This window comes from Ochotona curzoniae, unplaced genomic scaffold (genome assembly GCF_017591425.1).
Source record: "Ochotona curzoniae isolate NIBS_2020 unplaced genomic scaffold, NIBS_Ocur_1.0 contig_430, whole genome shotgun sequence".
NCBI classification, from domain to species: domain Eukaryota; kingdom Metazoa; phylum Chordata; class Mammalia; order Lagomorpha; family Ochotonidae; genus Ochotona; species Ochotona curzoniae.
The window spans coordinates 11672753-11742526 of record NW_024466219.1 but is presented as its reverse complement, the minus strand read 5'-3'; the positions used below and the strand labels follow the sequence as shown (position 1 = coordinate 11742526).

At 45.9% G+C, this 69774-nt stretch overlaps 1 protein-coding gene and 2 long non-coding RNA genes across 6 annotated transcripts; 1 reads left to right on the top strand and 2 right to left on the bottom strand.

The window, feature by feature from the left end:
- Window positions 1–29718: 29718 nt before the first annotated feature.
- Window positions 29719–34237, bottom strand: LOC121159814. Its single transcript, XR_005884450.1, has 2 exons — window positions 34141–34237; window positions 29719–29819 (listed from the first exon to the last, which is right to left on the bottom strand). It is a non-coding gene; the product is annotated as an uncharacterized LOC121159814 (long non-coding RNA).
- Window positions 34238–34882: 645 nt separating this feature from the next.
- Window positions 34883–41400, bottom strand: LOC121159936. Its single transcript, XR_005884466.1, has 2 exons — window positions 41343–41400; window positions 34883–34997 (listed from the first exon to the last, which is right to left on the bottom strand). It is a non-coding gene; the product is annotated as an uncharacterized LOC121159936 (long non-coding RNA).
- On the top strand, window positions 41363–66082 carry DDX59 (DEAD-box helicase 59). 4 transcript variants are annotated; one of them, XR_005884465.1, is made up of 10 exons: window positions 41363–41514; window positions 43774–44590; window positions 46592–46759; window positions 49945–50034; window positions 56222–56473; window positions 57722–57874; window positions 58382–58510; window positions 61076–61383; window positions 61655–61811; window positions 65799–66082. XR_005884465.1 is itself a non-coding variant. In XM_040985416.1 (9 exons), the coding sequence occupies exons 2-8, from the start codon at window positions 43784–43786 to the stop codon at window positions 61337–61339; spliced, it is 1863 nt and encodes a 620-aa protein (XP_040841350.1). In that variant the 5' UTR covers window positions 41363–41514; window positions 43774–43783; the 3' UTR covers window positions 61340–61383; window positions 61655–61975. The 4 variants fall into 4 exon arrangements, 3 of the variants coding, with proteins under 3 accessions (XP_040841350.1, XP_040841349.1, XP_040841351.1); XM_040985416.1 differs by lacking the exon at window positions 65799–66082 and having other exon boundaries at window positions 61655–61975; XM_040985415.1 differs by lacking the exons at window positions 61655–61811; window positions 65799–66082 and having other exon boundaries at window positions 61076–61590.
- The last annotated feature ends 3692 nt before the right edge of the window (window positions 66083–69774 follow it).

Genomic DNA, 69774 nt, shown 5'->3' with positions numbered 1-69774 from the left:
GGCTCCCTGAGCCCAGAGCCCTTGTCTATCCCTCTGTTCTGCACTCTGTTAGTGTGGATTCAGATTTCACAGAATTGAATCAAAATGTACAGAGTCTTTTTGATCATTTTTTTAATAAAAATTATATTGGTTATCACTGTAGTTTGGAACAGTAAGTGCTTTTTTTTTTTTTCTTGAAGATTTTTTCCTCCCAGCTGATTCCTTGGGATCCCAGGTATGTTTTATTAGGAAAATGCTCTAAAAGAAAATAAACTACACACTTTTTCCAAGTGAATGTCTCGGTTCTTATGATTCTCAGTGGAAGCAAAACTACATTATGTAATAAATGCTCGCACAGAGTATGATTGGTTTTTCATCAAAGGTCTCATTGAAGTGCCCACTCGCCTCACTGCATCCTTCCCCCACACACACCAAAAAATAAATAAATACATAAAATGAGAACACAGTTTACGAAAGAAAAAAAAAAAAAAACAGGCTCTACCTAAAATGTTTGATTTGTTTTACTTGGCATGTTTGGTTTTTTCAGACTTTGTAAAGAGTAATCCTTTGACGTGAATTTGTGCGATGAATAAAGTGTCCCAAACAAGTTACAAATCTCAGCACAGGGAGGTTTAAATGGCAAGTGTTTGGCAGGACCTCAGTGCCCCAACAACCTCTTTGCTCAGACAAAGACACATTCATGGGTCTAGCTAGTCACTTGATGCTGGAGTCTGTTACCAGCTAAACAGAAGGCCGCTGGAGCTGCTAGTGAACTGCATCAGGAGAACTCAAGGGCCTGGAGAGAGATGAGGGGCGCGCACCTGGCTTCCTGCCAGACGAGGGACTTCTTGCAGACCAAATGTTATTTTGACACTCATATTTCATAAAAATCACACACACACAAACTTACTTTGAACTAGAAAAATCAGATGGATGGGCAGGTTGCGTCAGAGTAATCAGCGTAACACTTGTTTATGGACCATCAACTAGTTTTAGGACCTAATGAGGATTCTTTCCTATTACTTCCTTTACCACATCTCATGAAAAGTGTGACAGAGAATGTTTTGTTGGAAAAGCAGAAATAAAAATGCTCTGAGAATGGATTTGTATAATAGTTCTTAACATTTTCAGATTTCCATCTGCTAGTCTTCCATATCACCTGTCGATTAATTAAAATACTTTAAGCAGAGGAGCCAATCCCTTGAGCCTGTTTCAAAAAAAAAAAAAAAAAGCCCTAAAACAGGGGCAGACATTTTGCCAAGTGCTCAAGACAACAGCATTTTGTGTCGGGGAATCCGGGTTTGATACCCTGACATGGCTCCAGCTGCCTGTTAACTCAGACCTGGGAGGCCTGAGTGGTGACTCAAGGTTGGCTTCCTGCTACCCAAGGGGCAGATCTGGCCTGAGGTCTCAGCTCTGCAGTGAGCACTTAGGAAGTAAACTACCAGATGGGCTCTTTTTTCCTCTCTCTGTCTTCCTCTCTCTGTCTCTCTGCCTCTTGAATAAACAAATCTTTTTAAAAATTAATTAAAATACCTAAAAACAGAATGCTGCCAGCATTCCTTTGGATTTTACTGTCCTGAGTGTCTTGTGTTTCCCTTTTGCACCCCACTTCCACCCAACACTCCTTCAGCACCCATGTTATTAAACAATGCAGTGCAGTGGAAGTTACGGCTTCAGGATGCCCTCAGTGGGTGTGAATTCTGCTTACAGCTCCACATTGGGGAACCTTGTTAACTGGGACTCAAATTTCTCTGCTGGGGTCCGTGCAGTGGATGTGGGGGACACGAAGGTGTGAATAGTATTGTTCCATTTCAGGCAGAGCCGCAGGGAATTTCCTGCTGTATGGCATGGCTCTACAACCACCTGAATGTAGCTCCACCTACCTTCCTTTGCATGGACACCGACCACCCTGCAGAAGAATTCTAATCCATTCAGACATTATTTGCTACTGTGGAGTTGGCTTTTTACTCAATGTGAGTTTGGTGGTTAATGTCAATAATTATGTCTTGCAAAAGGGCCTTTTATTATTCATACTGTCTTGGCTGTCCTGATTGACCTTACGCTAATCAAGGGATCTGTATTTAGGGTTTCATTCTTTCCTTGATCTTTAGTTCTCCTTTTCTTTGTGATACAAGGTTGAGTTGTAGAATAAGAGTTGTACTAGGAATTTCTATTGTTTTTAGGTGAAACAAATGGCAGAATTATTCTTGGATACACCCATTTGACCATGATGTCAAAAGTCTGTGCCAGGGCTTGTGATTGCTTCTTTATAAATAAAGGGGACAGTTTTCTTGCATTGACCCTTATGATTGATCCTGGAATTGTAGTGGTCTGTTTCATTCCTCTTTGCACCTCATCCACGCACCCTTCTCAAGTTCCCAACTTAGCTGGAACTGGATTCTGGCATTCCTCATTGTGAAATAAGGGTTGTCATTGTCAAAGAAGACATTAGTCATTGTAAAGTTCAAGAAAACAAAATCATTTTAAGCATCCAAGTCTGCTTTTTAAAATAGCTTCTACATTATATAAAGAATCATCTCTTCATTATTTTTCCCACTCTTGCTGGTCTTGTGTTTGTGTTCCCTAGAATTTGTCCCCTTTTTTCTCAAGTTTCTGTCTCCTCCAGCTTCCTTTGTAAGGAGTTATTCGAATATCCCACCCTGGACCCAGCGCCATTTCTTCTTCCTCACAGCTCATGAAATTCGTGCCAGTCCAGCCAACCACCAATCAGATGTAACCTGGCATTCCACCTGAGAATCCCACCCCCAATCTTCCATCCCCTTCCCCAACCGCAGCCACTCACCACTCATCCCCAACCAATCCCCTGGGGCCTGCCCTCCCAGTCCCCGCCCCTGACACCTTGCAGACAAAAAGACCCCCAGGTGTGGCTCACACACTCTCTCTCTTTCTCTCTTTCTCTCTCTTTCTCTTTCTTCCCTCTCCCCTCCTCTCCCCTCCCCTCCCTTCTCCCCTCCCCTCCCCTATGCTCCCTTCTCCTCCCCTCTCTTCCTCTCTCCTTCTAGCCTTCCTTCCCCGCTTCCCCTTCCCCTTTTCCTGCCCCGCTGTAATAAACCTCCTAAGATACCTCCTTGCGCCTGGTATTTTCAGCTCACAGTAAAGAACCAGGTTACAGGAATTAGCTGCGCATAATACTATCATAGTATCATAAGAACTGGAGCTCAAACTTGTTTTAAATAACATCCTTAGTATTCCTCTCTCGGTCCCTCTGCCCACCTCTAGGCTTGTTCACCTCTTCCTCTGTCATTCTCTTGTTTCCACTGGTGTCGCACTGTTTTCACTCTTCTGCCCCAGTGAAGCAATTTCAGAAGGCACTGCTTGATTTGAAATGACTTCTTCCTTCCCTAGGTTATAAGTAAAAAGTGAATTTCAAATTATGCAATGGCCTCTACATGCAGCATTCCTGGTATGTGCCAAAGCGTGATCTCTTTGGAAGAATGGCCAGGGAGGCTGAGCTGTGGGTAATGAAAGCCGCTGAACGTAGTTAAGCAAGAGGTCACACAATCAGGTATTTCTTGTGTATTAGAAACAGACTGTATTAGAAACAGACATCCGCTCAGGGAATGGAATACCAAGGCATTGATTCTGAAAACAAGACAAGGTTTCAGGTCATTGCAGTGACATGAAGGAATATGATGAGTGCTTACATTAACTCTGACCACTACCAGCCCTTTAGAGACAGAACGGAGGAAACAAATGGAGAGTGTAGAATGGGTGAGACTTTGGGACCAATCAGGGAAGCAGGTAGAGGAAGAGGGTCTTGAAGGGATCCGCTGGATGATGATGTCATTAGCCACTCTGCATGAGCCCACTTGGGGGAAATGGTTTCTGTTTTTTTCATTTGATTTTTGTCTCTAAGAGATGCGTCTGTATACCATCCTGTTAGAAATATTTTCAGGGATTAACATTTTGTTTCTTAATTTCGGTTCCCATTTCCTCATAATTCCATTTTCACAATGGAGGCATTTTCAGAATGCATCTGATGTGGGTTTTACATCTCTTGATGCTTTTATAATTTTACAGGTGGTGGGGAAACTCTACTAACACACACGTACACACACCAGATACATTCAGCTTGTTCTGATTTTACAAACACAGTGGACAGCTCAAGTGTTGCCTCACTGAGTGCCTTGGGAAGCACTGGGAACAAGAGTCCCAGCAGCTGGCACAGGGTGAGGGGGCAGAGAGGGTAGGGTTCCCTGCTCTTGCTGCATTGTGGGAAGGCAGGATTTATGGCTGAGGTGACCAACTAGAGCAGCCTGATTGTATCAGCTGGCAGCCTATGATTGACTGAAGTTCTCTGCGATTCACTGAGACTCCTACTGGAATATGCTCTGAAGTAAGGTCACAGTTTGCTACAGAAGCAGCTTCACTCCAAATGTATTAACTCTAGTTTTCAGTTGTGTAAAGGGGTCAAACGAAATGAATCCTGTAAAGTAACCAAGATGACCCATTAAGAGGTCACTTTTTAAGTTGTAAGAGTATTTTTAGTGTGCTCAAGGGGCTCAAGTCTGCTGACACCATGCTACATTGTGAATCTTTGCATTTATATAATATAAAGCCTTTTTAAAAGAGCTTATTTCTAGTTGAAGCCCCACCCTAACACCCACTGCCATCCATCATCCAAGGCTTTACACATGCATTTAAATATAGAGGTCAATAAGATTTCATTTTAAAGCTAACAAGAAATTAAATAGATATGATTTATGTAACAGGGCACTTTTTGGGTAATGAATTCTTTGGAACCTTATCGTTCCTAAGTAGACATTGTTTATTTGAGAACCAGAGAAGGACATTCATGGTGACCCTGGTGTGACAGATCAGGATGCTTATTAAGATGTAAAAGGCATAAAACATTAAAATCTATCCGAACTACTGCCATGTATGACTGTGTAGATGAATATCATAAGCATGATGTGGATTAAAGCAGACACAAGAGTATTTTCTGTATGAGCCATTTGTGCAAAGCTCCAAAACATGGAGAACTAACTAACACATAAGACTAAGAATGAAGCTAAGGGTCACCATTGAGTGAAAGCTGGTGAGGGAATAAATTGTAGGAAGAGGCACAAGGAGGTATTTCAAGACACTAGTAATATCTGTTATCTGGGGCTTGCTGTAGGATTGGTTCATGTGTTAGTCTGACTTTTCTAAGAAACAGCTACCAAATCAGAATGAAAATGTGTAAGGACTGTGTGAAGGGGTATGCCTCAGAGAAGATGGTGAGAGAGCTGGGGAGGCTGGCACAGTGGTCACATGAAAGATTGGTACAGAGGAAAGAGGGAAGACAGGGCACATGACAGCATCTTTAACCACCTGGGAGTCTAAGGAGTCAGCCAGCAGGTGGGGGGTCCTCTCATTAGGGTCAGCTATTGGGAAGCCCTGGTCTCCCAAGGATGGATCTGCCTCAGCATCTTCGCTGTCCTCAGCACATGTAGGGCCGCAAGGGTCATCAGGCTCCTTGTTGCTAGAGACATCTGCCAGGTGCATTTCCGAACACACCTGTGAGCATTCAGTGAGCGATGCATTTTTCATTGTACACATGCTTTCTTGACAGCATATTTAAAGAGAAAGTGTATTTGAAAAAGCAGATATATAAGATTTGATATTTTATATTCCAGGAAGTAGAAACATCAAACGCTTTTCACTACTTAAGTGAAATTGTTTTGATTGAATGCCACAGGCACCTGAGGTATGTTGGAAAGATTCCTGTTTCTGTGGATTGCTGCATCAGGCTTTTATTACTGCTAAACGTTTCTCAATGCGAGGAAGTTATATCTTCCAGACCTACCTGCTTGAGCAGGTAGACTTTAGCAGCAGCAAGACTTTAATAACTCTAAATTGATAACAGTTGGATAAAGTATCTTGATGATTTTTATTCAAATTTTGAGTCAGGTGCTGGTGTTGTTACACAGGAGGTTAAGTCATAGCTTGCAATGTCAGCATCCCATGTTGGAGTGCCAGTTTGAGTCCTGGCTGCTCTGCTTCTAATCTAGTTCCCTGCTAATGTGCCCAGGAACATAGCAGAAGATGGCCTAATTATGTGGGCCCCTGCCATCCATGTGGCAAGACCAGGTGGAGTTCTGGCTCCCGCCCAGACCAGCCCTAGCCATTGTGACCATTTGGGGAGTGGACTATGGAATGGAAGATCTCTCTGTGTCTCTCCCTTTCTGTCACTCTGTCTTTCAAATAAATACGTTTTTAAAAAATGTTGAGTCAGGCTCCTATGTGGCATAGTTAACCACGAAAGTTCTGAGAAAAGAAATTTTCCAAGGTAGGCAGTTAGCAGTAAGGTAAATTATGCACACATATTTTGATAATTAATTAAGAGCATTGGACCCGGTGTAATAGTTCAATGGCTAAATCCTTGTACACAATGCCAGGATCCCATATGGGCACCAGGTCATGTCCTGGCTGCTCCACGTCTCTTCCAGCTCTCTCCTTGTGGCCTGGGAAAGCATTAGAGGATGGTCCAAAGCCTTAGAACCTAGCACCCATGTGGGAGACCAAGAAGAAGCTCCTGGCTCCTGGCTCCTGGCTCCTGGCTCCTGGCTCCTGGCTCCTGCTTTGGATCATCTCAGCTCCAATCGTTGTGGCTACATTGGGGAATGCACTAGTGGACAGAAGATCTTTGTCTCTCCTTCTGTGGCCTAGAAAAGCAATAAAGGATGGCCCAAAGCCTTGGGACTCTGTACCTACCTGGGAGACCTGAAAGAGGATCCTGGTTCCTGGCTTTGGATCGTCTCAGCTCCAACCATTGCGGCCACTTTGGGAGTGAACAATTGAATTTATTATAATTGGTATTTCATTGCATGTATTAGCAAAATCAGTCACAAAACAAATCAGGAATTAATAAAATATTTTAATCCTAACCCTCAAATGCAAGACAGTCACTAGTTCTGAAGGACAGAAGCACTTTGTCAGTGCTGGTGTCTGGCAGCCTCCCTTACCATGAGTATTCACTGTGTCAGAACCTAAGTCACAGCATGGCCAGCTGTGTAAGACTTGCCTATGTCATGTGCTGTGTTGTTTGCATTCTGGTCTTGGCTCTGCTTCTGATTCAGCTTCCCACCCATGTGCACCCTGGAAGGCAGGAGTGATGACTCTAGGAGTTGGGCCATGCAACCCATGTGGAAGACCTGGATTGAATTCCTGGCTTTTGACTTCAGTCTGGCCCAGCCTTTGGCTGTTGGGGCATTTGGGGAACGAACCAATAGATGACGAATCTCTCTTTCTGACACACACTTTCCTTGTGACTTTCAAAAAAGCTAAAATAAGAATTTTTTTAAAAAGATTTATTTATTTATTGGAAAGGCAGATATACAGAGAGGAAGATCTTCCATCCGATGATTCACTCCCCAAGTGAGCTTCAATGGCTGATGCTATGCCGATCTGAAGCCAGGAGCCAGGAACTTCTTCCAGGTCTCCCACGCGGGTGCAGGGTCCCAAAGCTTTGGGCCATCCTCGACTGCTTTCCCAGGCCTCAAGCAGGGAGCTGGATGGGAAGTGGAGCAGTAGGGATTAGAACCGGCACCCATATGGGATCCTGGTGCATTCAAGGCGAGGACTTTAGCCACTAAGCCACGCCGCCGGGTCCTAAAATAAGAATTTTTAAAGAATTATGGAGTTACATAGTAGGAGGGACAGAGATCTTCCTTTTAGTGATTTACTCCCCAAGCAGTCATATCTGCTGGAGTTGTACTAGGCTGAAGCCAGGAGACAGGAGCTTCTTCTGGGTCTCCCACATGTGTGAAGGGCACTAAGCACTTGGGCCATCTGCTGCTGCTTTCCTAGGTGAGTTAGCAGTGAGCTGGAAGTGGAACAGCCAGGCTTGAACTGGCTCCCATTTTGGATGCTAGCAGTGTAGACAGCAGTTTAACTCACTAAGCTGTAACACTGGGCCAACCCGGAATCCCATCCAATAACACGAGCCATCACTAGCTGCAGTCCTGCATGATGTGCGTTTGCTTCACACTGGCCTGGCACGCCAGAGCAGAGATACGCACACAGTTGATCTCACATCTAAGGCCTTGATTTATTTGTTTTATTGGAAAGTCAGATTTATGGAGAGAAGGGGAAACAGAGAGAAAGATCTTCCATACATTGCTTCAGTCACAAAGTGATTACAATGGCTGGAGCTGAGCCAAACTGAAGCCAGGAGCCAGGAGCTTCTTTTGGGTCTCCCACGCGGGTGCAGGGTCCCAAGGCTTTGGATCATCCTGGACTGCATTCCCAGGCCACAAGCAGGGAGCTGAATGGGAAGTGGAGCAGCCAGGATTAGAACCAGCCCTCATATGGGATTCCACCTTGTGCAAGGCAAGGACTTTTAGCCACTAGGCTACCACTCCAGGCCCCAATTCCCATACATATTTTTAAAGATTTTGGTTTTTGTTTTTTGTTTTTTGTTTTGCAAGGCAGAGCAGTAGGGAGAAAGAGAGCTTGTCCAGTGATCCACTCCCCAAATAGGCACTGCAGCTGGAGCTGGGCCAGACTGGAGCTGGAAACCAGGAACTCTGTCTTTTCCCACATGGTGACAAGGACCCAAGCAGCAGGTAGTCCCCTACTGCCTCCCAGAAGCATGAATAGGAGCTGGATCAGAAGCAAAGTAACGGAAACTAAACAGGGACGCCCTTGTGGGATGCTAGGTTGCAAGTTATGGTTTAACGCACTGTGCCACAGTGCCTACTACTGGGCCTTCTTTTTTTACATTTTCATATTTTATCTTTTTTGAAAAGATGAATTTTTTTTTTATTGGAAAGACAGATATACAAAGTGAAGGAGAGACTGAGAAAGATCTTCCATCTGCTGGTTCACTTCCCAAGTGGCTACAGCGGCTGGAACTGAGCTGATTTGAACCCATCTAAAGCCAGGAGCTTCTTCCTTGTCTCCCACACAGGTGCAGGGTCTCAAGGCTTTGGGCCATCCTCCACTGCTTTCCCAGGCCACATTCAGGGAGCTGGAAAGGAAGCAGAGCAGCTGGGAAACAAACCAGGATGGATATGGGATCTCAGGTTTGCAAGCTATGGCATCACTAGGCTACTGTGCTGGGCCCCGAGGCCATCTTTTCCAAAACCCCACATCAGAATGCTTACTACAACAAAAGGTTCTTCTGATTGGATTTATTTATATGAAAAAAACTTCCAAAGCACCCTAACTGAACAAAATGAGAGTGAGGCTGCATGAACAAATCCAGGACTGCTTGTCTCACCAGGCTCCCAGGCTGTCAAAAACATACGGAAAGCAGTTACGTCCTCTGGTCACTGTAGTGCATTAGCCCCCTCTGGGTACAAAGGACATCAATATAGATCTAATACCCAGGTGCTCACAGGAACGGAGGATTGTATTTCATTCATCACATGTACTGATCATGGTTCTCGCCCTCTAGATTCTACAGAAGTGGTCTCTGCCTCCATCCTTGTTGCCCTGCAGTGTCTTCTGAACACAACATTCAAAGAAGGCAATCTTGTTGAATGCTCTAATTGGATCACCTCCGTCCTCTGCTGCAAGCCCTCCGACCATTCCCCACGTGCTGGAGACCAAAAGCCAGTCTTTGTAAAAAGACCTAGGAGGCCCAAGACCACCTGTCACCCTCTCCTTTTCACATCTGACTTTGTCTCTTCACCCCCTTACTTTAACCACACTGACCTCCTTGCCCCTCCTCTGACACACCAGGTGTGTCACTGACTCAGAGACCGGCTATTTGCCTTGCCTGCCCCTACAGGTCCACGCAGCAACCTTTCACCTCCCTCAAGGCTTGACTCAAGTGTCACCTTCTAGGTGAATACTCAGCTTAAAATGGCAAGTTCTTCCTACTCTGGATCCAAGACCCTCCACCTGCTGTGATGTCTTTCCATAGTACCCAGAATCTTAATTGCTGTTGAGTTTATTTATTTACTCTGCTTGTAGTTTGTAGCTTTCCTCTACGTGTATTGTTCACCATTAAATCCCAGGAGCATAGAACAGAGGCTGGCATATAATATATGAGACAGTGAATGAGCACTTGCCTTTTGGTTTTTGTTTGTTTGTTAAGCTGACTTTTCCGTGGTACTATAGAATTCCTTAGATAATCAGAGCTCTACTCAGGAGTGGGTTGTGTGAGAGGCAGCTGCCACCTGTGGCCCCAGGGAGCCAACTCTGGAGGCAATAACTAATGATGCTCAGAAATGGACACATTATAAAATGTTCTATCTGCCTCAGGTGACATCCTAACCTCTGATCGGCATCGTAGTCCCACCTGGCCCACACTACTGCAGATCATTTCTTTGGCACCCTCATTATTTCTTTTTGTTTGTGTTATTGACAAACCTTTCTTTCGATCTAGCTTGCTTCCAAAACTCGTTCACTGCACTTGATTCATTAGTTCAGACTCCCAGTTGCTCCTCACCTGCATCCTAGGCAGTGCTGACTTCATGTCTGACTTTTCCTCTCCCAAGGTCCTATTTGAGGTCAGAGCCCAGGACTCCACATTGCAGGAGACAAAAACATGAGATGTATGATACTTTGTTCTGGTTTTTGACAATTTGGGGAACATTGGAGGATGGCTGACTTATCTGTGCATTGAAATGAAAACAGATCACCTAGGCAGTGCCATAGCTGGGCTTACTTGCCTGTAATGTGGCAAGTTGCCCTCTCCCCAGACAAGGATATCATCTCTCGGTCTTCTTCATTCAGTGGTGGTTACATAGATGAAATCTGACTTGTTTCTTTCTCTGAGAGTTAGAGTTGACTTTGTAAAACACAAACAACCTCCTACTACTGAAACAGGGTGTCAGGGGGCTCGTCCCTGTGACTAATGGAGAGTCAGGAAATGGAAATGAGGGCTTAATTTTCCAGCTTTGGAGACAAGCGGGCCTGTGTGTGAGGCTTTCTTCACACTGCTTAAATTCTTGAATGAATCATAATTGATTCATGGCCCAGTCATCATATTTCTAAGAGACTGGAATCTGGATTTCTAAGTTGACAAGAATATAAAAGAAAATATCCTTTGAAAAACCACTATCCTTTTAGATAAGTTATTTCTGTGTCTCTCCAGAAATGATCTTGCAAACGGCTAATGATACATAATCAGCTTTACAGAGCCACCGAGTTCACATCATCTCATTTGATTCTGCTAATAAGCTTAGTGATTATGCAGAGGAAAATTATTGTTCCCATTTTGAAGAGAAAGTAACACAAGACCTGCTTAGAATTCTGGTCCACAGGTCACTGGTTACATGGTTAACCCATCGTGTTGATGTCTACGGCATTGAGAGGGAAACATAAGGGCAGTAACTACTGGAGAGAGGTTTGCAAGCACTACAGGAAAGGAAAAAGGCAAGACTGCATAGGTCATCAGCCACAAAACCAGCAGCAGCACACATCTATCTAGAATCTACTATGTGTGCTAAGTCTGGACAACAGTGAGAATGATAGCAACAAAAGTACAGCCCTCAAGGAGACATAGGCGTAAACATGAAAATAAACAACTACATAAGGGAGAAAAGCTTAGTGTTTGATGAGCACATTTTCCAAATTGAGTCACTGTGGTCTTGGGGCTGGACTATCTCTCTTCCTTGCCAATCTGTGATATGGAAGGAATGGTTCCTCAGAACCTGGACTGACTGGTTTGGCTTTGGGAAGGAGGTGGAACTTGAAGGGAAAGCCTTCAAAGAACACTGGAACAAAGGCAGACAGAAAGGAACCAGCAAGGCATTTCAATGGGAAGGAAATGCCGTGGGTGTGTGGAGTCTTACCTAATGGTAGATTGGAATGGAAGGAAAAATAACTAAGAGCCCTGTAGTGTATGTATGCGCTAGGCATAGAGGCCATGAATGAGGAGACAAGATTTGATGGATAAAACCTACCTACTGAATGGGCTGAATTTGGTTACTGTAATAAGAAATTTTTATTTATTTTTTTAAAGATTTATTTATTTTATTGGAAAGGCAGATGTACAGAGAGGAGGAGAGACAGGGAGAAAGATATTCCATCGGATGATTCACTCCCCAAGAGGCCACAACAGCCAGAGCTGCTCCAATCTGAAACCAGGAGCCAGGAACTTCTTTCCGGGTCTCCCATGCCGGTGCAAGGTCCCAAAGCTTTGGGCCATCCTCTTCTGCTTTCCCAGGCCACAAGCAGGGAGCTGGATGGGAAGTGGAGCAGGTGGGATTAGAACCGGCGCCCATATGGGATCCTGGTGCATTCAAGGCGAGGACCTTAACCACTACACTGTCGCCTTGGGCCCTAATAAGAAAATTTTTTTTAAAAGATTGATTTATTTTGAAAGTCAGAGTTACAAAGAGAGAGGGAGAGAGACAGAGAGGGAGACAGATTGAGCTCATCTATCTGTTGATTCACTCTTCACTCCCCAGATAACCACAGTGGCCAGGCTACAAGCCAGGAACTTCATCTAGGTCTCCCAGGTGGGTGATAGAGTCCTAAACACTTGGGCCATCTTTCGATGCTTTTCCCAGGCTGTTAACAGGATAGGAAGTGGAGCAGCCAGCACCTGAACCGATGCTCATTTGGGATGTCAGCATTGCTGGCAGTAGCTTTACCCGCTTTGCCAGAATACCAGACCCTGGGAAGCAATTTTTCTTTACCATCTCTTCCTTCTTTTTTGAATACACTTTGAGATTTCTCTTCTTCATCTCTTACTTACTCTTTGATATTTTTGGGTTAATTTTAGGATTTTCCACTAAATCTAAATTAGTATTCCAATCTTTCATCCTATTGGGAGCCTCTTTCTTGACGTTAGCTCAGGCCAGATCTGTGGTTTGGAGACCAGCAGAGGGTGAGGGCCCAGTCTATTCCCTCCCTCTATCCCTTTAACCTCGATCTCTTTAGCCTGGGGACAGTGATGGAGAAAGGACTGGAGGAAAAGAGGAAAAGGTTGTTCCTTACAGTTGTAGTTTCTTTTTGGCAACCTGATGATCGGCCAGCCTCCCAGTGCTGGCTCTTTCACGCAACACGTCACTGAGGGCTTTGGACTCCTGCAGGCTGTCAAAATACAGCCCTGTGCCCTGGCTCAGCCCAGCTGGATCCTCTAACCTGGACAATGCTTTGGGCAGGACATTTCAGGGCAGTCCTTTCTCTCCTACTCACCATGGTGCCCATTCAAGCCCACAGGAAAGAGTGTACATCTGTACCCTGGAAATGGATGGGAGGGCTAACTGTGCCCACTGTTGCCATTTTTCTTTGCTTCCATGGGCAGCTCTAGCTGGTCTCCTTAACCTGTGGGTGTTCTAGAGGACAAGTAGATATACTGGTCTTACTTGCATCCTGGGTGACCCCAGTCCACAGACATTCACTCTCACCAAAAGACTTCCATGTTATGTTGTGGTTGCAAGAAATCCACCTTCCAGCTGCAAAATGCGATACCAATCTCTTGTCCTTTAAATAGCACCCATTTGTAAAGCAAATCATTTGCACTCTCCAAATGAGACCCCTTCCTTTGATTTCCTGGTGGGAGGAAAGGAAAGTTATAAGACTTTCTACTCATTCTCAAAAATCACATTAACAAATCTTTTGAAAAAATTAGGAATGGGTCATGGTGCTGAACACCAAAGCTTTGATTTAGTCATCTCAAAGCTGTCTTGGTATAAATCTGTTTCTCCTTTTTGAATACAGGGGCATTTGTCATCCATTCTCCATAGCTTGGTCACTTACACTGGGGGTGTGAGGAAGAAGTTGGAGAACTTGAGTAGTGCCCTCAGAGCATGCCTCACATCAGGGACCCTGGGATGGGTGGGAGGCTGGGGGCTTCTCCCTTTATCTCCCCCACTTAACCCCAGATATAGGGGGAAAAATGTGGAAACAGTGTTCTTACCCACTTTCCTGTAGCTCTTGACCCTTTGTGCCCTAATCAACTATGTAAAGATTCTCAAAATAAAATCATAATTTAAAAAAAGAAGCCCAGAAGGGAATCCATGTAGTTCTGTTTTGCAGATTGCCTGGAACTCTGGTGGTCTTTCCATGTGCCCTGCAAACCATCCCTCCTGCCGGGTGCTATGGCAGGTGGTGGTGCTCACGGATGCTGGGGGTCTGTCGGTGTCGTGGACAGCACTATGTTCCCAGCTTTAATGAGTCAACCTCTTCCCCGACTCTGCCTTAGAGATGGCTGTGGTGTTTTCCTATCAATCGTCTCATATTTCTCCAAAATGAGTTTAAAAATATTTATGCACTCAAATTCGGTTATCACTTTCTCTTCTAGCTCTGTTCCTTAAAGCAGATCCACTTTCAGCCAATAATGCTTGCCTGCTGTCTCCAACATGAACCTTAGCATATTCCTATGTGTTACGTGTGCCTCTTGCGCATGATGCAGCCATTGGAGGCATCCCAAGAGAAACTTGGACTTGATTGTTTAAAATGATACTTTGGTTTCTTTGTTTAAAATCGTTATATATTTTGTCTGCTTTGAAGAGAGAAAGGAAGAATGAAAGCAAGAAACAGCAATCGATCTTCCAGCTACTGGCTCAGCCTCAAATGCCCTCAACACCCAGGCCTGGGCCAGGCTGAAGGCAGGAGCCTAGAATTGCAGTCAGATCTCCAGTGTGGGTAGCAGGGCTCAAGCTAATGAGCTATCACCTGCTCCCTCCTGAAACGCTTCTGCAGGAAGCTGGATCAGAATGGGAGCAGCCATCACTCCAGCAGGCATTCCGATAGGGCATGGAGGCATCCCAAGCGGTGGCTTAACACACTGTGCCATAATGTCTACCTCTCTCATTGATTTCTTGAATATTAGAGCAGTAGCCTACACTTCTAATAAGTGAATAACATGGGACGAACAAAAGTGAATCATCTCCTCTTCTCGAATACCATCTTTCAATGCTGCTCCTCCAAGGCAATTGGTGTTAGGACTTTGTTAACAATTATGCAAATACATACTCAGATACATTGGGGATTTGTGTCATTATAGACACATAGTCATACTGCATACACTTACAGTTCAAGATTTCATACTGTGTCTTGTCTTACGACTATCTCCCTCAACTCATGCATCTCAACTTATTTTTTCATTTGACTCTTCACATGATGCAAATTAGTAGCAACAGATGTGTAGCAGTATTTTTCTAATTTCTTTATACTGTATATGGTCTGTCATATTACACAGGAAAGTTCAATCAGTATACACAAAGCTATTTTTGGTTTGTTTAATCTTTCTGTTTAATCCATCTATGTATCTATTTATCTATGTATCTATGTATCCATCTATCTATTTGTATCTATCTATCTATCTGTATCTCCTATCTTTTTAGATATATTTTATCACTCTGTCTTTTACATTTTCTGTCTTGCTGGGGTCCCTGTGATGGGTGTGGAAGACAGGAAGGTGTGAAGAGCATTGTTCCATTGCAGGCAGGGCCGCAAGGAACTTCCTGCTGTTTGGCAGGGCCTGGCAGATGTCTCTACAACCACCTGAATGCAGCTCCGCCTCCCTTTGCATGGACACTGGACAACCCCACTGAGAATTCTATAATCTATTTAGGCATTGTCTGCCTCTCTGGAGTTCATGTTTACTACAATGTGAGCTTGGAAGTTGATGTTGCTGATACTGTTTTAGCCAAAGGGCTTAGGGTTTTCCCTCCCCCATTGACCATATGCTAATCAAGGGTGTTCTCTCCCCAGGTATAAGTGGGAATCTATTCTTTCCCTCTTTCTTTGATCTTTAGGTCCCTCCTTCTGTGAAGTCTTTCCTTCCTTGATTAACTCAAGACTAAGCTGTAGAATGAGAATTGTGGTAGGAATGTGTTACTGATTGATGCACCATCTATTGAGAACTTTTTCCTAGCCAGGTGCCAGGCCCCAGGTGGATAACATCCTAGCCTTAGGTGAAACAAATGGCAGAGTTATCTTTAGAAACACCCACTTGACCATGATGTAAAAAGTCTGAGCCAGAGTTTGACTGATTCTGTATAAATAAAGCGGACAGCTTTCATGCATGGTCCGTTATGATGAAATCCTAGTGGTCCGTCTTTCTTTCCTCTTTGTGCCTCATCCACGCACCCTTCGCGAGTTCCTAACTCAGCTGGAGCTGGACTCCGGCACTCTCTCCCTTTTCCTTCTTTCTACTTCCTCTGTTACCTCTGTATCATCTACGGGGTAAGAGCAGTGGGATGCCTATTTTCCTTTTTTCTCTATATGTAGATTTAAAAACCATTGCTTATTTTATAAAAATGAATTGATTTGTGCCTAGTACCATAGCCTAGTGGCTAAAATTTTTGCTTGTACATGCTGGGATACCATATGGGCACCAGTTCATGACCCAGAGACCCTGCTTCCCATCCAGCTCCCTGCCTGTGGCCTGGGAAAGCAGTAGAGTATGACCCAAAGCCTTGGGACCCTGCACCCACGTGGGAGACACAGAGGAGGGTCCTGAGTCCTGACTTCGGATCAGCTCAGTTCCGGTTGTTGTGGCCACTTGGGGAATGATTCCGTGGATAGAAGATCTTCCTCTCTGTCTAGCCTCCTCTCTGTAAATCTGACTTTCCAATAAAAATAAATCATTTTTTAAAGTGAGATGATTTTACATACACTGGTCTCACATCTGAGTTTTTCATGCAGTAAATGTGAGGAGTGTCTCATTGGCCAGGAAGACCCCTGCCATTTTGGACTTGGCATCATTTTAAATATCTGCTTCCTCAAAGTCTCAGCTTAAGATCCGTGCACGCTATGGGTTCAGATTTTGTTGTCTGCCAATCCACTTGTTGAAGAACCTAGGTGTTTTGTGCTTTTGTGGTTTCTGCCTTGCTTGCTTGGTTTGGGGCTGTGTGAACTCCAGGCCTGATAGTCCATGTGACATCTGGCAGGTCACTTAGGCAGAGCATTCCTCAGGAAGGAGGCCCTTGGGGTTAGACTCCTCACTGCCCTATAGCCTACCAGTTTGTGCTAAGTGAAAGTTGCTTGCTTCAAACCCACCAATAGAAGCCTGCCAACTCGTTCTTTTCAAAAGTTAACAGATAAACTGACCATAATTATATGGAACTGACCTGATATGTGTGAAAACCCTGTGCTATTGAAACTCAGCCCTTTTTTTTCTGCCCCTTTTGCCCTTTTTGCTGCTGCTGCTGATTCAGGTGCCACCCTCCCCGAGTCCCGCTTGGCTGGGGTGATGGCTGGGATCCTGGGTTAGTCTAAATCAACTGCCCTTGTGCGTTTGCATTGACTTCAGACTCCTGATGATTTTCTGGGGATCTCAAAACCTGGGCACAACATTGTAACCTCACAACCGTGTTCTCCACCGATTTGCTACACTTCCGTAACCCTGTTCTTGCCAATCCACTGCAACCTCGTGGCACCGTACCTGAGGGCCCTAACCACACACCAGTCCTTTACAGCGCCTGCCCCAGTACCCACCCACCCACCCACCCACCACCGCATGTCCCAACCCCTTGTGGCTCCCCCACACCCTATTGACTAACCCCTCAGGCACACTCCCAGGTGCATGCCACCCTTCTTGCTCTCCCTGTCCCCTCTTCCCTTGGAGCCCCCCTCCTGCCACTATGGCAGAAGACGTCTTTCTCTCTCTCTCTTTCTCTGCCTCCTCTCCCATCCCTGCAGCCATCATCCCTGCTAGAATAAAACCTCCTGTGTTGGCTCGCTGGGTCTGGTGTTTTGGCTTGTGGTGGCAAACTGAAAAGAACCTGGATGGGAAAGAGCGAAAAGAGCTAACAGTAAATCCTCCTGAAAGCCCTTCTTGTTGACTGAAAGAATGCCAGTGGGTTCTTCATGGCTGCACACCAGGAGCAGCTCACAGTGTGGCGGCAGTGAGATGTGTTCACCCCTTGCCCGCTCAGTGGCTACTCCCTTTGTTTCCGTTAGGAAAGGAGCTGCAGTGAACTTCAGCCTGTGTGTACCCTAGGGTCGTTTATCTCTAGGAAACAGACTTGCAGCAGGACTGCTGGGTTGACGACTATATAGTTTGAATGTGAGTGGTAAATTAAGAGGTTCCTTCCCCATTCATTGTCTTCCACCAAATATGTCTGTGACAAATTCCTTCTCCCATTACTAGTCAGAAATTGGTGTTGTCACTTCTTTTAAATGTAACAAGCTGATGACCAGAAGGATGATTTTCTTGTTCTGTTAACATGCAGTTCCTGGCAAGGGATCTGAGCACCTTTGCCCATGTTTCTTGGCCACTTTGACTTGCCCTTCCTGAATGAGTGTCCTCTGTCCCTTGGTGGGGGAAGAAGGAGTGTCAAGGGCTTTCGTCTGTCCATGTGTTTGAGTCCTTTGTATATTGTAGAAAGAGTCCTTTTTCAATCTTAAACGTTATGAATATATTTTTCTTACCCTATTGTCAAATTGTTTGATGTCTAAGTTTTTGTTAAGATTTATTTTTTTTAATTATTATTTTTTTAAATTTTGATGTCTAAGTTTTTAAATGTGTGTATTTCCAAATAATGCCTTTTTAAAAAACCAACAGCTGTATATTCTTTTTTTTAAAATAAGATTTATTTATTTTTATTGGAAAGGCATATTTACAGAGAGTTGCAAAGACAGAGAGAAAGATCTTGCACCCACTGTTTCACTTCCTAAACGGCCGCAATGGCTAGAACTGAGCTGATCTGAAGCCAGGAGACAGGAACTTCTTCCAGGTCTCCCACACGGGTGCAGGGTCCCAAGGCTTTGGGCCATCCTCGACTGCTTTCCCAGGCCACAAGCAGGGAGCTGGATGGGAAGCAGGGCAGCCAGGACATAAGCTAGTGCCCACATAGGCTCCTGGCACTTCCAAGGGGAAGATTAGCCAATTGAGCCATTGCGCCAGGTTCTGTATATTCTTATTTAACTGGGAAGATCTTCACCCTCAATTCATATATTGCTGCCTGGTTATTCCTCTAACTTATTTGTTGTGACAGAGTCTACCTGTATTTTTTTTTCCAGATGTATGAGCAATCATGTCAGCCCTATATATTTAGAAATGATTGTTTTTCCCCAAATGGAAATACCACCTTTGTCTTGGGTTAAGTTTGTACGTGCCTTGACATGTGCTCTGGACTCTGATGCATTCCACTGGATCAGTTGTCTGGACCTCTGCCAAGGTCACAAGAATTTAATTGGAGTTGCTTTAATGTTGAATTCTGCTATCTTGTAATCCAAGTTTCCTGCCACTGTTTTTGGTTTTCATATACTTTTTAAAATAAACTTATCTGTTAATCACATTTTCCACATTTATTCATTCATTTATTTATTTATTTATCTGAAAGCCAAAATGCATGTGCACTTGCACACAGAACGAGAGAAAAAGAGAAAGAGAGAGATCTTCCATCTACTAGTTCACTCCCCCAATGTCTGCACTGGTCAGGGCTAGACATTCCCAAATCCAGAAGCTGGAAACTGGGTCTCTCCCATGGGTGACAGGGACCTCAGTCACCCTGCCTTCTAGCTGCTGTCTTCCAACGCATACATTAACAGAAAGTAGAATTGAAGTGGAGGCAGGACTTGATCCCAGAGACTGATATGTGACATACAGTCCAGGTATCCCAAGTGGGAGTTAACTTCCTATATCCTGCCTGCCCTAAGTTTTATATACCTTTTATATTCTTGAGCTTTGATTTCCCAATAGCCTTCGTTCTCATTTTAATAAGAATCCCGGGTACAATTCAAATTAGAAATGCCCTTGCTAGTGTTGTGATGCAGGTTAAGCCACCACCTGCAACAGCAGCATTCCACATGAGCACTGGTTCCAGTGCCGGCTCCAGTTCTGATCCAGCAGCCCCAGCTATCATCTGGGAAGCGAACGAGTGGATGAAAGATCTCTGTCTTTTCCTCTGTGTCTGTAATTCTACATTTCCAATTCTAGTGTATGTGCTGCTGAAGTGAACATAATTCTATCTTTCAAACCAATACATTATTTTTAAAACATCTACCAAATCTGTATCTTAATTTGACATATTTATGATTTTAAATATGTCTTCTCTGTGGGCATTGTGATACAAAAACTTTTTTTTTAAGATTTATTTTATTTTTCTATTGGAAAGGCAGATATACAGAGAGGAGGAGAGACAGAGAGGAAGATCTTCCGTCCGATGATTCACTCCCCAAGTGAGCGCAACGGGCCGATACTATGCCGATCCAAAGCCAGGAGCCTCTTCCGGGTCTCCCACGTGGGTGCAGAGTCCCATAGCTTTGGGCCGTCCTCAACTGCTTTCCCAGGCCATTGGCAGGAGCTGGATGGGAAGCAGGGCTGCTGGGATTAGAACCGGCGCCCATATGGGATCCTGGGCGTGCAAGGCGAGGACCTTAACCACTGCGCCACTGCGCCGGGCCCAGTGATACAAAAACTTAAGCCATTTCATGGGATGCCTGCTTAATATAGGAGTGACAGTTATGGTCTTGGCCACTCTGCTTCTGATCCAGCTATCTGACTTACATCCTGGGAAGCAGCACATATTGGCATAGGAGATTGGGTTCCTGCCACCACTCCTGGAGACCCAGATAGAGTTCTAAGCTCCTGAAATCAACCTGGCCCCAACCCTTGCTGTGTGGAGAATGAACCAACAGATGTAGGTGTGTTCTCTCTCTCTCTTGCTCTTCCTTTCAAATAGATGGACATAAATAAAGCAACATTTTTAAAAATGTCTTTGGAAGCAGACATTCTAGTTAACTCTTACGACAGTCAAGATAGCCACATTCCGCAGCTGATCGCCTTGGATCAGTTCCCTGCTCCCGACTATGTACGGCAGACCCTGGAGACGGCAGATCTCAGGCAGCTGGTCTCTGCCAGCCGTGTGGGAGGCCAGGACTGAGTTCCAGGGGTGCGGCTTCAGCTTGGCCCCGCTGGGTCTTTGCAGACATTTGGGAGTGAAAGCACTAAATAAGAAACCTGCCTTTGAATTATCAAAACCACTTGAACAGGACCCTCGGAGCATGCCCCACGTGCCCCATCTGGGATGGCTGGGAGGCTGGGTGGGGCTTCTCCTTTTGTTTCTCCCCTGACCCCAGATACAGAGGAAAAAATTATATTAGTGTGGAAACAATGGTCTTACCCACTTTCCTATAGCCCTTGGCCCTTTGTACCCTAATCAACTATGTAAGAAAATAAAATAAAATAAAATAAATAAAATCTTAAAAAAAAATAAAAAGAAACCTTCCTGGTTCTGTCTCCTTGTGCTTCTTGAATGAAAAGAAGTGTCTTCCCACCCAGAAGCATGCTAAATCTTCCACTTGCTTTGATATTGTTTTAAGCTTTTAAACAGATTTTTACTTTTCTTCATATAAGCTCTATGATTCAGTGATTGGGTTCTTTCCACGCACATGGGAGACATGAATTGCATCCTGGCTCCTGGCATGGGCCCTGGCACATCCCTGGTTATTGTAGGCATTTGGGCAGGAAGCGGGGTGGATCAGCAGAGGGGAGCTCACTCTTTCTAATAATAAGTAAGTTAAATTAAAAAAGAAAAACACAAAAAATCCCATCTATCTTTTCTTACTTTCCACAATAGTAAATGATGCAAAACCATAGTACAATTTATACCAGAATCAAGATTTTGACACTGTACAATCAATTATTTTTGTTCATATTTTGCTAATTTTTACTTCCCTGTATTAATTTATTTGTAGGCATGCTCTATATGCACTTGTTGCCATGTGTGGGGTTGTATATCTATTATCATAGTGAAGATATTAAGCAAATTCCATCACCATCGGGATCCTTGATGCTGCTCTCTTACAGATTCCTGCCAGCTCTTTCCATGAAACCGTAGGAAGCGATAAGCTGCTCTACATTTCTGAAATGTATCACTTCTGAAATGCCATACAGGTGCAAGGATTTTACTGAGTGTCTAAGATGCTGCTTGGGAAGCCCACATCCAATATGGGAGTGCCTTGGGCTGAGCTTTACAAGGTAGCAGGTGATGGGTGGTGCCAGAGCCTGGGTCCCTGTTACCCACATGTGAGACCGGATTGAGGGTTTGGTTGGTTCCTGGTTTCAGCCTGGCCCAACCCTGACTATTGGGGGGCAGTTGAGGAGGGAAACAAAAGATGGGATCTCTCTCTGCTTTTCTGATCATTCATATATGAATGAAATTATAGGACCTATAACCTTTTGGAATTGATGTTTTCCTCTCAGCATAATTTCCCCGAAGACTTTACATTGTTAATGCTTATCACTCGTTCTTACTTCCCAGCAGTGCACCTTAGCAAGTCTGCAGTGCAGCTTGTCCGATCACTTACCTGTTGAAAGACATCTGGTCTGCTCCCAGCTTTTTGTTTGTATGTTTTGTCTGTTAGGAGGAAGGCTGGAGACAACACTCAGGTACAGCGTCCATGTACATATACAACTTTCCCTTTATTGCTGAGAAAACACCCAAAAGCAACTACTCTGTCAGTTTTGTGAGTCTGCTGTTGCAGGTGCCTCTTTCCTACCAGTCGGCTCAAAAAGAAGGAATTGGGGCCTGATGTGGTACCCTAGTGGCTAAAGTCCTCACCTTGAATGTGCTGAGATCCCATATGGGCTCATCCTGTCTGTATATCTGACTTTGCAATAAAAATAAATAAATGTTTAAAAAACAACAACAACAAAAAGAAGGAATTGGAGCTAGAAGTAGAGGAAATGTGAGAGACATTAAACTGTCATCTTCACTTTGCACAAATTTGAAATCAATTGTCTCCTAGTCATCAGATAATCTTTCATGTTAAATGGATGGCTTGCAAATAAAGCCTTCAACAGTCATCCACATACAAAAGCAAACTTGAAACTGTAATTTTAAAGAACACTCATATATTCCTTACACAACTCAAACCAACCAAATGGATCTTGTTCAGATTCTCCAGTGTGAATACGTATAGCCATCAGGCAGGATCACTGTCAGAGCCGCACGGAAACCCAGCGAATGGCAGCGTCTACGGTTTCAGCATGGAATGGTTACTTGAGCTCCATGCAAACCTCAGCATATTTCTCCTTCTTTAGCCTCTGGAAAGCTGTAATTTGAATTTCAGAGCAGTAGTTTGAAGCAAAATGCTAATCAAAATCAGAAACCCATGTATTAAATCATCTCTCCAGTGAGGCACTGTGTAAAGCTGAACTGCTCCTTCATCTCTGGAGACTTGAAGCACTTTTTCCAGTCGCAGCCTTAACCCCGTATTGATCCCAAAGTTCTTAGAGATCTCAGCGACCTTGCTTTTCTTCAGAGCTGTGCTCAGTCCAGTTCGTTTCAGCTGAAAGGGTTTGGATAAAATAGAGTTGATACATTTCTGGTGAGGCTTACAATACGCTAAAGCTAAGGAAGTGATGGAATTTCCACTTCTGCCATCAATATATTGAGATGGGAAGTTTCGGATGCAGGCACTCGCAGAGGAGATGTCGCAGAGGCCTGGACTCTCTCCAGCCCTCACACCACCGCCTCCGCTTCCTCGCCAGGGCTGAACACCAGAGCCACCCGCGGATCAAATGGGACTTGTCCTAACATCTAACATAAAGTGTGGAAGTTTCTGACACTTGTGACATTGTTGGAGGCCATAAAGTTTTCCCTCGATCTTTTCTTTTGATGACACTTCTTCAGGGACTTGGAAGTTTGTTCTTTGCCAGTTGATATTATCTTACTCTGAATTATTTATGTACTCTAAGTGGTGAGAGGATGCATTGTTGTACTGTTTAGGGACCCAGGATAAGAATACAGAGTCTGTGGGGATGGAGAGTATGAGCTCTAGGGAAAGAAGATATTGGAGAAATGGACTGAGGTCTTTTAAAACCGGCTTTTATTTCTAGGTCATTTCTGAAAGAATCGATGGCTGAGCTCTTGATACCAACCAAAATCTTGAGCTCCTGAATTTAAGTAATATTACTTACTTACTAATGCATGAAGAAGAATTCTGGAGGCTGACAAGTGGAGAAAAAGCTAAGACCCTGCTAGGGACACATGCGTATCATGTCAGAGTATATGGTGCTCTTTTCTTTTCTCTTCTCTTTTCTTTCTTTCTTTCTTTCTTTTCTTTGTTTGTTTGTTTGTTTGTTTCTTTCTTTCTTCCCTTCTTTCTTTCTTTCTTTCTTTCTGTCTCTCTCTTTCTATACAGAGCGGAGGAGAGACTGGGAGGAAGATCTTCCATCCAATGCTTCACTCCCCAAGTGACCTCAACGGCTGGTGCTGTGCCAATCTGAAACCAGGAGCCAGGAGCCTCTTCCAGGTCTCCCACATGGGGTCCAGGGTCCCAAGGCTTTGGGCCGTCCTCAACTGCTTTCCCAGGCCACAAGCAGGGCATGGGAAGGGAAGTAAAGCAGCCGGTACACGAACTGGCAACCATATGGGATCCCAATGCATGCAAGGCGAGGACTTTAGTCACTAGGCTACTGTGCCAAGCCTATTTAATGCTCATTTTAATAATTATTTATTTATTTATTTATTTTACATTCCTTAAAAGGCAGAGAGAAAGAAAGATCTTCTTTCTTCTGATTTATTCTCCAAAGGTCCATGAAAGCCAGGGCTGGGTCAGGCAGAAGCTGGAAGCCAAGAACACCATGGGGGCAGCAGAGGCCCAGATGTGTGAGTGGTCCCCCGCTGCTTCCCAGGATGCATTAATGGTGAGCTGGATTGGGAGTGCAACAGTCAGGAATTAGGCCAGGCACCTGCACAGGATCAGGCATCCCAAGCAGAGGCCTAACCCTCTGCACAGTACTCACTCCAATGCATTCTTTTCATTTATAAGTTTTCAGGATTACAAACGCTGACTCTCTAGAAACATCCAAAAGCAACCCATGAGTTTCTTTCTGTTTTTGACATCATGAAGTCTATGTACCTATCAAGGTTAAACAAAAATCATTATTTATTATGCATTGATCGATATAATTTAATATATAATGCTTCATATAATAAACTATATATAACATAACATAATAATATTGTATATTGTTTTCTGCATGTGAAAGGAAATCCTGTCCTAATCTATGTGGTGACACGTGTAAGATATAGTGGTTATTTTGAAAAGCAGTTGAAAGGTAAACTAAATGTTATGTTTAGCAACAAGATGAAACATTGAAATTAAGAAATTCAAACTGGTAGTTTTCTATTTACAGAAAGCAAATAAAGCCAAGCTGTACCATTCATAGTCACAGTATCATTGTGTTTGACTTAGGAAATCTGACACCTTCACATTTCTCAAATTAATCCAAACCCAAAAGTATTTGTAACTTTTTCTGAGACATGATCTTAGGAATCATCCCAGTGCACACGCATCTGAAATTCCCACCTTCCACTCACCCAGGCTACCCAGTTTTGCAGGGCAAGCTTTGGCATGACCCTCATAAAAGAGGAAAGGGAAACTGCAGGCACGGGGACAAGACTGTTTCAAAGGGAGACGCTGACGGGCTAGGAGCTCAGACCCAAGGAGAACGCGCAGACGGCACCTACTAGTGAGCTTTGCTGTGACACCTGTTAATTTCCTTAAGCTGGAAAATAAATTTCTATTATTTTTGGTGCTAAATTTTTGACAGTCATTCGAATTTTTAGAATATTTATTTATTTTGGACTCGGTGTGGTAGCCTAGTGGCTAAAATCCTCCCCTTGCGCACGTGCCGGGATCCCATACAGGCACTGGTTTGTGTCCAGCTGCTCTACTTCCCATCCAGCTCCCTACTTGTGGCCTGCAAAAGCAGTAGAAGATGGTGCAAAGCCTTGGGACCCTGCATCCTTGTGGGAGACCCAAAGTAAGCTCTGGGCTCCTGGCTTCAGATATGCTCAGCTCCAGTCATTGTGGCCACTTGAGGAGTAAACTATTTTCCTCTCTGCCACTCCTCCTCTCTGTATATTTGCTTTTCCAATACAAATAAATAAAGAGAAAAATTGATGTATTTTATTTGAAAGGCAGAGTTAAACAGAGAGAGATCTACTGTCCACTGGTTCATCTCCAAACGGCCATGACAGCCAGGGCTGGGTCAGACTGCAGCCAGGAGCCAGAAGCTTCTTCCAAGTCTTTCATGTATGTGGCAGACTCAAACACTTGAGCCATCTTCTGCTGCTTTTCCACACACATCGCCAGGGAGCTGGGTGGGAGGGGATGTCACAGACCGTGGCTGGCTCCAGATATTTTTGATGTTGCAGCGACTGACCAGGTGCTGGCGACACAAAGGTGATATTTTTGTAATATTGAGCCTCAAGGGATTTATAGTCAACTGAGTGAGGCAGAGAGAGAAATAGACAGGAAATTGTTAATCAATCAATCAATCAATCAATAAAAGCTGTCAAGGCCTCTGATGATGCTCAAAATAATTCCCACCTACCAGGCTGAAATAAAAGCCTGCATCTTGTCGTTGACAATCAAGGCAGCCCCTACGAGCATCCCCAGGCCTGTACCCTTCCACACAAGCATCTGCATCCTTGGCTCTTTTTTTTTTTTAAGATTTATTTTTATTATTATTTTTTTATCGGAAAGGCAGATATACAGAGAGGAGAGACAGAGAGGAAGATCTTCTATCCACAGAATCATTCCCCAAGTGGCCACAACAGCCGGAACTGAGCTGATCCGAAGCCAGGAGCCTCTTCCGGGTCTCCCACGCGGCTGCAGGGTCCCAAAGCTTTGGGCCGTCCTCCACTGCTTTCCCAGGCCACAGGCAGGGAGCTGGAAGGGAAGCGGGGCTGCCGGGATTAGAACCGGCGCCCATATGGGATCCCGGGCATGCAAGGCGAGGACCTTAACCACTGTGCCACCGCGCCGGGCCCAAAAAAAATCTTACAGTGTTTTTACCACAGTGCCAGCTGCCTGTTGAATAACCCTGTAGGCTCTTCCAGTTTGCCATGGTGGTGTTCATGTGACATCCCTGTGTGAACAGTGCCCATCCCCTTCCTTGTAGATAGATCTGCGTGCCTGTGGCCAGTGACACACTTGCATGTTTTCTAAAAGACCTCGAGCGCATGTTCTGGTACCCTGTCCCTCTCCCTTTGTGGCCAGCAGTTTGGTGAATTACTGGAAGATGGTGGTGCCTGCTCGGATTTTATTTTCTTTAGTTTTTAGAGGTTTTATTTATACGAATGGCAAAGCAACACAAGGGGGGAAAGATACAAACAGAGATCACCAGTTGCTCCAAGGTGCCTGTTAGCAGAAAGCTGGACTCACAGCTGAGTGGGCATTCAAATGCAGTCTCCCCAGTATCAGGCGCAAGCATCCCAAGTGGTATTTTAGATACTGTGCCAAATGCCTGCCACCTACTCCAGTTCTGGTTCTCTCTAATGAGCTTCATAATCTATGTCTGAGAGGAAATTTGATAAAATGACATGTTTATGGATTTTTTCCTGCTGTTTCAGTATTGTCTTGCAACTAAGTAAATCCTTTAAAAATAAACCCTTTTTAAGCAAGTATGAGTTGATAGTTTTTTTAAGTTTAATTAGCATTTGATACTAGCTGGTCCATCCACCTGCAATAAAGCACTCAATCTGTCAACACTTGTTATATTAAAGAGAAAATTCTTAATTCTTAATAATACATTTATATAATCGCATAGGCTTTTATAATCTGTTTTAACACAGTCATTTTAATTGTCACAGCATGTTTTTCTGAAGTGTGGGATTTCTTTTGCAATCTGCAGTTACTGTGAAGGACTGTAACCAAATGATCACTGGTCACAGGGTAAGAGGAAGAGCAAGAATGCAATGGGCTAACCGGATTAGAGCATTAACCTCAGTTTGTGCGCGCACACTGAAAGCTCTGTCATCCAAGAGCAGATCTGAAAGAGCAGAATGTTCTTGGGATGCAGCAAACAATGAAAAGTCAAAAATGGAAAGGCATTCAGACTGGAGTGAATCATCTCAGAGGATGAAAAAAATAGCAACTCCCACAAATGTCATCATTAAAAACACACACTTTACAGTAGAGAATAAGGAGGTGGGGGATGGAGCAGTTTGCTTCAAACACAGTCACAGTCAAGTGTCCAGCTCTTGGCTCACGCCTGGCCCAACACCACAGTGGCAAACACAGATGGAAACTCTGTCTCTCAAATAAATAATTGATTGTGAGAGCAAGAGATACTGGAAAAAAGAGAAAAAGAAAGCTGAGAGCGTGTAACCCCTCGAACGGCTGCACTTAATCCTAAAAAGTTACCATGTTGAGATAAATCATTTAAAACAATGGCTTTTTTTTTCTTCCCATCAGAAATACTTTTTACAAGTGGGACAGTCATCATCCCTGTACCATTTGATGAAGATTACCCTTTGTTGAATTGTATTCCTCTGTTCTCTCTCTCGCTTGCTCTCACTCTTGCTCTCTCTATGTGTATCTTTATATCAGTAGAATCATAAACAGATATATAGAGATGCAAACAGACAGATGTGTTCTGCCAAGATTTGCCTGAATCACCCTATTATTTTCCCCTTTCTAGATTTCACTCATTTATTTGTTTATTTATTTTTTCTCACTCATTTATTTTGTCAAAACTGCTGATACCCACCATAAAGTTTTGTTTTTCACTTACTTGATCATTAATATCCTCTCAAGTCATTAAGTATTTGACACGGTTTTAAATTGTTGCAATGTATTTCCTGATACAGATGTACAATCTTAAATTATTGAATATTAGGTTGTTTTCAAACAAAGCAATAAACATTCCCCGAATGTAGCTTTATTTGCATTTGCAAGTATACCTTAGCAACAAAACTTACACTGGGGATTGTTCGTATGTGCTACATAGCACCATGGTACCAACTGCCTGGCAGTGAGGGAGAGCCATCAGCCTGGAGAAGTCACACCATTACGGACTCTGGGTATTAATATTTTAAAATCTTGACCAATTTTGGATTCAGTGACTCATAAGAAGACAGAAATCCCAAACCTAGAAGTTTTGATAAATCGATTTAAAATTAACTAGCAAGCCATTACTCATGAATTGAAAATCTGAAAGTTTGATGTTATTTTTATTCCTTACATAAACAGCTTAGTTTTGCTTCACGGAATCAATTGATATTCAAAGAAAACATTTCAAATGAAACAGCCAATAAGATATAGGCTTACAGGGAAAGGAAGACCACTCCAGTGAGCTTTCTTAGATTACTTCATATTGATGGTGTTCAGCTGGATAAATACCAAAAGTCAATTTTGTCAGTGAACCCAGAGTTGATTTTTCTCTGTTGAAAGGTCTTATGAGAAACAGGTAACAAAAGATTAATGTTTTCAATGGAATCTGCCCCTTTATTAATTTCTTCTGGGCTATGTTCCCCACGTAGACGAGGGAATGTTGTTTCTTACACAAGAAATGGCACACATGGAAAACACTCAAGGAAAGCTAGTCATCAATTTGATTTTTACAATTATTGCCTAACACCATATGTTACAATTTTCTTGACCATACATTTTTGGTCTACATTTTTTGACCATAAGATAAAAATAAAAGGGCTGAGTGCCATGGCCTAGTGGCTAAAGTCCTCACCTCAAATGCGCCAGGATCCCATATGGGTGCCAGTTCGAATTCTGGCAGCTCCACTTCCCATTCAGCTCCCTGCTTGTGGCCTGGGAAAGCAGTCAAGGACGGCCCAAAGTCTTCGGACCCTGCACCTGCATGGGAAACCTGGAGGAGGTTCCTGGTTCCTGGCTCAGATCGGCATAGCATTGGCTGTTGTGGTCACCTGGGGAGTAAATCATTTGATGGAGGATCTTCCTCTCTGTATATTTGACTTTGCAATAAAAATAAATAACTCATTTTTTAAAAAGATTAAAATGAAAGCAGACAAGACCACCTTTGTATGTGCCCAATGAGAGTGGACTCTTAATTCTATGGGCCAAATGTCTTTGTCCATGTCCAAGGCCAAGTCTTCTACTTGGGTTCTAGATCCCATGCAAATCTTGCATCTTTATGGACTTTGTTCTAGTAATTACTCCCTCTCAACTGTATCATCCATTCTTCCTTTTCTTGGGGTTTATTCCTACTAGAAAAATAATATGCCATAATAGTTACTATCTTAGAAAAAAAAATGTTAATCCGACAGGTTCTTCTAGCCTCAGATCATTTTCTGTTCTCTCCTTCATCACAAAGCTCCTTGAGGTAGCCATGATTCCTGACTTGACCTTTTACCTCATATGGTGTCCTGGTTTGCTGTCTCCAGGTGCCTCTTGTCCGTGTCGCTGACGGCTTCATGTCCCTAGTCATAGTGGTGATGTCTGTTTTCATTCTACAAGAATATCGGAGCTGTATTCGACCCACCCTCTCCCTCTTAAAGTACTTGCTTATTTGACTTGTAGGCAAAGCAGTCTCTGAGTTTTCCTTCTTCTTCAGTGTAACATGTTCTTAGATCCTAGGCCAGTTCCCTGCTCAGTGTACCTGCTTAGTGCCGGCATGCCAAGGTCTTGGTCCCAGGACTCTTTTTATGTGCATGCACGCACACACATCCTAGTTCTGCAGCATCAAATATCATTAACAAACTTCACAAGAGTGGTTGGGAAACTAACTGGCTGAGCTAAGAGTAGGTGGAAGATTAGTACCATTTAGTTGTTATGAATTTCATATTCATAAAAATTAGCACTGAATTAAGTATATGAGAGGAAAATACATTTCTGTCTTGTCTGTCTAGGCCATGATTTATTTGGGTTCCTTTTTGAAGGCAGCCAAGTTTAAATCCTGACACAAAGGGACAGGTTGAAATCCCAAGGCAGAAAGGGGTTTCCGGGCTTAGAGTTTGGAGAAGACAGGAGAAGGGGATCCCAAGGCCCAGTAAAGGAACTAGTCTTTGGGAAGATGAGGGCCACATCTTCTGTTGATACAGAGGGAAGGAGGAGAGAATCAGTGATGATACAGGAAGATTTATATGTTTCCTGAGAAACCAAGATGTTGTGACATGATAGCTTCCTTTTGTCTATGGAATAGGAGGCAAGGCATTCTGTTCAGAGGGTGGAGTGGTGGGGGTGGCTGGGAGAAGGGCCCTGCAGGCTCAGAGCCAGTAGTTGGGAACTGTCGGTTGCTTCAAGTGAAGAGTGAAGTTCAGGCTGCCTGGAGACACGCTGTAGGAATGCCCATTTGCAGCTGGTGCTGACAGATTTATAGGGTAGAGCACAGCAGGCACCCATGGTGACTCTTGGTTCAAACCCAGGCTGTGGGAGCAGGAGTCTAGCACAGCAGTTAAGGCACCTGTGTCTCATGTTGGACAAGCCGTGTTCCATTCGCAGTGCTGGCTTCTCTCTCCAGCTTTCTGCCAGTGCTGATCCTAGCACCTGCGTTCCTGCACCCACATAAAAGAGGTGGATTGAGTTCCCAACTTTCAGCCTCAGCCCCTGGGCTGTTGTACGTCTGTGCAGCAAACCAGAGCTGAAGGCCATCTCTGCTTCTCTGTGTGTCTCCCCACACTCTCTACCTCTCAAAGGTAATAAATACATTTAAGAAACTAAAAACATCTTAACTGCTTTAAGTGATCACATGGCTAGTAATAATTTTAGTGCTGTTATTCTGAAACTATTCTGTATGTCATGCATAATTATATTAACATTCTTCACTTGATCTTAGCCAAAAGGCCGAGAAGCAATTATATTAACATTCTTAAGAATGAAAAGAGTGCAAGAGAAAAGTAATACCAAAATAAAATCAAAGAAATTAAATGAAAACTTCACCATTCAAAATGTAAATTGAATGAACACGATGATTTTTCTTAAAAAAAAAACACACACACAAAACTTGGGCCTGCCATGATAGCGTAATGGTTAAGGTCCTCGCCTTGAACTCGCAAGGATCCCATATGGGCTCTGGTGTACGGCCCGGTCTCCCAAGGGTTAACTCCACAGCTTAGCTTATTTCTCAAGGGGTAATAGGATGGGCAATCTTGGCCTGATACACTTAGCCCCTGGCTTGACGTCCAGTTTCCTCTTCCCTGCTTCCCCTTTTTCCAAAACGCCCCCAGGGGAGTTTAGGAGTTGCTTGAGCATTGAGAAAGTATTGTGAGAGGCTAGGCAGACTATAAAAATGCAGGCTGAAGTTCGAATAAATGGCATTCTCTTTACAAGAATGACCCACTGTGTGTTGTCTTTTTTGTAACCCTAGTCCCTCTGCTTGGCTTGGGGTACACGGCAATGGCGGCGTTGCCAACACATCAGTTCTAATCCCTATTGCTCCACTTCCCATCCAGCTCCCTGCTTGTGGCCTGGGAAAGCAGTCCTTGGGACCCTTCACCCATGTTGGAGAGCCAGAAAGAAGTTCCTGGCTCCTGGCTTTGGATTGGCACAGTACCGGCCGTTGCGCTCACTTGGGGAGTGAATCATCAGACGCAAGATCTTCCTCTCTGTACGTTTACCTTTCCAATAAAATAAAAGTAAATCTTTTAAAAAAAAACTTTTACATTTTTTTCACTTACAGAACTCTTTTAGCCTACTATGCCACGGTGCCTGCCCCTATGGCTTGTGTTAAAAAAAAACAAAAACAGCAACAACAGAAAACAGGCCTGGCACAATAGCCTGGTGGCTAAACTCCTTGCCTTGCAGATGTTGGGATCCCATATGGGCATCAGTTCATGTCCTGGCGGCTCTACTTCCCATCCAGCTCCCTGCTTGTGGCCTGGGGAGGCAGTTAAGGATGGCCCAAAGCCTTGGGACCCTGCACCCATGTGGAGGACTCGGAGGAGGCTCCTGGCTTTGGATCAGCTTGGCTCACCTCCAGCTGTTGTGGCTACTTGGGGAGTGAATCAGCAGATGGAATATCTTTCTCTCCTCCATAAAAATCTGCCTTTCCAATGAAAAATTTATAAATCTTAAAAAAGGAATATTTTAGCTCTGTCCATGAAAAAACTCAGATATTATAACCATTTTAGAAGCAATTTAGTATCTTCCAATGCCTAGACTGCACCCTATAAATACCATTTTCTGTTAAAGGTCACTGGAAACCCATGCTCCTGGAAGAAGTGGGTGATTTCCAGTGTGGGATAAAAATATGTAAAACGATGGGTACAGTGAGATGCTCAATTGACTAATTCTCCATCTCCAAGCATCCAGCATCCCACACAGACACTGGTTTGTGTCCTGGCTGCTCCACTTCCCATCCAGCTCCCTGCTTGTGGCCTGGGAAAGCAGCAAAGGATGGTCCAAAGCCTTGGGAACTGGACCCACATGGGAGATCCAGAAGAAGCTCTTGATTCCTGGCTTCAGATCAGCTCAGCTCCAGCTGGTGGCAGCCAGTTGGGGAGTGAATCAGCACATGGAAGAGCTTTATCTCTTCTCTGTAAATCTTCTCCAATATAAGTAAATAAATGTTTAAGAAACATAGGTAAAGTGATTCTGGAAGAGGCTCTGTAATTCTAGAAGATAAAGAAACCGTGAAAGATGAGTGGGACCGTGGTATCTCTGAGCCCCAGTCTAGAAGGTTCCTAGCATCAAAGATGGGATAGTGGTTGGGAGGCTGGGTGTGGCTTCTCCCCTTATCTCTCCCCTCCTCCCAGATACAGGAAGGAAAAAAAGAGAATGTCAAAACAATGGACTCACCCACTTGACCCTTGACCCTCCTCACCCTTATCAAATATGTAAAAATCATCAAAAATAAAATTTATGCAATTAAAACAAAGATGGGACTAATCAGCTTCTGGAAAAACAGGAAGAGGAAGCATTGTGCATCAAATATATTAAAAATCCTTGGATGCACAGTGATATAAATATTTATTTATCTGCTTTCCACTGGTTCACCCTCAGATGCCTGAAACAGCCAAAGCTGAGCTGAAACCAGGAGCTAGGACCTCCATCTGGGGTTCCCACATGTGCAGCCAGAACCTGAATGCTTGCACCTACATCTACTGCCTCCCAGGAGCATTAGCAGGAAGTTTGATCTGAAGGGCAGAGTAGTCGGTGTCTTGATCCCAAACATTTCTTATAGGATATGGGCATCCAAAGTGATGGATTAATCCACTGTGCCACAATACCTGCCACTCATACTGAGGAAAAAAAAATTCTCATAGGTCGTCTTTGGAGGATGCTAGGGAAACAACAATCTCCTTAGATCCACTGTTACAATGCAACATGCCTATTTGCATCTTTCAGCACTTGAGCAGGTGTCTGTGTAGTGCTGGTACATTTTTTATTTCAGTACAGTAGCTCAGGCTGTTACAAATTAATGGTTGATACGATGTAGCTGGCGAAGCCACTGTGCCTACAATGCCAGCTTCCCAAATGGGCACTGGGTTGTGTCCTGGTTGCTCCACTTCCAATCTAGCTACCCTACCAATGGACTGAAAAAGAAAAAGCAGTGGAAAATGACCCAAGTGTCTGAGCCCGTACAACCTGTATGGAAAACTGTGATGAATACTCCCACTCCTGGCTTCAAGTTGGTCCAGCTCTATTTCAGCCACTTACAGAGTGAACTGCAGGCGCAAGAACTCTCCCTCTGTAACTCTCCGATAAAATCTAAAAATACAAAACAAACAAAGGCAAACTGATGTTCTCAAGTGTCCATTCTGAGAACTCAGAGTTGCCTTGGAAAAATTTGACAATCTAATGCCTGAATGAGATGCTTGATATTGAAAGGGAAAACCAGCAGCTTATTTTCTCCCTTCTGGAAAGACTTCAGAGTGTGATAATCTTAAAATGTTGACTAGTGGAACCTACATGTTTCCCTTGGCAAAGACTTTGTCAAGGTCCAGGCTATTTTTTTCTAATCAACCAATGACATCTTTGTAGGGTTAAGTTTTATAATGCATGCAAAAATAGACCTCATCTGAACTCAGCATCTGAACTTCTAATTTGGCATTCTGGAAGCTTTCCTGAGATGAATTATGCATTCCTGTGACTGTGTCTGTGTACTAGGAATTCGGGTTAGCTGTTTTGATCGTAACCATCCCCTTGCCCTGTAGGCAACCCTGGAGTGATCCCAGGTCCGATAGTAGAGACAGGGGCTCCCTCATCTGACACCTGCAATGTCTCTTAAGAATGTTTAAAATTCCTTGAAAAAGCTCAGGCATGTTCTGGTTAGGTCACCTTTAGCTATAAAATCTTTTTCCTCCTACCTCATAGTGCAGAGATCCTCACATCCGCAGCCATCTGTGGTTACTCCTCCATCAAGAAGTTCCGGAAGTGGCACTTTGTGTCATCCTGAGTATGTCCTCTTTCTTCAGTCTCTGCACATTTTCCTCCTGTGGAATCTGTAGATTTTCCCAAACCATAGAGAATTTGGGCAGAAAGAATAAATATTGATCACTGAGATCATAAACTCAATGATATATATGAGATTACTGTGAAGACATTTCTAAAATTAACGCATCAAACACACTATGGTATTGCATCGCTCTCTTTAACAGCTTTCATTATGTTAGACTGTGGTTATGATAAACCTATGTGGCGTCTGTTGAACTTCACCATCAGCTGACTCCTTCATCCTCCATGTTCAATCCAGGAGGAACAGCTATCAATGCTACTTTTTACATCTCTTTTTCTTTAAATGTTTTTAAAAGATTTATTTTATTTATCTGAAAGGCAGAGTTACAAAAAGAGGAAGGGAGAGAGAGAAAGAGAGAGAGATCTTCCATCTGCTGATTCATTCCCCAAATCAGGCCATCTAAAGCCAGGTGCCAATAAACTTATCGAGATCTCTCATGTGGGTGCAGGAGCCCAAGGACTTCGGCCGTTCTTTACCATATTCCAAGGTACATTAGCAGAGAGATGAATTGGAAGCAGAACATCTGGAACTGGTGCCCATACGGGATGCTAACATCTCCAGTGGAAGCTCAACCCACTATGTCAGAGTATCCACTCATCTACATCTCACTTTATTCTCTTCACTTCATGGTCTGCCCACTGCCACCAGAGACTCTAGGCTGAATTACTGCATTAGCTTTGTATCAAGTTTTTTTACCTCCGTTTTACCCTTACAATCTTGTCCCTGAGTGAGAAACCTTTATTGGTATAGGACACTGAGGTTTTAGAATAATTTTTTCTGCAACATCATTTGGCCTAATTACATGAATAAACTAGTTCCTTTTTTTTTAATTGATCTGAAATGCAGCCACATGGAGACAGTGAAAGAGAGGGGAAAAGATAGAAAAATCTTCTATCCACTGGCTCACCATCCACCTGCCTGCAAGCACTGAGTTTTGATCTGAGCTGGGCAAGTTGAAGCCAGGAGCTTGGAGACTGAAACTCCATCCAGGTGTCCCATGTGGGTGACAGGGAATCATCTGCTGCCTCCCAGGGTGCACGTTAGCAGGAAATGGGAACTGGAAGTGGAGCTGGCACTCCAAAAAGGGATATGGTATGCCAGGTGGCATTATAACCTCTACACCGAGCTCTAGTTTTTTAGCTTCCTGGAAATGTCATACATATGCTTGCTTTAGGCCTTTCTTTTTTCTGCTCTTGCCTGTCTTAATGGTTGTAATCCCTTCCCAGCCTTCAGATCTGTTTAGATGTCTTTCCTCTGTAAATGAACCCAATTCCCTAGGTCTGGCTGCCCATCCTGTGTTTTCCTGTGCTTCCCCTACCAAAACACTTAAGATAGAGCAGGTTGCCAGTCTCCTCCCCTCTGCTGGAGGCTTGCGTAGGGCACACTGACTTCATGACCCTCGTCAGTATTGCATTCTTAGGCCTGGTATATGAGAGGCACCATAAATCTGTTGAGTGAGTAAATAATCCCATTTTGAATTGTGAGGGCCTGGTTGTACTACATGTTAGGAAAAGGGACCGAAGGCAGAAAGTAGGAGGAATTGATTCTGGTCTGACTCACTGTGCTGGTACAAGTGGAAACACCATCAGTGGCAGTGAAATTAGTCTGTGCTCCCGTCTTCACACTGACAGGTTCTTACAGGCTCTCCAAGTCTCACATGTTAAGAGTCAGGAGTAGCTATAAACGAACAGGTGTGAGAGTGGAGTTTGCTGAGATGAAAGAAGGTTGGGCATTATTCTCTCCCTGCATGTCTCAACAGCCCTCAAGAACTACACACAGCTCAGCTCACCTGGTTGTGGTATTTCCTGTTCCAAGACAGGCAGAGGGCCAACTCTTGGAATGTCTGTGTGGGATGGACGCATTCCACAACTCTGAGCACCCCCGAATATTCGCCTGCCGCTCCTTGCCATGAAACAAATGTATAATGAGAACTTACTGGAAATGCCATGTAGGATATCCATGGAACCTATGATGTATAGGTAATGTTGTCTGGGGCCCCACAATTGAAAGACCATCAGAAAACCATGTTGGTGAAGACCTTCTGGGAAAGAAAGAGAAACAGGAGTTCAGGTTCAAAGGCTGGCTCTGGTGGCACTGAAGAGGAAACCTGATTCTGAATTTTTCTGAAAGAGCCTTGGGAGGGGAGGAGCGCCACGAGCCCCAAGTTGGCCAGTGTTTTATCGTCTTAATCCTGAAAGGTAAAGGGTTTGATGTTCAATGGGCAGAAGGCTTCACCCGGCCTCGGAACCCACATGTAGAAGTGTGTTGCAACTCACTAGGCCAGGCAGCAAAAGTGACTCATTCCACACATGAGGTTAATTCATTTTTCTGAAGGAATAGTATAAATGTGTACACACACAGCCAAGCCTCAAAGCATCTTTTGGAAAACTGAAGGAAGTCAGGCAGGCTAACACATACTAGCTTGTGCTACACATACTAGCGGTGTGCCAAAGACTGGGGAATGCCAGAAACACTGAGGATGGAGGTTGGACCCAGATCCCATGATTGAAAGCTGAAGGGACCTCGTCTCCAACCTGAGAGAAAGCAGCACTTGCATACTGCATTCCAGTTCATCCAGGAGACCGAGTGGGTTAAGTTCCTTACTGTGCCACTAACTACCTCTATGGCCTGGGACACATCGATTATTACTTAACTGGTTTCTTCATTGGTGCAATGAGGATAAAGAGCTTACTTTATAACATCAGGGTGAGAATTAAGCATGACAGCATTTATAAAAGGCTTTGCATGGTACCTAGCTGGAGAAAGTCTAATTAAACAGCAATTATCACCAAGCTGAGTTCACCACTGAAGACCTGGATTACCTTGTAGGGTGGGAACCTCCCTGCATCTGAAAATAATTCTGCAAGTCAGCTGGCCGTGAAGCAGGCCCATGCAGAATAGTTTTTCTTGTCTAGGTATGGGACGAAGTGGCAAATAGTGGATGGACTCAGGAACGCACACAAATCCAAGATACTATCCTGTATTAATGTTAAGTTGCTTTGTATAAGTATAGATTCTAATAAAATGCACCCAAATGCACAAAGCTAAAATGACTGGAACTCAGAGGGAAATATGGACCGTCTATTTTATGAAGGGAGATTGCCTGTTTGATCTATTTTATGTGCTAATGGGCAACAGGCACATTGCTAGGCAAACCTGAACACAAGCATTAGGAGATGTAATATGACTTATCTCGCTTGATTTACTTACAACCCCATGTCTATTGGAAATCAACATTTTCTGTGGCTTCAAACACTTACAAGAATTTATTATAGCCTAGTTCATGCAACAATCTCAGGAAACTTAGAAGAATCCATGTTATATTGATTGGCCATGATCATAAATGTGTGAATAAAAAATACATACAATTATACATTTTTAAATGAAAAAGACTAGCTCATTTTGGGGGTCTGTTTTTGCAATTATTTGAGAGGCAGAGAGTTAGAGAAAGGGAGCTGTCTTGCAAATGATTGACCCTCCTCAAACGTCCAGAATGCCAGAGCTGGGCCAGGCCAAGTCGAGGCGTAAAGAGCTCCACCCGGGCCTCCCACAAGGGCAGCGGGGACACAGTCACGGCAGCCATCTGTGCTGCCTGCCAAGGTCTGCACCAGCAAGAAGCTCAAGTCAGGATCCAGGCCTAGACATCGAACGTAGGTGCTCTGATATGGGATCTTAACCAACGAAACAAACCGTTGCCCTAAATCATTGTTAAAAAAAGAAATACAATAGAAATTTTAAAATACTTTGAATTAAAGCTTGTGGGTTGAAGTAAAAGTGGCAATTCAAAGAACCCATAAAGTTAACTCCTTATGTTAGGAAATTAGCAGTTAAGAATGAAATATTTTGGGGCCAGTACCGTGGTATACTACGTTAAGCCTCCTCTGTGGTGCCGGCATTCCATAAGAGTTCAAGCTCCGGCTGCTCCACTTCCTGTCCATCTCCCTGCTAATATGTCTAGGAAAGTAGTAAAACATTGGGGCCTGCATGATGACTCAAGTGGCTAATCTTCTCCTTGTAAGTGCTGGGATTTCATGTGGGCACTGTTTCGTGTCTGACTGTTCCACTTCCCATCCAGCTCCCTGTGTGGCCTGGGAAAGCAGTTGAGGACGGACCAAAGCCTTGGGACCCTGAATCTGCATGGGAGACCTGGAGCAAGCTCCTGGCTCCTGGTTTCAGATCATCTCAGCTTCAGCCATTGCTGCCATTTGGGGAGTGAACCAGTAGGTGGAAGATTTTCCTGTCTCGCCTTCTCCCTGTGTATCTGACTTTCCAATAAAGATAAATAAATGTTTTAAAAAGTATAAAGCGCATTTGGCAAGGTAGCTATAAGAGCAACATATGAAACTAAATTCTATTTTTATAAGCAAGAAATAATTTTTTAAAATAATATTTAAGATGACATCATTTATAACCATAATAAACTGCACTGAATCTAGAATAACTCTTTAAAAACATTTATTTGGAAAGCAGAGTTGCAGAGAGTTACATCTTTTTTTAAAGATGTATTTATTTTTATTAGAAAGGCAGATTTTTACGCAGAAAAGATGCAAAGATGTTCTATCCACTGGTTCACTGCCCAAGGGCCTGTAACAGCTGGAGCTGGGCTCAACAGGTGCAGCGTCCCAAGGCTTTGGGACATTCTGTACAGCTTTCTCAGGCCACCAGCAGGGAGCTGGATGTGAAGTGGAGCAGCCGGGACACAAACTGTCACCCATATGGGATCCTGGCACTTGGGAGTAGAGGATAGGCCGATTGAGCCATTGTGCAAGTTCCAGAGACAGAGAGATCTTCCACCTGCAGGCTCCCTTCTGAAATGGTCACCGACAACCATGGCTAGACAGGAGGTATCCAAGAGCCAGGAGTTTCCTCTTTGTCTCTCACATGGGTCCAGGTGTCCTAGTGCTTGGTGCGAGGGCCATCTTCCACTGCTTCCCCAGGGACACCAGCACACAGCTGAATCAGAAATGGATTACATGGGATGATGGCACCACAGGTGTTGGCTCAACCCACTATGCCACAGCCCCATATCCTAGAATAAATCTCATCAAAGATGGGCAACTTTGTCTAGTGAAAATGAGAAAAATGGCATTGGAATCATGAAATAAAACCCAAATAACTATATAAAAATATAAAGATGATGTAGAAAAGTCCATTCTCCCTCCAAACCGGTCAGTAGAATGCAGTTCCCATCATTATCACACGAAGAGTTAAAGATATTTTTTGATACCAAATGGGAGAGCAAAGTGCTAAGAATGACCACGATATTCTTGAAGAAGTGGTAACGATCTCAGCAGGCAGCAAAACTCCCACTAAGCTGTCACAACCAGGACAGTCGGTGTTGGCAGGGGCCTGACAATCGTGCATGATGGACCCTTGTTAGGGCAGGAATGGCCAGTGGACAAGGAATTCCAGTCCATCCGTGCTCTGTGCACAGCTGGCTGGTCATTTGGGAAATCGAGGAGTGACTCTTACTCCTTATGAAACACAAATCAATTCCAAATGCATTCATGATTTAAATGCAAAAGAAAAATCTTTGAAACTCTCTCCAAAAACTGTAATACTTTTTTGACTGTAGGGTAGGTAGAGATTGTTTTAGATACCAACATTATTAAATAAAGAAAAAGATTGATTAAGCTTAAGAGGGGTGATTCATCCAGAGACCCCAGAAATGAGCATTTGGCACAGGACTGACATGTCAGCGGGGACACCCACACCCCTTGGAGACGCAGGTGCTGCTCCATTCTGACTCAAGCTGTCTGCCACTGCTCCCCCTGGGAGACGCAGGGGCCAGCCCAGGTTCCTGGGTCCCCACCACCCACGTAGGAGACCTAGCTGGAATTCCTGGCTCCCGGCTTCTGCCTGGCCCAGCCCTGGTAAGTGGGAGACATTCAGGCACCCAGAACCGTGGCTGGAGCTGCTGGGGTGCAACTTGGTGGCGGTGGAAGCTTCCAGAGATGTCACTCTGCAGAGCCTACTCTGCTGAATTTTTGCTATTGTTGCCAGCTAGAAGCAGAACAGTTTTCAGGTCCCATGGGACCTCCACCCAGCCCTTACTGTCAGGCTCCTGATTTCCTAAGTGTGCCAGCCCCCGCGCCACCCTCAAACTTGTTTTCCGGGCAAGTCTGACTCCGCACAGCTATGGCCTCCTCGGTTATGTAAATTTTTACCTGCCCCTCCAGCTTCATCCTGGCTCCGAGCTTTACCTCCAGCCCGCAGCCGGGAAGGGGGTGTGGCAACGCGCCGAGCCTCGCAGGCTCCGCCCCGGCCCGCCCGTCGCCGGTGCACGGCCGAGCCCCGCCCCCAGCGCAGCCACGCCCACTCCAAGCCCCACCTGCGCGTCCTCCCTTGCCAAAACCCGGACAAGTGGATTCCGCGCTCCGCACGCGCCTGCTAGGCCCAGTCGGCAATAGCCGGGCCCGGCTCGCAGGCAGGACTCCCGGCCCGGCGGCTGGACGCGGGAGCCGGCTCCGAGCGGGAGCGGATGCGGCGCCGGGCCTGCGCGGGTGAGCGTCCTGCGGGCCCCGGGGAGGGCCCCGCTCCCACCCGGGCAGCCCCGCCCGGCCTCCTAGCAGCGCCGCGACCGTGCGCGCGCCTGGGGTGCGGGGCGGCGGTGGGCGGCGACGCCCGAGGGAGGCCGGGCTGGGCGGGCGCGCGGGGCGTGGGCGCTGCGGGGCGTGGGCGCTGCCCCGCCGGCTCCGCGTCGCCATTTGGAGGGCTGGGCTTCCCAGGCCGCGCTGTGCGCCGACCGCGGGACGCACGCCAGCCCTCTCCCCCTGTCTACTCTGTCGATGGGGGTTCTAGGCCATCGGGTGCATTTTGGTTGAAATTTTAGTTATATACTCCAATGTTTTGTGCGTGATTTTTTTTTAGGAAAATAATTTATGGATGTTTTTGATCGTTTCGAGATTAAAGGTCTTTTCCAGGCACCACTTTTGCAAACACATCTCGCTGTAGGTGGGTCTAGCCCCTGATACTTGAGAGCTGTGTCAGCTAGGTCACGGAACCTCAGCTCTGGCTGCGTGTCTTCCTGTGTGACATGAGCTACTAGAGCTCGTTGCAGAATCCCCCAAACCTGAGGCCCCACGCCTTCAGCAGGCCAGCCACCGAGGTGGTGTGCGGAGAAATAAGTTTTTCTTGCCATGTGCAGGCAGAACCAGGGAACTGAGCAACCCCGCCTCACTCCCCAGGGGTAGGGAAATGGGGCTCACAGATTGGAGGGGTACTGGGACCTGTACAGGGGTGCAACTCCTGCGCAGCTCTCCCCAGTGGTGGCCCTGCTGCCCCTTCCCTTCTCTGTCCAGAAACGGTTCTTTTTTTTTTTTTTTTTTTTTTTTTAATTGGAAAGATTTACAAAGAGGAGAGACAAAAATCTGCTGGTTCATTCCCCAAGTGACCACAATAGCTGAAGCCAGGAGCCAGGAGCTTCTTTCTGATCTCCCTTGCGGGTGCAGGGTCCCAAGGCTTTGGGCTGTCCTCCACTGCTTTCCCAGGTCACATGCAGGGAGCTAGAAGGGAAGCAGAGCAGTTGGGATAAGAACCAGGGCCCCTATGGGACCCTGGTGCATGCAAGGCGAAGACGTTAACCATCAGGCTACCATGCCAAGCCCAAAGATGGTTCTTTTGGGAATTTTGATGATGGCAAAGTGGGCCGCTGTCAGGTAGCACTAGTTCTCTCTCTCTTTTGCTCTCTCTTTTATTTTTGTTTTAATGTTTACTATTTCAGATAGAGAGGTAGAAGAGAGAGAGATCTTCCATCTACTGGTTCACTTCCCAAATGCCAGCTGGCATCCATGGCCCACCTGCCTGGGACTCCAGTTGAGTGTCCTGCGTGGCAATAGTTCGCTTCCTCCCAGGAGGTATTAGCAAGAAGCTGAAGTGCGAGTGGCTGGCTGTGGCATCCCAAGGGCTGGCTTAACCTCTCACACCACAAGCACACACCATGCCCTGGTAGCTGCCCCCCAGGTTCTGGGCCAGGTTCTTGGAAAAGCCCTCAAGCGCCAGAGCAACCAAGTAAATGTTGTCTGCTGGGGAGACACACGATGTCCGGGGGTGTGTCCCAGGGACCCTGGGGAGCCAAGTGCACCACCGCCTCATGTAGCTGGTTAGTTTTAGTAAGTTGGTTCCCGAAGAACAGAGCCTGTGGGAGACCAGCGCCTGATAACATCTGATGCCTGCATCAAAGGCGCTGGCTGGCCACTACTGGCTTGCACACAGAGAGGCCCTTATTTTCACACTATCTGCTGTATGATAACCCTCTGTGATAAACGTGATACAGCATATAAGGCAGGGTTATCTGTGTGTTCACAGGGCAGTCCTTGGCTGCTGTACGTTATTATAAAGATCCAGTGACACATGGTGGGGCCAAACAGGCCCTGAGGGACAGGAGCAGTGTTCTCTGTAACTGGTGGTTTTGATTGTAGACGTTCTGATGGTGAAGCGTTCCTGTTTTGTCTGGTGAGAACATAGTAGAGGGCTTGCTGTAGAAATCTCTAGAATATCAGGCTGCTGTGTGACAGTACAGGTCATCAGTGAGCAAAGATTGCCCGCGAGCACACGCTCTGCCAAACCAGGTGCAGCATCTGCCCAGTGCCATGTGTGACCCAAAGGACTCTGCCCACCAGAGGAAGTGGGTGCAGGAGGGCCTGAGGGCTGAGATGCCATTGGTCTTGACCGCTGCTTTGAGGAGATGCAGGATGATGGTGCATTGCCTAGTGTCGGAGCTCACTGAGGCTTGGTCAATGTCACTGCGATTTCCTCCACAGGCTAGGAAGGATGTTTGTTCCAAGGTCGCTCAAAGTCAAGAGACATGCCAATGATGACAGCAGAGGTGGTGCAGCTAAGAAGGCCAAACTGGAAACAGAAACCCCTTCTCTGGAGAGAGGCGGAGATGCCCCAGTGGAGGCCTTGGGTACTGAAGAAGCTGTGGCACCCGCCCAGCCCAGCAGCAAACCATGCCCCATGCCCAGTTCGGTTGGCCATTCGGCCGAGGTATGTTTGGAAGGACCACATCTGGGGACAAAGGACAGCCACCCTGCAGATGAGCCTGTAAAGTCGTTTTCCAAAACCCAGCGCCAGGCAGAACCTGGGGAGCCCGTGTGTGTGGTGTGTGGTCGGTACGGAGAATACATCTGTGATGAGACGGACGAAGACGTGTGCAGCCTGGAGTGTAAAGCAAAACACCTACTCCAAGTGAAAGGCATGGGGGAGCCAGGAGAGGCGAGTGGTCCCCAGCAGGCAGGCCCTGAGCTCGCCTCGGCACCCCACACCACCTATGCCTACAGAGAGCACCCCTTCATTGCCAGTCTCCACGAGGACCAGGTGGCGAACCTGAAACAGCAGCTGGGCATCGTCGTCCATGGGCATAAGGTGCCCCGGCCCATCATCGAGTTCGAGCATTGCGGTTTCCCTGAGACCTTGAATCACAACCTGAAGCGGGCAGGCTATGAGGTGCCAACCCCCATCCAGATGCAGATGATGCCCGTGGGCCTGCTGGGTAGAGACATTCTGGCCAGTGCGGACACGGGCTCTGGGAAAACGGCAGCCTTCCTGCTCCCCGTGATCATGCGTGCTCTGTGCGAGGTGAGTTCCCAGGGCGCAGGGGCTCATCTCGGAGCCAGGTGAGCAGCTTCCTGCCCTTCCGCCTCAGTGCGATTAAAACTGCAAGCAGAAGGTAAACGTTGGGAATTGGGGCACAGCAGTGCCTGCTGATTGTTCTTGTAGAAGTTGGTGTAAGACACAGGAGTTTTACCTTGTTGTTTTGAACTGATGATCTTGTTATACAAGGTCTAAAGAATTGCTTTCCTTACAAAACAATTTGATTTAAACGGATTTTCTACTCAAAAAATAAGCTTTTAATTTGAGGGAGGAGAATCCTGCTGACCAGGTAAACTGCAGGTTTTGTTAATTTCGCCTCCTTAATTTTGGTGTTTTGAAGAAACTTGCTAGTTTATCCCCAAGTTGCAACACTACTGTAATTTCAAAATATACACTAAGATAGATGATTCATGGCTCATCTTAAATAATACCACCTTACATCACTTGTTAGTTCATGGAGTATAAAGCAGTTTCACACATAATTAGTGTAAAAATATTTTTCAGTAATTACTGTTTGCCAAGTGTGATGAGCTTGTGAGGTGTGAAATATGGCAAGGAGAGAAACTGGAAAGTGTGGGCAATGTGAAGAATAGCAGAGGGAGAAATTTGGGAAGCAAAAAGGTGGTAGAACGTTTCTTCTTCTGGGAGGAAGAAAATAAAGGGAGGCAGAGAATGTCCAGACACCCACCAGGACAAGGGGGTTGGCTGACAGGTGCCAGAGAACAGGTAGAAGGCGTTCCTAGTGTCACACAGCCCAGTGGGTGACTGCAGTGCACGGCACTGCTGATGTGTTACCTGAGCACCCAGGATGGGCCCCAAGGCTCCGGTCCTAAAGGAATGACGCAGAGGGCAGAGTGTCACGGGCCCTGGTTAAGCACTACACATCATATGCGTGTGTTGATATGTTACACCGTGCCTCCTAGATATGGCCAAATAACATTAATCAAAAACTTCAATTAAAAATGTGATAAATGAAACTTCGATTAAATAAAACAGGGGTGGTGGTATTTGGCTGCATGATTAAGCTACTATATCTCACATGGAAGTGTCTGGAATCAAGTCACTGGGTCTGCTCCTGACTCCAGCCTCCTCCTCGTAGCACCCCTGGGCGGTGGCAGGTGCTGGCTCAGATAGCTGGGGTTTTGCCAACCGTCGGAGAGACCTGGGTTGAGTTCCCAGCTCCCAGCTGCTAGCTTCAGCCAGGCCTGGCCGCAGCACTTGTAGGTATTTAGTGGGTAAATCAGGAGATGGGGGAGTACTTTGTTTTTCTCTGCCTCCTAAATAAACAAATGAAATTAAGAAAACACTGATGTATTGCCTAATTGCCCTGCATGTATTGTACAATTCTAAAACGCCCACCAACAGTTTTTCTGTTGTTGGTTTGTATTTTCATGTGGTTGTGTGAAATGTCCTTCATTGTATCATGTTAATTGGGTACCATCAACCAGACCCTCTTCTAATGTCCAGCCCCCGCTCCCCAAAAAAAGGCACATTGGAGGACCACATGGGGCTGTAGGGCTGGAAATCTGACACACAAACACACACGGGCACAAGGTCACTCTTACACACACACTCATGCACTCACATGTGCGCATCCACTCTCACACGTGCACACACTCTCACACTCACTCCCAGGTAAGGCAGGGGTGGAATGCTAAGCTTTGAATAGGTTGTCATGATGACTGTGGGATTTTCTGTGGAGGATGGCTAGAGATTCCAGTTAACTAGGAGCACGCCTGGGCTTTTCCCCCCGTGATTCTGCTGGGCATCTTTCCCAGTTTTGTTCTTTCACAGTGCACCTGCATTATGTAAGACATGGGTTCATCTTGCGAGAGTGTTTGGAAGAAGATTCTACAGCGAGCAGGAGGCAGGGGTGATGGGCATGGTGGGAGGGGAGTGTCTGCTGCTGTCATCGCTGCGGCAGTTGGTCCCCCTCAGCAGGCCTACACGGCTGGTTGTGGCTAGGCTGGTGTTTTCTCTTTACAGAGCACATCTCCTTGTGCCCTCATTCTCACGCCAACAAGAGAGTTAGCCATTCAGATTGAGAAACAAGCCAAAGAACTGATGAACGGCCTGCCTCACATGAAGACCGTCCTGCTTGTGGGGGGCCTGCCTCTGCCCCCTCAGCTGTACCGCCTACGACAGCATGTTAAGGTGAGTGGTGATTTGGACCACATAGAAACCCATGGCTTTGTTTCCTTTGGAGGAAGTGTCCAGTGTGAATTTAGAGACCCTTTAGAGCAGGGGCTAGGAACTTGTATCTGCCTGGGGCCATTTGGATATTTATAGCTTCCTTTGTCCATGCAAGAGGATCAAGCTCAAAAGTGAGCCTGCTGTGAATGTGGTGGATTTCCAGTCCCTCCTGCTGTAGTTGGCAGGGAGGGCCAGAAGAAAGGATTTCCCAAGCCTTTCATAGCACAGCCCGTTTTGGATGGTTGAGAAGTTGAATCTCAGAAAGATGGGATTTGTGGCCCAGAAATTAACAACTGCTCATACCAAAACCTTAATTTAGCTGCTTTTGCTCCTTCCTTAACCATGCTATTACAGGAAATCTGTATTTTCTGACATGGAAAAGAAGGTGAGAGAAGTGTGTGTGTGTGGTTCTGGTTTGCGAACATAGTAGCAGTGTGAGCATAGGTTAGAACAGTGTGGTCCTAGGTTGTAACATGGTAGCAGTGTGGCCCTAGGTTGTGTACATGATAGCAGTATAGCCCTAGGTTGATTCTTGCACTTCTGTGCGCCTTGGTTTTCTTGGGTTTGGGTGAGTGGTTTCCAGAAAGCAATGGCAAGCAGGCTGTCCCTCAGGGAGATTGCAGGCTTGGGGCAGGAGTCTGGTTCTGGTGGCCCCTGCTTTCTAGGATTAACTGTGTAGTTACTGGGGCATCCCAGGATCCCCAGAAGGGGGTGGAGGTGGTCAGGAGTTGGGGACTGGGGCTGGGACGGGTGTAGGAAGCAGCAGTTCTTTGCCAGTTAAGCAGATGGGTCGGCTTCGGCTGTGAGCCGTGTGGGGCATGTGCTTGCTTGTGGAATGTGCTAGTCAGGTTTAAAACCTAAAGTGGAACAAGAAATTGCAAACTGAATCTGCAAATAAACAACTGTGATATTAGATCAATGACTGCTCCAGTGTGGATCTCCAAGATATAAAACAGATAATGGTGATATTTTTTAGTTTTATTGTAAAGGCAGATTTATGGAGAGGAGGAGAGGCAGAAAAATATTCCATATGTTGGTTCCCTTCCCAGCTGGCTGCAATGGCCAGAGCTGAGCTGATCTGAATCTGGGTCTCCCATGTGGGTGCAGGTGCCCAAGGCTTTGGGCCATCCTCCACTGCTTTCCCAGGCCACAAGCAGGGAGCTGGATGGGAAATAGAGCAGCTGGGACACAAACCTGTACCCACATGGCATCCTGGCACTTGCAAGGGGGCTGATTAGACAATTGAGCCATCATGCCAGGCCTAAAGGTGACATTTTGTTAATACAGAATTATAAGCTCAGCAACATATAGGACAAAAAACAAACATTTTAGTGGACATCAAATTTGATTGGGCTCATAGAGTTTAATGGACGTTTCATGTTATTCTGTGCATTTAATTTATATTCATGGTATAGAGGGAAAACATGATTCACACAGAGAAGCAGCTGTAAATTTTACCAGCTTTTAAACAACCCTCCCTGGATTCTCATTCTTTAAAAAAACAGCTTAATGCAGTAGTGGTAGTCCCCAGCTTGCAACATTTAGTAGGTAACCCCTATGACTAGGCATAATGTTGTTATCACACATTAAAGAAAAAATTGCAACATTGTCAAATGTGGCAAGGTCCATTTGAGATTGAATCACTTTCTTCTCCCAAGCTTTTTGGAAGTGTGTCCCTCCCTCCAGATTACTGTAGAGTGTAATCTTATTATAGTGTCAGGAAATGGACATTGGTACAGCGGACTACATTAGGAGTCAGTGTTGGTGTTGTCTACCCTCAAATTTTTCTAGTTGTGTTGGATTTTTCTGTAGCACAGGAATTCATTTGGGAATTGTACGCTGCATTTAGTTGTCATGTCTGTCATCTGCAGTTTGGAGCGTTGCTTTTGTCTCCCCGTGCTCTTGGCACTTTCAATGTTTTCAAGCCGTTTAACCTGAAGAGCATCCCTTTGTTGATAAGATACAGGTGAGGTATCTCTAACAGGTGTAGCACAGAAGGGAAATCTTTTCTTTGTATCATTAAGTGGCATGTGATTTCAGTTTGTCCTTTTCCAGTAATACACATTTGTTTTTTTTTTCTGTTTCATATTTGGTAAATATTTTAAGGGAGTCCTTTAAGACTGTAAATCTCTCATGCTTCACTAAGCTCTCTGTTTACTTGTCTGTTTGTTTCTATCAGTACGGACTCATGGTTTTCTCTCTCAGTTACACCTGTTCCCGTTGTTGTTCTGACACCACAGTTGTCCTCAGTCTGACTATTGAGGTGTCTTCAAGCTGGCATCCGTGTCCCCCAATCCCAGCCTGTCCTTTTGCCTCCTGTCTCAGATGGCCCACGCTGACTCTCTTCTTTCCCTGCCCTGAGGCTCTAGTGGAGTCGTGTTTAGATACCAGTATCTGGGCTCAGCAGGTGCCCTCTGTGGTTGGGCTGTCCAAGTTTCTAAGGCTGGTCAGTGAACAGAGCCCAGGGACACTCAGGTGTCAACATGTTGACTTCTCTGTGTAAGTAGCCACCAGGAGCCCACTCAGTGGTTGGTACCGCCAACCCAAGTTCAACACAATAGGATTCATTTTGGATTTTCTGTCTTCATGTTTGTGACTCTGAGAGAGGGGAACCTGCTACTCATTTTCCTCTGTGTGTGTCATCAGCCCTTCCAGCTGGAACAAGCCCTTCTCATCGCCACTGTTCCTTACCAACTGGGGTACCTTCTTCCCCACCTACACCCTTCTCGCCCCTTCAGGCCCCAGCACCCTGAGCAAAGCTGCCTCTGCTGACCCTGCTGTGTATGGTCATTCAAAATCAAGAGAAGGAACTTTTGAAAAAATAAACTTCATAACTTCTAAACTATCAGGATAGCTGTGGCTAAGAGCAACGCAGAAGGGACAAATGCAATTCAAAATGCATTTGAACTTGGGTGGGACTAGACCCTCCACCTGCTGCATCCTTGCCTGCTGAGCATCAGTGGGTCTTACTCAGTTCTTCCTTTAGACTAGGAGGAAGGGATGAAGAGGTTCGAGAGAGCGGAGATGGTGTGTGATCCACTCAACATTGAGCTCGGAGCACTTGTTATGGCATCTGACTCAGTAACCCCTCAGTGAGACTATACTGAATGAGAATTTCTACAATTTGCTCTTTCTCTTTTATTCAGGTTATCATAGCAACTCCTGGGCGACTTCTGGATATAATAAAACAGAACTCTGTAGAACTCCGTGGTATAAAAATTGTAGTCGTAGATGAAGTAAGTAGTGCATTTAAGAACATTATTCATGTAATTTTATGTAATGCAAGAAAAGTTTGTTTTTGGTTTGTTTTTTTAAAGATTGTATTATTATTTGGAAAGGCAGATATACAGAGAGAAGGGTGAAAATTTTATTTTTTTTTATTATTTTTTTTTTTAATAAATTTTATTTTGACATTCTTTACATAGTTAATTAGGGTAAGAAGGTTCAAGGGCTACAGGAAAGTGGATAATACTAATATGTTTTCCATATTGTTACCTTCATGTTTAAAAGGGGGGTTTTAAGGGAGAAGGCCCACCCAATTTCCCACCCTCCCCAAGTCCCGGGTGTAGGGCATGCTCTGAGGTTCTTGCTCAAGTGGTTTTGATATTGCAACAGTTATGAATCGCTGTCAATCTTGCCGCTCCAAGCACTATGAGGTCTTTGAAAAATCCACTGATTGACATAGTCCATCATAGCTTAGATGGTTGGTTGACCCGGTCTGTCTTCGCTCTTTTCTTTGTTATGGTTCTGAGTCCAGCATTTAGATTAGGAAGATCTCCAAAGAAACTTCTTGTATGTGCTAACAAGTACAGGGCCTGGCACCGTCCATCGCTCCAATCAGTTGGTGGTTGCAATTCCTGGGTTGGTTCTGTGTTCACTCCCGTCTTCCACTGGAGCCAATGGGTGTTGCAGTCCAGTCTGGTTCTGCCCAGCACATACTTGGCCCTCACATAAACCAGCGGGAGCTGTAGCCTAGGTTGGAGCGACCCACAATAACCCCAACCAGGCCCACCCCCTACCCTGGTTTGCCAGTAAGTGTAGCAGTAATCCAGTCTGTCCCACATCCCATTCCACCCCAGCCACTGTCTTAGTTTTATGTCCTCCCGTGGAAGTGGTAACCCAAGAGGGATGAGCCCACTATTTCCCTCCCAGGCCTCTCCCACTCCCAGATTCCAGTTGATGCTGCCCAAACAAACCTCGCCCACTTTAATTTTGTTTGCACCAGTAGGAATAATCCGCCCAGCCTGGCTTTTCCCTGATCTAGTCCACATGAGGCGCACAGGTGTGGTAGCTCTGCCTAGTCTGGTCTGCCCCCATCCCAGCCCATGCTCTCCTGCGGAAGTAGCTGTCCAGCAAAGGAACCCTCCCTTATTCCCCTGCCAGCTCTGCCCACTTCCTTTCTTGTTCTCAGGCTGGTTGGGCGCTGCGGTCCCTTCTGGTACAGGCAACCTCACCTCGGCATTCCATAATGTGCACTAGTCTTTGTTGCGACCGACCCTGGGTCGACCCACACTGGTGCCTGGATTTGCCAGTGGATGATGTGGACAGATTCAGCCTGGTCTTGCCCCCACGTCTGCCAACTGTATGCCAGTGGGTAGGTTTCCATGGCCTTTTCTGGGCTGTTTCCTATCATGTTTCTTGCGTTTACCTGCTGGGTCTGTGTCCGAAGGGTGAAAATTTTAAAATATGATGCTAGCTCTTAGCTGTCTGTCCCAATAAAGGAAGCAGTGTTTGTTGTTAACAGGAAATGTGGAAGTAGCTATTAATGCCTAGTTGGGTAGCCTTTTCAGTTTCCTTTCTCCGGTGTGGACATGGACATTTGTGATTGTACTTTTCTGCGTTGCATTTACCTGGCACGTGTTTTTATGCCCTCGGCTTGCTGGGTAATGTAATATAAGCACGTTACTCCAAGGTGCTACTCCACTGTGTGAGTCAGCCTGAGAACCCAGAGCCATGGGCCAGCCTGCCCTGGCCATCTGCCGGACCTGCCTGCAGGGGACAGGGGCCTGTACACATCTGCTCAAGGACCTGCTGTCATCCAGCTGTGGTCAGAAATGGGGGTGCCGGGTGCTGGCCTGTTCTCCATGGGCCGCTTGCCAGGTGGCTGCAGGATATCAGAAGGCTTAAGAACATATTTGTGTCTGCGAGCCCAAGGCCAGGTTCAAGTACTCCCTCCTCTGCCCCACGTCTGCTCCCACGAAAGCATGTGAGAATGTCTCAGAAAAGCTGCGTAGCAGTGTAAACTGTCATCACCCATTCGTTTCAAACGTCTGCCACTCAGCGTTTTCCTGGGATGGGCTCTATGCTGAAGCTCATTCACTGCATCTCCTTAGTAGCAAACCCACTGCCCATGTGGCTAGGCTCTCTGTTGATGGCTGCATGTTTTGAAGTTCTCCCCATCTTAGGGCTTGAGAGTCTGTGTGGCTTTGAAACTAAGTTCCATTCCATGCCCCTTCCTGAAGTTTTGCAGGCCCCTCGGGGTCTCCTGTGTAGCACTGTGAGAGCAAGAGAGAAGTGCTTATTCAGCGCATGGGCACTGGCTGCTCTTCTGCTCCTGTGTTCTTGTGGCCTGGAGGGGCAACGGCTGGCAGGCAACCGCGTCAGTCGGTTACGTCTTGAAACCAAAGTAAAGAGTTGGGCAAAGAAGAGACCAGAGGTTTGAAGAATCCATTCTGGGAAACAAGAAGTGCAGTGGGGTGGTTAGGGTGGGGTCAAATTGCAGAGTCCCGAAAGGGAGATGGAGGAGTTTGGGTTTCATGTGGCTAGCAATGAGGCTGTTTGAATTACCGAGTTGGGGTGCAGCATATTCAAGGTGGTGCTTTAAGAAGTTATTCTGCTGCTTCGTACAAAAGAAATGAAAGAGCAGAGAATGTGAGACAGAGCAGCCAGAAACCCAGACATGGTGTGTGTGGAGTGAGGGAGGTTGCAGGACACAGCCAGCCAGAGTCAGGGTTAAATAAGAGCCTACTGTAAAGTGATCATTCATGAGTCTGCTGATGAGAATGAGAGAGAGAAGGCCACAACAGGGTGGCCCTGCCAACCACAGCTCAGCCTTTCACTGTGGGAAGAGGCGTGGGGGTCAGTCAGGGCAGGTGTGAGGCCAGGAGACTTGAGCTGGGCTTCAGACCTGTCCGGAATCCTGGATCTAAGGGGATGAATTCTGTGGATAAAAGAAGTGTCTTTAGCATTCTGCAACTGGATGGGTTCTGTAAGGGAGACGTGAACAGGAAGATGAGTGCCAAGGCCCGGCCTGTGTGGTTGGAAGGTGAGTCAGTGAGCAGGGAGTGAGAACATGAGAGGGAAGTAAGAGCCAGTCCCACCCCTGCTCACGAGGGCAGCCGTGGCTTCAGGAGTGGCGGGGTCGGGGAACTTCGGGGTTCCTGTGTGCTCAGACTCGGCGTGCTCAGCCTTCATGTGCTGACCCTTCATGTCTCCCACAGGATCTGCCTGCTCTGCCCTTCTGGGGTGTCCTCAACGGATACCTTCCCTCCACCCACACCCCCCAGGAAACTTCAGACCTGCTTTGCATTCTGCTCTGCTTAGCATGCATGCATGTCATGGCTTTTCTCATGTTGAGGCCCTGCTTTATCCCAATTATCACACTCCCTGTCTGACTGTCACATGCAGGTAGGCCCAGCCCCGGTCTTCACCACTGGCTCCCAGCACTCCCACCTGCCATTGGCAGCACAGGTTCTAGCGACGGGTCCCCAGGTCCACTGTACTAACCCCAGCTCCTAGCTGCTGTGTCATAGTCTGCCTCCACGTCCTCTGCCAGCCTGAGTTCCTGACAGAGATGACTCAGAGCGCAGTGCATGGCACATGCTAAGCATGAACTTGACCTCAGCAGGCCACTCAGTAAAGCCTGAGGAATGAATGTTTAGCCCCGTCCCCCCCCAACTCTCTAGTGTGGAGAAGAAACGGAAGTTGGGTGATCCGAGACCCGGGTAACACTGAAAATGGAAGTTTTTTCCGAGGAGTTTGGCAAGATTTAGTAATGATTAGGGGCCACCTGGATCTACCTCTTTGTCTGTTTACCTCAGACGTTTTCAGAGTAGCTTTATTTCACTGTAAGTGGTCCTAACATTTGAAGCCTGTTATATATGTAGTGCTCCTGTTGCTAGGAGGCGTTTCCTAAGTGTGTATTTTTCACATTTTAGTCTGCTCACAGCTCTGTGGCAGGCAAGGAACATTTGTTAGCTGGAAACTGTGGTGTGCTGAGAATAAGGCTTTCCCAAGATCAGTTTGTAGTGGCTTTCAAAATAGTGCAGTTCAAGGGCAAGCGTTTGCTGGCCACAATGGTTAGTTGTCGCTTGGATGCCTGAGTGCCATGTCGCAGCATCTGGCTCAGGTCCCAGCCTTGCTGCTTCCCATGCAGCTTGCTGTCAGTGTGTTCCATGGAGGCAGACGGTGGCTCAAGAGCCGGAGACTGCTTGAGCTCCAGGCTCCAGGCTCCCTCCCACACTGTGGGCCAAGGTCGGCTTCCTTATCAAGCTCACCTGTCACTAGCATCTCAATGTAGCGTGCCTAACCAGCAATCCAGGGCTCAGCCTGTGTCATGCTCATTCACGAAGGGGCAAATCAGCACCTCCTAAACTTGCTCAGGGTCACAGGTGGAGCCCAAGGTCAAACCCTGTCATGATTGTTTCATATTTATTAAAGTTTCATGGAACAAATAATATTAAAATGAGTGGCTTAAACTTATGTGGGCATAATCCATGGATACTGAAAAGTACAATGTCTTAATAGTTTAAAATAATAAAATATCTTATTCTTAAATTATAGATTCCTGGACTATATTTGAAAATCAAGATAGCCTTAGCTTCTCATCTCTTTTTTAGATATTTTATTTATTGATTTGAAAGAGTTAGAGGGAGAGATGGAGAGAGAGTGATCTTCCATCCAGGGGTTCACTCTCCAAATGGTTAAAATAGTCAGAGTTGGGCCAGGCTGACGCCGGGAGCCAGGAACTTCACGCAGGTCTTCCTTCCACAAACATTTGCGCCATCTCCCCCTGCCTACCCACTGCAATTAGCAAGGAGCTAGACCTGAAGCGAATTACCTGGGACACAAACCAGCACCCATGTGGGTGCCAGCATTGCAGGTGGCAATTCTACCTACTAAGCCACAGTGCTGTACTCACTTTCTCATTGTTTATTTTTAAGGAAGCACTAAAAATATTTTTTTAAAAGTGGGAGTTGGCCTAGCAATTAAGGTTCCTGAGTCCCACCTGGTTTCCACTGTTGGCTCCATTTCTTCACCAACACAAGCCTTCGGAGACATCGGCAATAGCACAAAGGTGATGCTTCCTGCTGGGTCCTCGTGGAGCAGAAGGATCCGGCAGCTCCCTCATCTTCCACTGTAGGGACAACAATCCCATTCCTGGGATGCCATCCCCAGGGCTTCCTCACCCCCCAGAAAGGCCTAGCTCCCAGTACTCACACTCGGGGGTCAGGTTCCAACCTTCAGACCTTACAGCCCTCAACATGGACGTTTTCTGTGTAACATGAAATTTCCTTGTAGACATCAGTGTCAATGAGGTCCAGGTGCATGGTGGTCACTTCAGCTTTGCAGACACTAAAACCCAGCAAGTGGACGTGGCCCTCAACAACCTGCAGCCTTCCCCCCAGCCTTTGCGGTTAAGCTTGTGTGTGCTATGTGCTAATACACAGTGTTCTGTGCCTTTCCTTTTCTTTGTCAGCAGTCATTCACTACCTAAAAAAGGCTTTTATTTCTGGAATAATCTGGAACAGTACAGCTTACTGTTATATTATGTAGATCCCCAAAATGTGTCCAGTATAGATGAGTGTTTAGGAAACATTAATTTTTGGCTACTCTTAATAATGCCAAAGTCTTTGTATGTGATTATAAACATTTCGTTACACAGTTTACAATTTTATTTGAAGTTTTCTGTTGACCCTTGGTCTTTTGATGTGGTTTGTAATGTGTGTCTTTGTATTTGGGATGTGTCTTCCAATGCAGAAGTTTCCATTGGTTTATGTTCTTGGTTGTGTCAGACTTTCTTCAGTGGTGCCAGGTTATAAAGCCAAACAGGACTAACTTTATTTTTTTTTTTAAGATTTATTTTTATTATTTTTTTATTGGAAAGGCAGATATACAGAGAGGAGATATAGAGAGGAAGATCTTCTGTCTGATAATTCACTCCCCAAGTGAGCACAACGGCTGATGCTATGCCGATCCGGAGCCAGGAGACTCTTCTAGGTCTCCCACGTGGGTGCAGAGTCCCAAAGCTTTGGGCCGTCCTTGGCTGCTTTCCCGGGCCACAGTCAGGGAGCTGGAAGGGAAGCGGGGCCGCCGGGATAGAACTGGCGCCCATATGGGATCCCGGGCGTGCAAGGTGAGGACTTTAACCACTGCGCCACCGTGCCGGGCCCTAGGACTAACTTTAAAATGGTTTTATTTTAGGCTGATACCATGTTAAAGATGGGCTTTCAGCAACAAGTGCTTGACGTTTTGGAAAGCGTTCCTGGTGACTGTCAGACCATTTTGGTGTCAGCCACGATTCCAGCTAGCATCGAGCAGCTCTCAAACCAGCTGTTGCAAGACCCCGTGAGAGTCACCGCTGGAGAGAAGAGCGTGCCCTGTGCCAGCGTGCGGCAGATTGTCCTGTGGGTGGAAGACCCTGCCAAAAAGAGGAAGCTGTTTGAAGTCTTGAACGTGAGTAGGGAGGTGGCCAACTGCCTTTTCTGGACTGTTTCTGCATTTTTCACACCTGCGAAGAATATAATCTTTTGGATATAGCTTTTGGGGAATATGGTGTAGGTGTTTAATAATAAAGTGGTTTGCCTGCCCCAGCATCCTATGAGGATAGAATAAACTTACTTCTTTAGATGTTGCATGGTAGAATGGTTGGTTTTTCTTTTCCCTATCACAGAAATTTATTTATATATCTGTATTATTCCTAAATTTTTTTCTCTCAAAGATTATTGACAGTTTTAGAAAAGAGGTGAGGGCAGAGTATTTGGTGACCATTTTTTCCCTGAGGAGTTTTTAGCTGTTACAGGTTTAAACAGAATTGTGTTCAGTGGGTAATACTTGTAAGCAAAGTTATTAGCAGAAATGGCCATAAGTTAAACATGGTTTGTATTGACTTGTAAGAAGCGTTTATTACTGTGTTGGTTGCACTTACATTTTTTGATTTATGTTTAAAGTATTATTAATGATCAGTGTAAAAGGCTATTTGGTTCCCATTGGTGCACATTTTCAAGAAAATTCTTTACCTGGGTATGCCTTGTTTGCTTTCTACATTTTTTCCCAGTTCAAGCATTTAATTACAGCGATATAAAATGGGCTAATATAATTTTAAGTACTAAAAAGGTGATGTATTTTTTGAAGGAGTGAATAAATGAATGAGAGTAGTGAGAAAGTAGGTTCTGTGAGATGAATGACACAGTATAGAGATGTGCAGAGGAAGAAAGCAGCGCAGTGAATGAGTGATGCTGATTGAGCACTACTGTTCCAGTGACGAAGCTTTCCTGGAAGTAGGATCCACTTTGAGATCAAAGATGAGGATCTCATCCTGGTGATTCTGAAGAGAGAGAGTTGTGTCCACTGTACCTCACAGCACACACTCGGGCAGGGCGCTGACAGGGTCAGTGTGTCCACTGTACCTCACAGGGTCAGTGTGTCCACTGTACCTCACAGGGTCAGTGTGTCCACTATACGGAATAGCACACTTGGGACAGGCCCAGACAGGGTTTTGCTGTGGACCTGGTTCAGTTCCTCCAGCGATGATGGAGGGATGAATGCTTGCCATCCAGAACCAAAAAGACAACTAAGATATTCTCCCATACTAGAGGGTTGCTCATGAGAACCTGACAGATAGCTGAGCACACTAAAGCTTTCGGAGCCCACTGTGGACTACAGAACAGGAATACTTCTAAACATGCGTTTATCATTTTTCAGGACAGAAAGCTCTTTAAGCCCCCGGTGCTGGTGTTTGTTGACTGCAAGCTTGGAGCAGATCTGTTGAGCGAGGCCGTGCAGAAGATCACTGGCCTCAAGAGTGTGTCCATGCACTCAGAGAAGTCGCAGACAGAGAGGAAGGACATACTACAGGTGGGACACTCAGCAGGCTGCGTTCTTGTCTTTCCTGCACACATTTTGTCAGATTTTGAAGACACAATGGTCTTCCACAACAGCAGGCTTTCATGGCAGCCTCTCGTTGGATGACCACAAGGACTCCGGGCACGCCCTGAGCAGCAAGTGAATTATTTCTTGTGTTCAGACTTTGTGTTTGGGCAGCAGCAGGCCCGTTCTCCAGGGAGTGTGTAACCACTGCATTAGGGCTACAGAAGGCACCATTTCTGAAATCCACTCTGCACACAACAGAGCCTTAGCTCATCCCTGGAAAAGATTTGCCTGAGTAAATGAATGGAATAAATTCCACGGGGCCAGCGAGGATTTAAGCTACATGCAGTTTTCAGGAACACCAAGGCCTTTGATTATTGAAAAGATAGTAGCAAAAGTTTCTGAGCATGCATAGAAAAAAAAGAGAACCTGGCAGAATGACATGGAATCACGGGGGACAAATTTAATTATTGTTGTTTGCTGTGTTTTGGAAAGGGGCTGCTTGAAGGTGACTATGACGTTGTGGTGAGCACGGGCGTCCTGGGACGAGGCCTGGACCTGGTTAGCGTGAGGCTGGTCGTCAACTTCGACATGCCCTCGAGCATGGATGAGTACGTGCACCAGGTAAGGACCTCTGCGTGGCTTGCGCTGGGCGAGGCGTGCTCAGTGCGATGGGGAGTTTGAAAAAACAAACAAGATCTAGAAGTTGGGATTTGTCTTTTAAAATTTAAATCTCTCTCTGTGTGTATATGAATTTTATTTTTAAAGGTAAATTTTGTTTTAACGCCTACAATGCATTAAAATGACTGGATGTAACCTAAAATGTTCTTTAAAACATTCAAGTGATAAAATTTTGTTTCCATTTTTGCTTTCTTGGTTTTTCTTGTTCTTTTCAGTGAACAGGTTAATGGCCCTTATACTAAAACAAAAAACCACACCGCTTTGTTTGAAAAGATTGTTTGAAGTTGATATATGTGGCCAAAACAAAATCAATCCCTCAGCGCGCGGGTTGTTTTCAGGAATGTTGTCTTCATCTCCTCTCCATGTCCTTACTTGTTCTAGTCTTTCGCCCTTGAAAGTCCTGGCCTTCTGTTGGCCGCCAGAGGTAACGAGAGCTGCTCTGGGCAGTGGACACAGAGCCTCCTTTGCGCCACGCTGTCGCCCGGCTGCCGGCCGCTGCCCGTCTTCCTTCTCGGGTGTTCTTAGAATCACCTCTGGTGGCCCCAGTGGCTGGAGCCGGCCTGCCGCGCTCTCTGCCTTCAACGAGCTGCTGATCCCGTGGCGTGTGGCCCCTCGCCTTGCCTCCTCTGGCTGTCCTGGTTGCACTGCATTTACCTATGCATCAGGAAGTAGGGGGATCTATAAGCATTAATTTGTTCAAGCCACTGACCTTTATTTCCTTTCAAATTTTTGGTGATTTTGAATCTTTCTGTCATAGTGAGCTAGCTACAGTGACAGTGACAGCTTGTTGGAGCAGCGCTGCTGAGCCTTGGCTTACAGCAGCAAGGTCAGCTGTGCCCTCAGGGACACTCGAGGCACTGGGCTGTCAGGCTGCTGGCCTCGGGTGGTGGTGTCGAGTGGAGTTTGTTACCTCCGAACCCAGGGCTCCTGGCCGTTTGGGTTCTGTGCAGAGGTGGTGTTTTGTCTCATTCATCAGAGTACATACTCAAGGATTGCAGTGCAGATAAAACATGTATAAGGACAGGCAATCCTCCTTTTCCTGTCCCCTTCCCGCTTTGAGTGGCTACAGCATTTAAAACGTGCAGAGGGTATGCATGTGTACACACAGATATGCACATCCATACACATATGCATCCCTTATTACACGTCTTGTGTAAATGGAACCTTACATACACACTGCTAAATACCTTTTAAAAAAAAATAAATAAAGTTAACACTTTTTACACATTTTCTGTTGGGCCAAGCAGTGTTCTAAGCTTTAAATTTTAATTTTTTAAAGATTTTTGTTTATTGGAAAGTCAGGCCCAGTAAGAAGTATCTTTATGGTATCATTCTCTTCTCCTCCCCCCATACAGGTGTAACAAAAAACACAAGTTTCACAAACAGTACTTTTAAGTACATGTATCTATATCTATAGATATAGATGTAGCCTGGTACAGAAGCCTAGTGGCTAAGGTCCTCACCTTGCACGCAACAGGATCCCATATGGGTGCCAGTTCTAATCCTGGCAGCCCCACTTCCCATCAAGCTCCCCGCCTGGGAAAACAGTCGAGGACAGCCCAAAGCCTTGGGACCCTTCACCCTGCAAGGGAGAGCTAGAAGGGGCTCTGGGTTCCTGGCTTTGGATCAGCTCAGTTCTGGCTACTTGGGGAGTGAATCAATGGACAGATCTTCCTCTCTGTCTCTCCTCCTCTCTGTATAAATAAATAAAAATAAATAAAATAATAAAAAATAAATATGTGTATATTTTTAAAATATATATATTTGGAAGACAGTTATAGAGAAAGGGAGAGAGAGATATTTTGTATCCACTGCTTCATTCTCCAACTGGCTACAACAACCAAGCTGGGCCAACCCAAAGACAGAATCGGGGTCTCCTGCATGGTTCAAGGACATCTTCTGCTGCTTTGCCATGTGTATTAGCAGGGAGCTGGTTTGGAAGTGGAGCAGCTGGACATGAACTGGTACCCATGTATGAATGGGGGTATTACAGGGAACGGTTTAACATACCTCATCACAATGCTGGCGCCTCCACAAATAATACTTTTAGTACATATTTATTAATATTTTAAAGAGTTTAAGGAAGAAATAGAGGCAGAGAACTGTCTTCCTTGTGCTGTTCACTCCTCAAATAGTTACCATAGCTCCCATGCAGGTGCAGGGTCCCAAGGCTTTGGGCCATCCTTGACTTCCTTTCCAGGCCACAAGCAGGGAGCTGGATGGGAAGCGGGGCTGCCGAGATTAGAACCAGCACCCACATGGGATGCTGTTGCATGCAAGGCGAGGGCTTTAACCACGATGCTATCGCACCAGGCCCTATGTGGGTTTTTCAATAGACATGCTGGTGACAGCAGCTCACTGAATTGATTTCACAGATAGGTTGAAATGCAAAGTTCAAAAGCTGTTGCTTCATCTCTTTAAACGACCTTCATTTGGCTTGCAGAGCCGTTCTGGTGTTGCAGGAGTTTGCAGGAGTTTCTTGAAAATGTCCTTGATGTCTCTTTGCAGGTTGGAAGAGTGGGAAGGTTAGGCCAACAGGGAACAGCCATCACCTTCATCAATAACAATTCAAAACGCCTCTTTTGGGACGTGGTAAAAAGAGTGAAGCCCACAGGATCCCTTCTGCCGCCACAGCTGCTGAACTCACCTTACCTTCACGAGCAGAGGCGGAAGGAGCAGCAGCGAGAGAAGCAAACGCAGGGCGACCTGGTGACCGAGGCCAACCTCATGGCCATCATCCGGAAGCACGACAGGAGTAACGCCCAGAAATGACCAGAAGTGACCGGGAGACGGAGACCTGCTGCTTGGGGTCTCCGGTTTGTGCGTTTGCTGGGACATTGACTGCCCTTGGTTACTGTGTGTGGCTGTAGTAAATGAGAATGTACTTGAACCCAAAACCTTTAAGATATGATTTTTTTAAAAAAAGAGATTTTTACACAATTTATATAAGAATATTATATATTTCCCTTTTCCGGTACCATAAATTAGAAAAACACAAGTGGGAAAATAGAATATTTTCTCATCTGGATGAAGATGTGTCATGTTTTGCATCATTTGTTTTTTATTTATTTATTTTTTGAACCTTAGCATGGACGGCAGGGACAGGGTCCCCACAGCTAGGAGCACTGCTCTGAGCAGGGAGTCTGTCCTCCACCCCATGGGACCTCACGTTCACTGGAGCTTGAATCACTGTGGAATCACTGAGTGTTGTGACGACAGTAAATGGAAAGGACTAGAAGAAACGGTGAGAACTACCTTTAATTTTTACTTAAAATTTGTGCTTGTTTTTACTTTGAGAGACATGATGAGAGAGCCTCTAGTCACTGATTCATTATACAAGGACCCAAAACCAGCCCAGCCTGGGCCAGACCAGAACCAGGAAGACATTGCTGAATGGGTCTTTCTCTTTCTGTAGCAGGAACCCAGGTACTTGAGCCATCACCTGGTACCGCCCCAGATGTGCATGAGCAGGAAGCAGGATGGGGATCAGAGTGTATGGGATGTGCGTGGTCCAAACAGCATCTGTAGCCCCTGCACCTGCCCCCAGAACCACACCCCAGGAGCAGCTTTCAGAACCACACCCCAGGAGCAGCTTTCAAAAGATAAATATGAAATGTCTGTTTATTTTAAACTCAGTTGTTTGCCTTTCTGCTTAGTAAATGGCCTTTTTTTTAAAATATTTACTAGGGACTGCCTGTCAAAATAATGTCAAGCTGCATTAACATTATTATAGCTTGTGATGCCATTTTGATAATCCAGGTAATTTTTAAAAAGATATTTTATTATTATTTTTTTTAATTTGAAAGGCAGATTTACAGAGAGAAAAAAAGCGAGACCTTCCACCCATTGATTGACTCCCCAAGTAGCCACAATGGTCAGAGATGAGCCAATCCGAAGCCAGGAGCCAGGAGCTTCCTCCAGGTCTCCCACATGGATGCAGGATCCCAAGACTTTGGGCTGTCCTTGACTGCTTTCCCAGGCCACAGGGAAAGGAGGGTGGGAAGTAGAGCAGCCAGGATAGGAACCAGCACCCATATGGGATCCTGTTGGTTGCCAGGCGAGGATTTAGCCACTAGGCTATTGTGTTTGGCCTTGTTTTTTGTTGTTGTTGTTTTTTTAAGATTTATTTTATTTTTATTGGAAAGGCGGATGTACAGAGAGGAAGATCTTCCGTCCGATGATTCACTCCCCAGACAGCCACAACGGCTGGAGCTGAGCCAATCCGAAGCCAGGAGCCTCTTCCGGGTCTCCCACGCAGGTGCAGGGTCCCAAAGCTTTGGGCCATCCTCAGCTGCTTTCCTGGGCCACAGGCAGGGAGCTGGAAGGGAAGCAGGGCTGCCAGGATTAGAACCGGCGCCCACATGGGATCCTGGGCGTGTAAAGCAAGGACCTTAACCATTCCGCCATTGTGCCAGGCCCTTTTTTTTAAAAGATTTATTTGTTTTACTTAAAAGAGTTACAGAGAGACAGAGGAAAGACAGATCTTCCAACCACTGGTTCACTCCCAAAATGTCCGCAGTGGCTAGAGCTGAGCTGATTTGGTGTCAGGAGCCAGGAGCCTCCTCTGGGCCTCCCATATAGTTGGAGAGTTCCAAGCAGTTGGGCCATACTCCACTGCTTTCCCAGGTCATAAGCAGGAAGCTCTGTGAGAAGTAGAGCAGCCGGGATATGAACCAGCACCCATATGGGATGCTGGCAGCGCAAGCACTCTGACATGCCACTAGGTGCTGGCCCTTTGAAGCAGCTCTGTCATGCAACACCATCCTTGAGTGGTGAGGGAGAGATTTAGCTGAGAAACCAGTCCCTGCATATCAGGTTGTAGTGTGGGCTCCACGCAAAGTGGGGTCACAGGTGCCCTAAAGGCCACAAGGGCATTGATGCTGGGTGTTTTTTTATACCAACTGTGTCATCATCTGCACTATCGTATATGACCAAAAATAAGTACCATGAGCCTCCGTGGCAGCCTCGCTTGTCCTCTGAATTTGCCAGCAGCTGGGCTGTGTCCCCAGCATGGGTCACATGGATCCCTTCAGCTTACCATGACCTCACCACCACCCATTCTGTCCCACTCACACTGTCAACTTCCTTAGTGGACCAGACCTCTCTTCCCTGAAGCTGCAGGTGATTAATGGCGTGGCAGAACTCACCCTAACCCCTAACGCACAGCGGAGCAGTGGCTGTGGCCAGGAGCAGGAAAGCCTGGAGCCTTGGGTACCCTCCTCTATCTCTGCCACCCACCGTCTTCAGGTTCCTCCTGCAGGTTCTGCCTGATTTTCCAGGTGCCAGCTGGTGGCTTCCTCTTCCAGTCCTTCTGCCCTTCCCCTTGGCAGCCTCTTCCTTCACCCTTGTCCCACCTCCGTGTTGTCTGCAGGAACTCTTGGGACACTCATTTACAGAACAGAAGATTCAGCTTTGTGAAAAGGTTGGCCCCAGTGTTGGTGGCATAATTTTTCCCAACTAAGCATTTTTTTTTTTTGAAGATTTATCTCCTGTTCATTATTTCATGGAAAAACCAACAAGCACTACAGAGAAGCAAGGACATATTGCCCGAGAAAAGGCCAATTCCCAAAAAGGATTCCATTGTGCTATAGCTTGGAATCACAGATAAAAGGTCTCAGAGAAGAATTGTCACTTGAGATTTTCAGTTAGCTGAAATAAGTAATCACTTGTATGCTCAAATATTTGTTTTATAGTAATTATGTTCTATGAAAAAAGTACTTAAGTATAATTGCTTTACTGCTACATTGTAGCAAACATCTTTTGTATTTTAAATGCCTTAGTTATAAGTGGCTTTTAGACTCTGGAAAATTCTGTGTTGCTTTAGAAGAGACTTTTAATCCATTCCGTGTTTAATTATGGTACACTTTGAAAACAAAGTTTTTCAATAGGTCAAAATTTTGGTTTGTACTTTCATAGCGTCCTTACAAAGAACATTGTCACATATATAAATTGTAAGTCAAATCAGTGTAACACACCTAGGCTGTCATACTTCCTGGTGAAACTCCACTGTCTTCTTCTGGTGGCTGAGTATTATTCAGAATGTCCTTTGCTGTGGAATTAATATCCACATACTCCCTAGTGCCCTGGTTCATGGTCTGCTTATCACAATAGAGACAGAGTTTGCTATCTAAGTGCAGGTGTGATACAAAAGGTGGCATGTCACCCAAGGTAACTTTCCTGGCAGGCACGAGTAAGCCGACTCCAGACAGATAAAACTCCATTGTGCCTCCCAGGCATGCTTACCATGACCCCGAGACTGAGGGCCACCGCATGAAAGCCAGCCAACGGTGATGAAGTCCCCGCGGTCACCTGTCGTGCTGTCTGCGGGAAGGCGTGGGCGGTGCTGGGGGCAGGACGACAAAGGAAGCATGGCCCATGTGCGATGCCTCCGCAGGGTTCAGTTCTTAACATGAATTTAACATGAAAAACTTGCACATATTTAGGTTTCTCCTTTCATCTCCGAACGATGGAAAATCAGCAAAGCCATTGGAAAATAATGGGGTTCTAGAAAAGAACAGGATTCCGGTTGGAGCTCTGCTGGCTTGCTTATTGCAGGTGGTCATTACTCTTCAACTCCTGCTTTGCTCATCTGTGAGCAAGTTGGCTTTAGGCTCCCCGAGATCTTGCATCTACATTTTCTGGGCTTTGAACTTCTAACTTCGCATCTCCACAGGGAGGGGGCAGTGGCCAAGGTCATCATGGACGCCACGTGAAGGAGAATGGCAGTTTGCAGCCTCGTGGTTTTCAGGGGTGTATTTGAATCTTTCATCCATAATCTTTCCACTCCCATCCTCTCCGTGTGCCCTAGTCACATGCCCTCAACTTCCTGCTGGCATTGTTGGCTGAGTGGGGCCTGTCTGCAGCCGGCTGGATCGGCTTCCTGAATGTCTTTCTGTGACTTTCTGTGTGCTGCTCTCACACCCACAGGCGTGCCCGAACCCTGGGTGTCATCACTGATTCATTTCTCTCCCTAATCTCCAAATCTGCTTCGTCATCAAGGCCACTCTGCTTTTCCTCCAAAATGTCAGTGGGTTCACGTTGCCTCTGCAGTGCACAGGCGCTCACCGCAAATCTCAGCGTGGCAGCAGCCTCTCAGTGGGCTGTTCTAGGACCCAGAGCCCTTGGCCACTCCCTGCCAACAGCGCCAGCAAGTCTGTGTTCCCCTAACTGCTAGCGGGATCCCTCCTTCATCTGGCACCATGGCTCAGCTGCCTTCCTGTTTCTTTTCCAGCCATCTGCCCGGGCTTCCTGTCTGTCAGAACAGCCCTGCACACCATACTGGGGGAATCACACAGCTCCTCTCCACTCCCATGGACATTTCCATGGCACAAATAGTGAACCTGCTGGTCAGCAAGAATTGATATGTCATCTGTGAGCTCGCAAACCCACAATACAACCCAAGAACAGCAAAGCACCTGCTAAGAGGACAGTGTGTGTTTGGGAGCTGATGTTTTGTTTTTAAGATTTATTATTTTTTTTTATTACAAAGTCAGATATGCAGAGAGGAGGAGAGACAGAGAGGAAGATCTCCCATCCAATGATTCACCACAACGGCCGATGCTATGCCGATCCGAAGCCAGGATCCAGGAACTTCTTTTGGTTATCCCACATGGGTGCAGGATCCCAAGGCTTTGGGCCTTCCTTCACTGCTTTCCCAGGCCACAGGCAGGGATCTGGAGGGGAAGTGGAGCTGCTGAGATTAGAACCGGAGCCCATATGGGATCCTGGCGCGTTCAACGCAAGGATTTTAGCTGCTAGGCCACACTGCTGGGCGCAGGAGCTGATGTTTCTGATATTGTTTTTATGTATTTTGAGTCCTGGTGATACAGAGGGTTTTAAGTCCTGGGGGTCAGAAGTAACAGTGCAGTGTGAAACCGCGGCAGGATTTTACAGCTGACAGTGCCACCATGGAATCTGTATGAGTCAGGTAAGGAGGGGATGTTAGGGGTATGGCAACCCTAGGTCAGTTTCTGACAGCAGAGGCCGTTTCTCTGAAGATCGCCTGAGCTTGCGTTGTGGCCCTCGAAGTCCTGGGAAATGGCAGTGCTGACTTCTCCTTTAGGGGTAGGGACTCAGCCTCTCTGCGTTTTATTTTGGTCTCTACAAAAGCTCTCCCTGCTGGGGATGTAGAGGAGGTAAGGGTGGATGGGGGCAGCCAAGTGAGTCCTTAGGGCAGCGTTAACACGTGGACAGCGCCCCCTGGGAGCTGTGTAATGCGGCGTCTGCAAGTTGAGGGGTGACTGTCGTGGTTCAACCTTGCAGCTTGCAGCACCTGTGGGAGCGGTGTGGTGTTTCCAGGAGCTGAGGCTGCTGCGACCGGGTCCTTCCGCAGCCTCTGCTTCACAGTGCCAGTTCTGATACTGTTGTATTCACTGCGCAACCTGGCACACGACAGACAGTCCAGATCTGCCACGTTCTGTGTAATTGGTGCTGGACACGGATGAGCATGGGAAGGGCGGATTTTTGACCGGAACTAAGGAGAGAAATGAACCTCGTGCCCTAACCTCGTGAGCACCAAATTTGACATTGTGTCTGTCATGCCTCTGTTTTGCAAGTGGAAGAAGACACTTCCAGAACAAGCATGAAGTTGGCGGTTTATGTCTTAGAAAGGAGAGCAAAGGTCAGTTTTTGGGCTGGGATGGAGAGACCGTTTCCTGACATGAGTGCATTTTCAATTAAGCTAAAAAAATAACATGATAATCAGGAAAATGGAGCCATGAGCATTGAATGAATTTTTGTAAAAGATTTATTTATTTTTTATTACAAAATCATATATACAGAGAGGAGGAGAGACAGAGAGGAAGATCTTCCATCTGATGATTCACTCCCCAAGTAAGTGCAACAGCCAATGCTATGCTGATCCGAAGCCAGGATCCAGGAACTTCTTCCGAGTCTCCCACACAGGTGCAGGGCCCCAAAGCCTTGGGCCGTCCTCGACTGCTTTCCCAGGCCACAAGCAGGGAGCTGGAAGGGAAGCGGAGCTTCCGGGATTAGAACCGGCACCCATATGGGATCCTGGTGCGTTCAAGGCGAGGACTTTAGCTGCTAGGCAGCTAAATTCTTGACAGTAGCAGATGATGGTCAGTGTGCAGGGGATCGGTTTCTATGCTGTGAGTATGAAGTGAGATCAGCAAACTGATTGTCTCCTGAATACTGTAGTCAGTGGAAGAGGGAGGTGAAGGAAGAAAGAAATGCTCAAAGGAGAGGCAGGTGGGGTGCACAGCAGTGAGAGAGGTGCAGGGAGGATGGCAGGTGCCCCAGGGCAAAGCAAAAACTCAAGCAGAAAAACAGCTGCAGGTGGAACCCACACACTTTGATGCAGAGGCCGGTTATTCGCCACAGTTTAAAGCTACAGGAGATGTTGCTGATGAAGTTGTCAGGTAAGTTATTGGTTATTCTTTAAGATAATAGAATTCCTTCCTAGGTGGATAATCGTCACTATTTGCTTTGACAAGTGAAAAGGGAGCTGTTGTGGATTGAGAATCACTAAGCGATTCTTCAAGAAAATATGTAGCCCAAACTTCTAACCTGTTTAACAGAGGCAGCGAGTGACTGTCATGGCCGTGGTGTTTTCTTGGGTGTCAGGCAGCGTGCCAGCTACTCTGTGGTTTGCTGTGTGGCCTCACCCTGTGACTGGGTCCTAGGCTGCAGATCTCCCCGCTGAGGGCACTCTGCCATCCTGCCCCTTGGACTCTGCCCTGTGTTTTATGACTGCCTTCAGCCAGGGCACTGGAAGCAGACATCTTAAGAGCAGAGGTTTTAAATCACATAATGACATTCATCACTGGTACAAGTGCTTGCCCCAGGTGGCTGCCGCCCCTCCAGCCTCATCCTAGAAAGGCAGACCCAGGAAGCCTTGTCCCTGATAATTCAGATCAAGGCCAAGACAGTGGGCACTGATCACAGGCCACTGAATTTTTAGAGTTATTGCCACATGGTTTCCTGGTAGCAAAAATATAATAGCTATGGGCATTAAGAATGTGACTGTGTTACAGTGACAAACAGCCGACTGGGTGCCAGCTGGCTCACTTGTTTCTATTTTCTGAATCCTTACAGTAAGCCCTTAGTGAGAACTCTTACAGTACAAAGCACAGAGGGATTGATGAACTCCCCCATAGATGGACAGGAAAGCAGTGATTTCAACCCAGCTCCATCCTAAACTATGATAGAACTGTGAATACTTGTGAAACTGCTTTTTCACTACGCTCTCCTATTTTCCTGTGTGATTAAAAAAATATTTATTATTATTTTATTTGGAAGGTTTACAGATAGAAGAAGAGACAGAGAAAGATCTTCCATCTGCTGGATTACCCCCCAAATGGCTACAATGACCAGAGATGAGCCAATCCAAAACCACAAGCCAGGAGGTTTTTTTGGGTCTCCGACAGGAGTGCAGGGTCCCAAGACTTTGGGCCGTCCTCCACTGCTTTCCCAGGCCATAAGCAGGGAGCTGGTAGGGAAGTGGAGCAGCCAGGATTAGAACTGGCACCCACATGAGATCCCTGCACATGCTTGGTGAGGATTTAGCCAGTAGGCTACCGTGCTGGCAGCCTCATCAGGACTCCATCTGTGTTCTAAGCACAGTAAGAGCTTGGAAAGGGAGTCCTTCCGTTTGGTTGCTCAGGGACAGCTCTCCACTACCTAGAGATGGAAGCAGAAATGCTGCTTCCACCAAAGCCAAGGGAACCAGAGCCAACTCCAAGGATGAGAAAACCAATCTTCCCTCCTCCAGGAAGTACAGTGCGAGTGAGGGGATGCAGGCTAGAGGGGTGGAGACTGAGCCCCACCAAGCCAATGCAAACCTGTCCTCAGTGCACCTAATTACCCCCTGCTGGGTGCCTTTGCCCCATAGGGAGCACTGAGTTGGCTGTGTCCCGAGGTGAGGAGCTAAGTTTCCAGATGAACCTGTGATGACAGTGGCGCATCGGTTGCTACATTCCAGGAATGGACCTGGACCGGATGACTGAAGATGTCAATGGAAAGCAGGTTAATGAAATTCTGCCTCACCAAGCTGGAAGGTCCTGAAAGGAGAACGTATAATCCTTTTAAATGGAGCTTTAATAGGTACAATTGCAGAAAATAATGAGGGGTGTGAGCCCCAGGGCTAGATGGTAGCCACCTCCAGAGTCTTGTTGCAAACCGGGCACTTCCTAAGACAGCACAGAAGCCATGGTTCCTCTTGGGGCAATGGTCTCTTGCACCTCATT

Coding starts and splice junctions, on each gene's coding strand:
- DDX59 (XM_040985416.1), top strand. CDS start 43,784: ATGTTTGTTCCAAGGTCGCTCAAAGTCAAGAGACATGCCAATGATGAC. Junction 56,474..57,721: donor AGCTGTTTGAAGTCTTGAAC/GTGAGTAGGGAG, acceptor ATCATTTTTCAG/GACAGAAAGCTCTTTAAGCC. Junction 57,875..58,381: donor AGAGGAAGGACATACTACAG/GTGGGACACTCA, acceptor TGTTTTGGAAAG/GGGCTGCTTGAAGGTGACTA.